The 72089-nt window shown below is 37.7% G+C and overlaps 3 protein-coding genes and 1 pseudogene across 3 annotated transcripts; 3 read left to right on the plus strand and 1 right to left on the minus strand.

Moving 5' to 3' along the window:
• Positions 1–19988: 19988 nt before the first annotated feature.
• LOC148215492 (vomeronasal type-2 receptor 116-like) lies at positions 19989–34071 on the plus strand (annotated as a pseudogene).
• Positions 34072–40521: 6450 nt separating this feature from the next.
• Positions 40522–45611, plus strand: LOC148215493 (vomeronasal type-2 receptor 26-like). The gene is made up of 5 exons (XM_088142896.1): positions 40522–41076; positions 41639–42469; positions 43844–44071; positions 44403–44529; positions 44710–45611. Exons 1-5 carry the CDS (start codon positions 40522–40524, stop codon positions 45609–45611), a joined length of 2643 nt encoding a protein of 880 aa, XP_087999022.1.
• A 9868-nt stretch (positions 45612–55479) lies between these two features.
• On the minus strand, positions 55480–56394 carry LOC107326625 (olfactory receptor 14A16-like). Its single transcript, XM_015891033.3, has one exon. It carries the CDS (start codon positions 56392–56394, stop codon positions 55480–55482), a length of 915 nt encoding a protein of 304 aa, XP_015746519.2.
• Positions 56395–65487: 9093 nt separating this feature from the next.
• LOC112542826 (olfactory receptor 14J1-like) lies at positions 65488–66393 on the plus strand. The gene has a single exon (XM_025176611.2). It carries the CDS (start codon positions 65488–65490, stop codon positions 66391–66393), a length of 906 nt encoding a protein of 301 aa, XP_025032379.1.
• The last annotated feature ends 5696 nt before the right edge of the window (positions 66394–72089 follow it).

Genomic DNA, 72089 nt, shown 5'->3' on the forward strand with positions numbered 1-72089 from the left:
CGACACCATAATACATAGTCGCTACAGATAGGTGGGACCCACATGTTGAAAAAGCCTTCATTCGGCCTCCTTCTGAGGGCATGCTTAGGATGGCCTGAAGAATGCGCATGTAGGAAAAAAGGATAAAGCCAAGGGGAAGGAGGAGTCCTAGAATGCCACTGAAGTATATGTTTATTTGGCTCAAAGAGGTGTCTGTGCAAATGAGTTTAAGCACTGGTTTAAATTCACATGCAATATGGTTGATTTCATTGTTTCCACAAAATCTTGCTGGCTTTGCAATGCAAGGAACTACTGCAAACATAAACGCTATCAGCCACGTAATAGAAGCCAAGAAGATGCAAACTGTCCTGTTCATGATGAAAGTATAGTGCAGTGGCCTGGAGATGACAATGAGACAATCATAAGCCATGACTGCCAGGAAGAAGCATTCTGTTGTCCCAAATAAGAGAATAGCATTCATTTGTGTAAAGCACCTTGCAAAAGACATCACAGGCCTTTCCACTAAACAGTTGGCAACAGATTGAGGGATTGTGGTTGTTGTGAGTCCAAGATCAATAAAAGAGAGGTTACAAAGGAAAAAATACATGGGATTGTGCAGCTGTGGGTCACATATGACTACTAAGACAATGAGGCCATTTCCAGCAATTGCTACAAAATAGGAAACAATAAAAACTGGTATTAAAACCATCCTTGACTTGGGTATGCTGGAACAACCAATGAGGATAAATTCAGTCACTTTAGTCTCATTTTCTCCAACTTCCTGCATTAGGGTTGTTCTGAAAAGGAGAAGAAGAAAAAAGACAAACTTATCTGAAGAATCTGGAAATCGTTAAATAAGCTCAAATAATTTTTGACAAAACCTTTTTGAATACTTATTGGAAAATGAATGAAAAAACACACACACACCCTTGACTGCATCACTCTGTACTCTTTGTTTTAATTCTGCTGCATACAGCAAACTCTCTGCACAGTAACAACAAATGCCAGGGAAAGCTTCTCTAATGCACGAAACCCTGTAATAGCAGATGGAAACTATTTGGTCTACTTACCGAAAAGCACATCCATTTCCCAGCCATGAGTGCCAACATTGTATGAACTGATTCACACTGAGTCTTTCATTCCTGTTTTGTGATGTTTATCTGTAAATGTACATGTATATGTGTGTATCCATACACAGATACATACATATACATATACATATACATATACATACTGAATACTGTTTGATTTGAAAATTGTGTGATAGACTATGGGACCAGATGAGAAGTAATGGGAGAAGAATTCTGGTTCTAATATTACATGACTAATAGACATGTAATTATCTGATAGTGTTTCAAAATTTTGCAAATGTTTCAAAGCAGTCTTTTAACTTAAGAAAATTCATGTAAAATTACATATTAGAACATACTACTTACAAAAATAAACAAATTTATTCTTATTTAAATTTTATTTTTTTTAAAAAAAAATTCAAAAATGGTATGACTGAAGACAATGGAACAACTTCAGTGGTATGAAAAAAAGAACGTTAAAGAGAAGGAAGGAAGGAAGGAAGGAAGGAAGGAAGGAAGGAAGGAAGGAAGGAAGGAAGGAAGGAAGGAAGGAAGGAAACAAATAATGACTAAACTCACTTTTGTATTTGACCCAAGCATTGGACCCTTAATCTCATCCACTTAGTGACCTCCAACATAATAACTCTGAAGACATTTGATCACAATAAACAAAGTTCTCCACTTCTGTTTTCTAAGATGCAGTCACTGAATAAACATGTAGACTACAATTCAAATTATTTCTTTTCTTTCCTATTTAGAAACCTGTATGTATATAAGGAAACTTTTCCTCTTAAGCTATCTGGCTTCTCCCCAATTAATGGAAATTCTACTCTCTTTTCTCTCAAATCAATGCAAACATTATAGATATCCAAAATCTGATAGGTCATATTCATATATAATAAGGTTGAAAAATTTATGATGTATCCAGTGCTGGGCTGCTGGGATTTAGAACTTAGTAACAGCAGAAAAACCAAAAGCTTTCCATTACTGAAGTGGAATAATGGCAATGTGATCCCTTATTCCCGTTAGATAACTTAGTCTTAATTCTGTCCTGATTCTCCTGCATATTATGGTGGTGCCTTTGATTTCATGAGAAAGTTGAATAATTCCTTCACCCTATCAACTTCATCCCATAAATTTATTTTAGTTTTTAAAGATGAGCAAAACTAGGTTTGCAGCCAGATGGATCATGATGCATTCTTTTTTGGATGATGTCCAAACCTTGTGTGGAAGTTGGGCGGTGATATAAATTTGATATCTAAATAAATGAATAAACCTTTTAAACATAAGAGCATGAAATAATGTGGAATAATTGAACAGTTTCATCTACATGGAAATTATTCAGTTGTGGGAGCTGGGAATCTAAATTACATGCATACACACAATTATTAAACCTTATATGGTTTTTCTGAGAGACAAATAGTGAGAGAGAAAATTTTCCAAAGTTAATATAACAGGATATTATATACAAAATAGGTATATGATGGAAGGAAGAAATTTGGAATGATGTTTAATTAATTGTATGTATGAATATTTATTGATGATTAATTTAAAATAACTATTTTTTAAAATGGTGATCCTCCTTAGCTGCTGGAATTAGTAAGAAAATGCAATAATTTATCTTACCCTATCAAATCAGCAGAGACCACTTCCCCACTGAAGATACTTGATTATGGTATCTTGTTCATACTGCTGTTATAAACTAAAGGAGCAAGTAACTAAAATGTTGTTTTTTTTAAATTTCTTTTTGTTTTCAAAATAGAAATATGAATAAAATCTCCACAGGTTAAAAACTGAAGAAATAAATGCAAATTCCTACATTAAAATGGTATCCCTGGAAGACAGAAGCATATTTCAATTCAAGTTCTGTATCTGATCAGTGAAGTAAGACATGTTTGAAAAAATGGCATTTCTAATTCATTAATGTTCAAAAGAGAAAACTTATGATAGAACCAACTCATTAATATTAATAGCAATGAAAAAGAAACAGTAGTTTCATGGTCAATATTTTTTTCTCCTTAAAAATAGTATCTATACTTTTTAAAAAGGTAAAGTATACTATTTTGTTCCCTTTAGGCATATTCCCAAATGTCTCATTATTTCTTCTCTATGTTTTAAGGATATATTTTATAGTTATATAGTTACTTGTGCAAATTTCTCATGTTCACATTATTTCTCTATAGTTTAGAATATATTAAGAGACACTTAAATAAAAATAGTGTTATAAGATACAATTTCCTAGCAATGAAAGAAGAAACAGCAGCCTAAATCAGAATTTCAGAAACTGATATTTTACCTACAGTGGACAAGTTCAGTCAAATAAATATTCTATAATACATAACTTATGAAAAAAAATCCCATATTTCTTTGTAACATTTGTAAGTTTAAGGAAGTTGTCATGAAAGTAGCATATGTTGTTAAATGAACCCAGTCATGTACTGAACAACTTAAAAATATTCTAAGCGATATTGGGACATTATAATAATCTAAGAAGATTGGCACTGTAATTCTGTCCTTGTGGAGTTAGCAATATATGTCAGTGTGCTCCATATAAATTAAATTATGGTAAATAATAATAAACAAATTTAGTATTATTTCAAGTAATATGGTGAAATAAAATGTATAATTAAAATAAATGCACTAACTTCCTTGATGTATATTTGCTATTACTGTGTTCTATGTTCTATCAAGTTTTCTTCTTTAAGAACAAAACAATAAAATATACATCTATCTTTAATGAAAAATAAAGACCTATTTTAATTCTGCCTCAAACTAAGTATATTATTTTAAAGAAGATTTTTTAATTGAGCACAGATTATTTTAAATACCTCCTAGTAACTGGATCTTGGAGGAACACTTTATGTTCTATTAGAAAAATTAATATTGGAAATTATTTTAATGACAACTAAGGAAGGACCAGAATCTGTTCATCAGTCAATAGCAGACAATTTTTCTTTCATTTTAAATGTGCTTTTTATGTAATCACTTAAAATCACAATATGTGTATGTATATACAGAAATACACTTACATACTTTGTTCTCTTTAGGGATATTCCCCAATATCTCATTATCTTCTAAAGTTATGCCACTTCTAAAACTTAGAAAATAGTGAGTTGCAGTAAATGTATACACATGAAAGTGGGGAGGAATTATTTTATGGGTGTTCATAGAAAATACTTGGAAAGGGAAAATAGGTATGGTTAATGTACGGGGCAAAATATTATTATAGGTCAAGCATTGTTTTATTATGTATGTGTTTCCAGTTAACATAATGGTGACATAGTTCTTACTTTCCCACAGCTGAAGGCCTGTCTTATATGGTATTTCTTTTGGTGATATGCACATTTCAAAAATGACAAACTGACCATACAAACATCCACACATGGACATGGAGATATACCCATAGAGATAGATGTGCATGTGGGAGGCTTCTGGGTAGAACAATGGTAGGCTAACACAACTCTGCTAAATGGCAAAGATAACACTGAGGAGATTGCTGGTATCTGGGCTTTATGTCTGAGCAAATGGAGCTTCCCAGGACAGGAAGCAAGGTGTGAAATTTCGATCAGTACTCTGGAGGGCTGCCCTTTGAGCGAAAACTGGCAAGATCCAAAGGATGTTTTCAGCTACTGTTGAGTAGAGTGTCAGGAGCCCCAGAAGACAACACCAAGCTCAAAACCTCAGATGGAGACTTTTAACAGTCACTGGGCTCACTGAGTCTACTTTCTAAAGCAATTTTTTGGAAAAAAGTATTTACAGTGAATAGAGACTTTTGACCCAGCAGAGAAACTAATACCAACCAGGTGAGTGGACCTTCATCATATGAGTGGATCTTTATCATATCCATGCCATCCAAACCTCAGGTCATTATCTTCTAGCTCTTGTTTCTTAGCAGCATCCATTCTCTCACTCAGACCAAACAACAAGCAGCGAAATACAATTTCAAACACAGTAAACCCAATCTTCCTCTTTCCTTTGTACCTTGTAACACTTTATATTTAACTTGTGATTATTTCTCTTACCATATAAATTTAGATATACCTTTCTGCCACTGTTTGAATGATGCATCAGTTGTCAAGTCAGGTATTATCTGAAACAAACAAACAAAATCATTCTTTTTTTTATAAGAACTTCATTATATTACTATTTAAAAAAAAGAGAATACAGTAAAGAGAGGAAATAGAAACAAAAGAAAAAAGACAAAAGCTAAAATAGTGAAGATAGATAGAATAGAATGGAAAGCCACTTCCAACTATGTCCCATACAGATATAAATCCAAATTAAAAGAAAGTTAATTTCTTACCACTAGTTAATCCAAATTCACATTATTTCTATCAACACAAACCACCTAATTATTAAAACTCACAATCAGCACTTTCATTTTTCTCACCCACAAGCATGAAATCTAAGAAGGGTTGCCATAAGGAGATGAATTAAAAAAAAATCTCTTATTAATACTATTAATTTTGCCGTTTAAGCCAAGTTCATTAGATAATTCAATTTTTTGCTATACAGTAAGTATTTGTGGGACCTTCCATCTTTCTTGGTTAGTTCGTCTTCCAGATTCATCTATAACAATATCTTATACATTTTAACAATAACATATTCATCATTTATACAAAAACATTTAAATAATTGCATATAAGTAGATCAATAAGATATAAAGCCTTCTAACTCTAACTATTCTTTTATTTTAAAATTTAATTCACCCTATCCCTTCTAATTTTTCCCAACAAAAGAAGATTTTATTCTTTTTCAAAGTATCTATCAAAATACCATAATCCTTTTCCTTCTTGAAATCCCTACTGATATTTCTTTAGGCCTAATTATATCCACATTTTCAGTATTAAATTTAAAATCAAAGTGTACCTGAAAGACCAACACATCTCTTGATTTAACAGATACAGTTGCATACTTAGAATTTATGCAAAGAATTTTCTCTATGTCATCCATCATATTTATTAATTTTTCTTCTTTAATCTCAAAAATTTCCCTAGACCTTAAACAAAGTTCTTTATCTCTCAATTCCAGTGGTACAACTTTATCCAACTCTTTGTCCCTCTCACTTTTCAACAAGTTGAATGTGTCATTAATTTTTTAATTTCCTTCTTCCAATTCCTTTTCGATTTTGTCCAGTTTTAGGTCAAGCTTTTTATCAAGATCAGCAAATCTTAAATCAAATATTTGGTTAACACTTTGGGTAATGGTTTGTGTGATTTTGAGAGTATATTCCCCAAACATGCCTTTCATCCTGTCAGGTTCACCAAATCCATGCCTTATATGCTTTTTGGTGGCCATTATTTCTGTTTCTTCTTCTTTCCACCCTTAATTAAAAATTAAAGAAAGGAAAAAAGGAAATCTGTTTCTTCCTTTTGATAGTGTCCAATTTAATATTTGTGCTCCCTCCTGTGGCCAAAAGTGATAATTCCCAAATGCAAACATAACTAGATAGCCACAACAAGCAGCAAGATGGGGGGAGGGGGAGATCAGCAGCCAATCCCAGCTTAGAAAAATCAGCAGATTTTGCTTTCTCACAAACTAGCAACAAAACAAAAGAGGGTTGAATCTGCAGCCAATCATAACTTGTGAAAATCACCAAACCAAAACTTTCCCACAGCATTTAAAAGTAAATCTCTCTCAATTCCACAAAGAAAAAGAGAGAGGAAAGAAAAAAACTTATATAAAACTCTTCCTTTTTAAAAACAAAAACAAAACATAGATAAAAGTAGTCTCCTAAAAGCGTAGAAAACTTCCTTAAAAATATTAAAACTTCCAGATTGCATGCTCTTATGTCAATCCTTCAAATCCAGTACAACACACTTTAAAAGTCCCAGAAAATAATGAAAGTCCAACCAAGAGAAGAAATATTTCTGTAGTGGGGATAGCCTCTTTAAATTCTTTAAATAACTTACAACAAAATTGATTTTAGAGGTGGGGTGGTCGGAAGTAGTGTCTCTTTAAGAGGCTTTAAACACGATGCTGACAAGCTGATCTGCCTGCTTCCCAGCTGATTGCTCACCATTCGTTCGTGATCCACGTTTGATTGATAAGTTATACCTGTCCGGAAGACACGTGATGTGATTTGATAGCTTCCCCTTGCCTGGAGAATGCTTCATGTCTCTAAAAATTCCTGAGAAACCGAATTAACCACGTTTAATGCTCCAGCTTCAGAGGAACTTCAGCCGGAGGGACCTTCTGCAATTAGTCCTCCACCGGAAGTCCAAACAAAATCATTCTTGATGAAACAGAGATTCTCCGCAACAGTGACAATTTTAATTTCTCCCATCTTAACATGTCCTTTTTAATTTCATTTCATGTCTTAACATAATTGTTTTGAAATAGTATGCAATTCGTATTTGTGACAGTAATACCCAACTATTTTAGTTTTTCTCAATCTTAAAACCAGTTTTCTCCATCAGTTCTATCTGATTTTCTAATTTCATATATTTTTTAACATCTTTGTGTTCTGATTATTAATCTTAAAACCTACTAACATACCAAAGTCCTTTAATTTCCCCATTAATTTTTCTACTCTGTCTGGTACATATTCCAAAACTAACACTAAATCATCTGCAAATCCCCTTAATTTATAAATTTCTTTTTAAATCTTAAGCCCCCTAATTCTCTCATCTTCTCTTATGTCTCTATTCAGTACCACAAGAACTAAAATGAACCAAAGTGTAGACAGTAGATTTCCTTTTCTTGTCCCTTTTTGAATCATACAAGGTTTCATTATTTCTCCATTAACGATTATTAGTGCTTTCTGAGAAGAGTAAATCAATCTTACCCATTTAATAACATTTTCTCCAAGGTCCACATGTTCCAGAACAAAAAAGTCTAATGCAAATTGTCAAATGCCTTTTCTGCATCTAAGAATATCAAAGCAGCTTGTTTTTCATTATGTTGCTCCAAGGTATCCAAAACACTTCTAATATGATTCTTGTAATTGTCTTTTAGGTAAAAATCCACATTCATCTTCATGATCAAAATCCTGTAAAATCATCTTCAACCTTTCAGCCAAAATCATGGTAAACAGCTTATAGTCATTATTCAGTAATGATATTGGTCAATATCAATATTAAGACTTCTTCTTAAAGTCAAATCTTATCCCTTTTTAGGTATTAAATTTAAGTTAAGGTAATCTTCAGACATTAATAATAAGAGGCCAGAACCCATCTGGACCAGGTACCTTTCCTGTTTGAGTCTTTTTGATACCTTCACACAGTTCCCTTATTGTTATAGGTCCATTCAAAATTTGTCCCTAATTACCTGTAATATTCTGTAAATTCTGTTTGTGCAAGTATTTATCCACTTTTTCTGAGGACATTTCTTGACCTTATATCTTATATATACCTTATAATGCTTGTGATACATTTTTTGCATATTCACATTATCTGTTGTAAAAGCTTGATTTGCTAAGTAATAGCTATCATCCCTGGAGATATTTTAAATTCTTCTTTTCTTAAATCTCATCTAAGATCATTTGCATTTTATCTTGCCTTTTTTTTTTTTTAAATACACTCTTATAAAAGCTTTACTTATATCCCAATCTATAGTTACTTCTATACCATTATTAAGATTATTCTCAAAAACTCCCTTTAACTTCTTTTTATAATCCTCCACTACAATTTCTTTTTGTAAAAACATCTCATTCAGTCTCCATCTAAAAGATCCATTTTTCCTTTTAAAAGTTAAAGTCACTGGATTACGATCTGAAAGTGTCTTTGGTAATATCTTGTCAGGTTCAGCCCAAGAACAACAACGAGGCAATCCAATACAGTTCAGTTCCTTTATTAGCTTGCACCTTATAGACAGAATCTTGCCAGACTAAACCTATGCTAAAGCAACTAGTGGATGTACCCTGTGGGACTCTAGGAAGGGGCCAGCCTTCTCTTTGTCTTCCCACGCTCTTGCTGAGGACTGAGAAGGTGCTTGCTCTGCAATGTCTCTCCTCCCTCCTAACAACCTTGAATTTCATTCCAGAATCTTCCCCGCTCATGCCATCCATTACATATCTCCACTTTATATACATTATTAGCCAAAGTCTTAGAAATCCAAATCATATCTATTCTTAAAAAAGATCTATGTCTTTCAGAAAAATAAGTATATTCTCTTCACCCAGGCCTTTGGTGAGGGTGATTGAGGCCCTTTGCTTCATTCCATCTGGACTATTGTACTTGCCATCTTTTTAACTTTTATTGATTTTATTGCAATTTTTTTCAATTGTTTTGACCCACACAGAGTCTTTGGGAGTTGGGCAGCACACAACTTTAATAGTGTTTTTATTTATGTATTTGTCATTGTAGCCTATACCTGAAATTTGTTCTCAGATGACTCTCTTTCACTTTGTCTTCAGCCTGCTATTTACTTTGTTGGAAGAGTGTGCTAATTTAGTTATTTTAAAATTTATATAGTCATATCTTATGTATCATAACCCTAGGCAGCTTACAAATAATAATAAAAACAAATAGAAGCATAAAAATCAGCATAACATCTCCCAGTACCCCTAAAAGAAACACACACTTTACATGGAACAAAGAACTATACTGGGCTCCAGCCACACACAACCCAAATGGTTGTGGGAGAAACAAGGTCTTCAAGGTATTTCAGAAGGTCAAGAGGTTGGGCCCTACCAGATTTCAGAGGGAAGGGTGTTCCAAAGCACAAGGGCACTAAGAGTGAAGGTGTGCTGCCTAGGTCCCACTAGATGGAAACATTGAAGAGAAAGGACATGGAGCACACACTGTGATGGAATGGAATTATGAAGGCCAGACTCAGGGAGGAAGCATCCTCTTTCGTCTCCTGAAGGGCAGGGAAGAGATAAGAGGATGAGGCTGGCACCTCCCTGAGGAATTCACTCTGTGTTGACTGGCTGACCCTGGGAATTAGTTTCAGTCTGGGAAGATTCTTGCTAGAGGTTGTAGCTAATAAACATTGCTGAACTGAATCTGCATGGTCTCCTGGAGTTCCTTGGGCTAGGCCTGACACACACACTGTATCAGACCTGGCAAAGCAAGCAGATTCCCTCAGGGACTGGCAACCTGCAAATAACTTAGTCCTGCGCTATTCAGGGGATTAAAGATGATAACCAGCACCTTGAACTGCACTGGGAAAGAAACTGGAAGCCAGTGCAGCTCACCACAGCAGTGTGTAACATGAACAACTTTGGGGCACTCAAAATTGCACACAGCACTGCATTCTGGACGACTTGTAATTTCTGGATGGTTTTCAAGGGCAGCTTGTGCAAAGAAGATTGCAATAAACAAGATGGGAAGTGTCCAGGGTACGAGTGAATGTAAGCAAGGCCTCTCAGTCCAGGAGTGCAGTTGGTGTATAAGATGAATCTGTGAAGGACCCCTAGCTATGGCTACCACCTGCTCCTTGAGCAGGAGTCACAAGTCCAGATCAGCTGAGTTTGTACTGTCCTGTTCAAGCAAAGGGTGTCAGAATAAAATTGCTCTATCCAGTTCTCACCTTCAGAGAGATTAACAGTGCTGGCATTTCTTGTTCAGTGTGTAGAATTCATTTGACTCAATGGCCATTCTCTCTTCTCCAGATAGGTAGCAAGTCCAAACTTTTCTCTCTAGATTATCCCTCACCTCTTCTTTTGACCTCTTGGGTCTTGTAGATCCTTTTGTGGTTCTGTGTCAAGTTTTGCAAGTCAGTAACAGCTGAGCTGAGCTGAGCTGAGCTGAGCTGAGCTGAGCTGAGCTGAGCTGAGCTGAGCTGAGCTGAGCTGAGCGGAGAGGAGAGGAGAGGAGAGGAGAGGAGAGGAGAGGAGCATTGGTAGTCCATAAAGACTAAACTAATGCTGTGAGAATAAGCATGAGTTTTGTCAATGTACCTTGAAATTATACCCTATACTAATTGTTCATAGAATATTATTGGAGAATAAAGTTTTAATTGTTCATAATCATGTCTGAATGAGTAAATGTCAGAATGTATTAATGTGCCATCTCCATGCTACCTGGAGAAGAACTGATAAGAGAGGAGATTACATTCACTCTCAGAATGCTCAGTTTATCATTTTAGAATGGTGGCAATTACATAATCTTGATCTATCCACAAAATTAACTTGGAAGAAAATAAGGCATTTCTGATCTATATCTTTGTTGTTTTTGTGATACCTTGTAAATGTATATCTGACTGATTAATGAAAATAAATAAACTTTACCAACTCTGATTCTCTTTCCACCATAGTAGGAACATGTTCCTCTACCTGAAGCATGAAATGTTCCCATGGTTTTTGAAGTAGATGTTCTCATAATGTTGCCTTCATTTCATCCCTAACAAAATGTGGAAAGAGTTCAAAGCTGTATTTAGCTCTCCAGTTTTAAAGGAATGTTTCTCCTCTTCTCCTGATACAATTTTTGCCATGGACATGATGTTTGACAACTTCCTTGAATATGTCATTTTAATTATATATTTTGGGATGAATTCAGAGAAACTTCCACTAAATAAACTATAAAACATACAGAGCCTTCGATAATAACAGGGATGAGAATGGGGTACATTTTCTTCATTTCTAATTTCAGTCCTATTGAATCCACTGGCTTTACTCTAAGATATATTTGTACCTCCAGATTGCCCTGTATAGGCCAGCAAATGTTTCTGGAAGACAGGAATGGACAACATTTTCTATTCACCTCCAGCCCACTGCTTATGTAATCTCCATTCATGTCTAGAAGAGAATTAATCCTTTCAGCATCATTACTTCTGACCACAAAGTATAGAAAATTACAAATTTTGTGTTAAATTATATAGCGTAAAAAGAATTAATAGGGCATTGACTATTAATTTTTTTATTTGAACCATATCACAATGTCCTGAGACATTAATAGCAATTTCATTATTCAAAATGCAAAACTAACTAGCTGTAAACTGAATAATAATAATAATAATAATTATTATTATTATTATTATTATTATTATTATTATTTTCAGTTAGATCAGATCAGAGCTTACATAAACATAAAGCATAAATGTACATAATCAAAATCTCATAAACTTATTAGAAGAATAAATTAAAAATTAAGAATGTTTAGGGTTTAAAAGTGAGGGCGAGGTAGAACCTTATTCTGCAAAGCCTTCCTTCTTCAGCTATATAGCATCAACCTGAGAATACCATGACTATATTTTATCTCCAGGGAAATGACATGAGAACAAAGTGTCAATAGATGTCTTTCATACTCAGGCAGCAAGCATCAGCATAACATCACAAAGAGGAGTCTGTGGTCTCCAGGCTTCATCACAAGTCAAGCTGAGCTAGCAATTCAGGGACCTAACTGAGTGAGTCAAAGCTTAGACTGAAAGGAACTGCTTTATGCTGCTTTGGTTCTAGATAAAATAGATGTAAGAGAAGGCAATCAGGAATACTGGTAGGACCTCAGATTATGCCCATAGTTTCCAGGTCTCTTTTCTGAAATTTTATATTTAATTCAGTTTTGGTATTTTAGGAAGCAAACTTTAAAAGGTGAAAGTGATTTTTTTAGTTTGTCAAATATATCTAAATTCTTGTATTATAATGATTATTTGCATTTATTTGACTTGATCCAACTCAAACTCTGCAAAGAAAGAGTTTGAGTTGGAACTAAAGAAGTTTTCAGTGGATAAAAGTCCTTTGAGACAAAGATGTGTAGAAACAGAATTATCTTTCCCATAATTAACTCTCCATAATTAAAATCACAATTTATATTTTATCACCTCTGATCATTTGAACTTTGGAGTTGCCTAAACAAAATTGGAGTGAAGTAGGATCTTTCTAGCTCTTCTCAGTCATCTTCCCCTCCTGAACTCCACCTGATTGGAATGGCAAAAACCGAGGATATGGGATTGTAGCTTACCAACTTCTCAAGTGGTAAAGTACAATCTGGAAGGATATGATCTGTATCTCAGCTGTGTTTCCCTTTGGAATTGCTTTCCCTTCCTGAGAAAACTGAAGGCAAAAGACATAGAAAGTTCAATGACAAGAGAATCAAATAGAAAACACAGCTGAAAGAAATTGTCAGAATCTCCACAGTTTAGACATGACAAATTTAATATTCTTATTTCTCATGCTATAGATGATTGGATTGACCAGGGGTGGAAGTAAGGAATATAGGACAGTGAATGCTACATCTAAGTAAGTTGGGGTGTTAGAGGGAGGTCTTACATAGGCCAAGTGTGAAGTTACCATAAACACAGAAAAGACTATAAGGTGGGGAAGACAAGTGGAAAAGGCCTTCTGCCTTCCTTTCACAGAAGGGATTCTCAACACTGCCTTGAAGATCATGGCATAAGATACAATTATCAAAATAAAAAAACCTAATCCTCCAGTGAAACTGGCCACAAGAACTCCTACTTCAATGAGATTGAAGCCAGAGCAAGGTAGCTTTAGCAGTTGTGGAATTTCACAGAAAAACTGGTTGACAACATTAGAACAGAAAGGGATGGAAAAGGTCCCAGTGGTATGCAGCATTCCATAGAGGAGACTAGTAACCCAAACCAGAATCATTATTTCAATGCAGGCTTTCCAATTCATCACCGTCTCATAGTGCAGTGGATTGCAAATGGCAGCATACCGATCATATGCCAGACTGTCAGGAGGGAGAAATCTGAAGCTTCAAAGGAGTTAAAGAGAAAGAGTTGAGCAACAAAACCAAAGTAAGAGATATGTCTGGCGCCTTTCCTTCTTGCATCCCAGTTCTTTTTCTTGTCACAATTGTTAAAATGCTTGCCTAGAATTTGGAAGTGCCTGCCAACACATAATATAAATATAAATATAAGTTACATTTATAATATAAATATATATAAAATACATATATAAAGTATATAAAGAATATAAAGTAGGTTTATTTGATCAAGGTTAAAATAAGACACTTATTTGCTAAGTTCTGGCAACACTTTGTGGACATTGTGCTGACACCAGGGTGGAAAAATTGATGTTTTATGGATCTGATTATAGATAAAGGATGAGAGATGGAATGAAAAGATATCTGTCTATAACCTTATAGGGGATGAAGAGTTACTAAATTTGTCTATACTTGTTGTAATGAAGGTTGGAAATCACTTCTTTATATATTTCTTTTCTTTTTCTTTATCATATTTTTTTCTCTTTTCTCTTTTTTCTTGCCCTTTTTATTCTTATTCTTTTTTCTTCCTTTAACTTTTGTTTGTATTAGTTTTAACTATTGTAGGCAAAATCCTTATTTAAAAAGTATGCTAAAAAGTAATATGCAGCAATATAATTAGGACTACCAGTTCTTGGCTGCAGAAATCTGGTAATTCTAAGATAATTACAATTATTCAGAGACTGCAACATTTAATATGTGATTCAGAATGCATAGACTACCTCTGCTGATCATTTGAGTATTAATGATGGCTAAACAAGAAGTTCAAAAAGGTTGTACAGTATAATAACATGTGGTTATAGTTTGAGTAACTCTATCAAAATCAATAGGACTTTAATTATGACTAATCATAGTTGATTTGGATTCAGTTATATCCATAGTTAGAATCATAGGGACTATCATGGTAATCACTGGGACAACTAATTTCTATTTATTATTATGACAACAAAGCACGATAAAGGGAGCACTTGGAGAAACCAAAGTGTCAATTGATACACCTGGAAACTACATCAATACAGCTGTCCATATGTGCAGGCTTTCTTACTCTGTTTTTCAGTGAAGAGCTGGTGGACAAGGATTAGGCTACCTCTTCACCCACTCTCCAGAGAACCTACTGCTTGTGTTCTTCCAAGCAGGCTTCTAAAACTGTTATCCTAGTTTAAAATATCAGGGCGGAGGTATGGGGGTGTCAAAAAATTCAGGATGAGACGAGTGGCATTATGATGTAAGGCATGGCTTGCATCATAATGCTTCTCCTGCCATCCTCCAATGTATCCCTCCAATGTATACGGGCATAAAGTTGTAGGCTCCTTTCCCAAAGTATTGCTCCCTTTTTCAATGCATTCTTTTAGCTGACTCAAGGATTGGAGGAATATGTGATAATGTGGCTGTTTGGATGAGCCCCATTGAGAGCAACTGCAGGACAAGACTATTTCCTTCACTACATTTATGGGATTCTCAGAGCCTTAAAGGCATAACCTTTTAGGGGTGAGCCTGGATGGGATGCAGTGGAGTTGCATGCCAAGAAATGAATTTCTTTCACTTTTTTGTTTCGGTTTTATTAAGGCGATCCCATTCATCTGAAGCTTCTAGAAACTCATGTTCCTCACAGAATCATTGGGAGTATTTTGCTGTTATATACGTACCTTTATGATTGGAATTTGGATATCTGGGTAGCTCTGCAAGATGAGCTGCCTTATGGCATAGGCTGTATCCCTTAAAGAATTCCTCTTAAAATGGGGGAACCAGGAATCGGTTTCTGTAAAAACAAGTCCTAAGTAGATACAGGACTTAACCTGATCAATATGTTCCCTATCTAGGCTCCAATCCAGTCCACCTCTTCCCAAAAACAGCTACTGTGGTCTTGGACTTCTTGATGTTCAGGTAGTTGAGTGCACAGTAGGAACTAAACCTGCATAGCAGTCTTCTCATTGCTACCTGGGTGTATGACATCAATACCATATCATCTGCATGAAGCAGAATATTTACATGTTTACTTTTGACTTTTTTTTTTTTTTAATCGGCACTCAGTCGTTACCGACTCTGCAGTGACTACTTGGATGAGTCCTTGCAGTTTTCAAGGCAATTGTTTCAGAACTGGTTTGCCAGAGCCTCCTTCCTAAAGCAGAGCCCAGCTGGCGAGCACAGGAGGTGGGGTTTCCATTGCTTCGCGCCCTTTTCGGGCGCGCACAGTTTTTTGCGCTTTATCGGCAACTGCTCCCGACTCCTTTTTTGCAAGGCGCCGCCAGCATTTTTCCTCCCACCAGAGTGAGAGTACCCATTTATCTACTCACGTGAGTTTTCGAACTGTTGGGTTGACAGGAACTGGGGAGGAAACTGGAGCTCACCCTGCTAACACGAAGGCTGGACTCGAACCGCTGAAGCATCAACCATTTCTGGCCGGCAACTTTCAGCATCATTAAGCCGCTGCGCCACCGCGTCCCCCCTTACTTTTGTCTTTAGGCATATGCATATCTGTTGAATGAGGGGATTTTGGGATATTGTTAATGTAGAGATTAGACAAGATGGGAGCCATTGTACATCCTTGCCTGACCCTTAATTGGTACTAAATAACCCTGTTAGGGAACTATGTGCTCCTATGTGTACCCAAAGGCATGAGTTTGAATATAACGCCTTGATTAAAGTTTAGGATCCATGCTCAGGTCCATAATTTTCTGTAAACTTCAGAGGTAATATTCAATTCAGCCTTAACCACAAAATATGTAATTAGTATACATCAGATACAAAATGGTAACAGAATGAATGTTATCCAAAATGCTGGCTTGAATCAGATTTCATCTAAGGAGCACAACTTTCATCAGTCTCTTCTCTTCTCTTCTCTTCTCTTCTCTTCTCTTCTCTTCTCTTCTCTTCTCTTCTCTTCTCTTCTAAGCAAAAGCCACAAGTATGGATTTTGCCACTGCTGAAGAAACTGCCGCTGAGGAAAAAAATGGCAAAATTGTTCTTCATAAAGATTGTAAAAGTGTTCCATGAACAGCAAAGAATAAAGGAAGCACTCTTAATAGGGCAATGAGCATATGGCAGACTAATAGCTGTTTCTGATGTTTTCTGGAGTTGAATAAAGACTGAAAACTAGTGCTATGTGGGCAGAAAAATCTTTCCCCTCCCTGTCTAACCCTTTTAATCCCCAAATCCATAAAGTTCAGTCTTTTTTCCTTTCAGCAAAATGCCCATTTAAGGCTTTCAATCTTTTAAAAAGTCTTTATCATTTTTCCCTGACCAGAGAAGGCACTGATACTGATCACTTAAAAGACCAGCCCATACTCTGCTTTTGAAGATATTCTGTCAAGTTGATAGTAAATGAATTAATCTCAAATATCTAACAGGAAGATTCAGAGCTTTTTAGCTTCATCCAAGTTCAGGATTGCTAATACCATGATCGGGGCTCCTCTGGGCATCTCTTGAAACAAACTTTCTAGAATGGGAAAAAGGAAAAAGCGACAATCTGCACACTCTATAACACAGAGCCTACCGAAACCATTGAAGCAACAGAAACTGGATGAATATACATCTAATAAGGAAGCTGTTCAAGTAAGTAATTCGACTCTAACTTCCTTCTCAGATGGAGTTAACACACAGAGTTCATTGGAATGGGACTTATGGGCTGAGCTGGGAAGTTGGCAGCTTTCGGAGATTTCTTCCCCTTGGGTGGGGGATGCCTCCCCACCCCAGTTTGTGGTGGCCGGGTCGGCAGCGGCTGTAAGCATGCAGGAGGAGGATGTTGCAGACTTAAAGAGGGAGAATGTAACAGACTTTATATCTAGACAATGCTTGCTTACAGCACATACAGTTATCTCAATCTTTGAACTTTTAACAACAGTTAAGGACAAAATCAACTTGCTGACGGAGTCCCTTGTGGAGTTTATTAAAAGTAACTCAAATAGAATTGAAGAAAACAGGAGTATATCTACTACTGCCCTCATGGATGGCCCTCAAGGGAATTATACAGAAACTAAAGACAGCCCCACCCCCAATGTGATTATACGTAAGAAAGGATGCCCTCAACGGGGGAAAGGTCTGAGTGGGGAGAATTTTAACTACTCCCTACAAACTAACCAGATCTCCTTGCAGATATATGACAACAGAGTGAATAGAGGGAGATGGGTCATTAGAAGAGCTGTGATGATATCCTTGAGTCAGCTGTTACATTGTGAATGTTCCCTGATAGATCTAATGCATGCCAAATGGCTGCCACCCAGAAGAAATTGCTCTCGAGTTTTGTTAACTTTTAAGCAGTCTATAGTCCCCAGCATGCTTTTCAGAATGAAGTCCTTTCTGAGTATCTTTGAGATATTTCCAATACGTGTCTTCTCCTCAGAGAAAGTGAGCCCACTTTTGGATCGGCCTGACACAGAGAACACCATTGCTTTAAAAACCAATTGCCGTAATTCATCTACAGGTAAATGCGAAGCAGGTGTAACAGCAACAGCTCTGAGTAAGCAGAGTAATAATCAACAGACTGTGCGTGATACTGACAGGGAGTCTGTGGAGGAAATGCCTGAAGGAATGCTGATTGATTTATTCGGAGAGCTCCCAAACTCGGAGCAAGTAGATGTTATACAAAGATTGGATGATTTAAGAGAGACACTGACAGCAACATTTTCTATAGCAAAGTCACTAATAAACCTGGCACCACCAGGCTCCCAGACTCGTGACAATACATTTCCTCAGCAAAACATCAACATCTCTACAATGAAGAAATGTTTAAATATACGGGATGATAGTGAGGAAACTGCAATGACCAACTTATTATCTGATAGCTTGCAACAAGGAAAAGAGCTACAAAGAGCTATAAAACCAACTTGTGCTCCCCCTGCCTGTAATAATTATTCCACAACCGTGTTTACCACTGAGAATGAAAATTGACATTATGCAGACCAGTGCATGATAAACACCCTAAACATCCTATCGCAGAATGTAGCCGGATGGCACCGATTTAGAGGCTTAAATTACTTTGATCCATTGATAAGCAAGGACATAATATTGGTGCAAGAGACATGGACTGATAATGACCTTTTGCTTAATGGCTACTACTCATTTAAATTAAAGGGAAGGTCAGGTAAAGGACCAGGGAGACTGAAAGGAGGGCTGGGTATACTGATATCAACCTCCTTGAGAGTAGAGACAGTATCTATTTCCCCTCTAAAGCACTTGGCTATGGCCGTTCTGCTCAAGGTGGAGCTAGACTCACTTTTAATAATCAATGTCTATCTCCCGCCAACACAAAGAAAATCTGAAGTAACTGCGTTATGGATGGAACTGGAACACTATGTTAGTAATCTCCTCATGGAACATGCAAATGCCAGAGTCTTAGTAGGTGGAGATTTCAACGCCAGATTGGGGACGGACGATTATGCATTGTATGCTAAATATCAGCAACATCCCCCAGCGGAGGACTTCGATTCAATTAACATCCCCCAAAATCAACTCTGTAAAGATAAAGGAATAAATTACGCTGGCCTTTGCCTCGCAAAAATGGCAAATAGGCTCAACTTCTTTATAACAAATGGCTCGCATATAGGAGATTATCCTGGAGAAGTGACATTTATGGCAGGAGCCAGAACCAGCACCATTGATTATATTCTAACATCTATGGACCTAATACAAGATATAGAACTCTTTGAAGTTTTACCAACATTGGAAAGTGACCATCTACCGCTCTCTATACAATTGAAAACCTCTTTTTGGCAAACGCCTCCTGAGGCTTATTTCAGGCCTGCAATTTCTTCTGCTGGCTTAACAAGATGTCGAGTCGTCTGGTCCCAATCCCTTGATCAGAAGGTAAGGAGAGCTTTAGCAGAGGGAAATATTCAAACATTGCGATCGGACCTTATAATAGTCAACCCTTCTCGAAACCCACTGGAATTATATAACAACTTAGTGCAAAAGTTACAATTGTTCTTGGCACAAGATCCTGACCTCTCAGTTAAGAGGCCTGTCCTTGCATCAAAGCCATGGTTCGATAAGGATTGTGTGGAAGCAAAGAAAGCCCCTACCTCAGCATATAAAATATACAAAACTGAGACTGGAGTCAGGAATTTAATGGCACTTAAACATCTTCTTATTCTCAAAAAACAATACAAGTGACTAGTGGCAGACAAGAAGAGGCAAGACATCAGGTCCACCTGGGAAAGGCTTACAGAGGCAGTAAAGAGTAAGAACTCTTCCTTATTTTGGCATGTAATAGCTTCCCAAACTACTAGAACATATACTCCAACAGATTTTCATATATCACATGCTGTTTGGGAGTTTCACTTTCGGAGTCTGTATGAAGACGCCCCCAGTGAGGAAAAACTGTACAACTTGAAGGATGTACCCAAATGGCAGCCAGTCTCAATGTCTGAAATTAAATCTCTTATTGATCAACTTAAGATACGGAAGGCCCCTGGTTGCTGACTTCATCCCGGCAGAACTACTGAAGAATAATAGGGAGTGGTGGACCTCAGTCCTGGCATCACTATTTACCTATATCGACTCCACAGGAAATATTCCAGTGGACTGGGGCTTAGCGATTGTGGTCCCAATTTTTAAGAAGGGAAATAGAGATGACCCTGCAAATTATAGACCAATAAGTTTGCTAAACTTAATTAGCAAACTTTATGCTAAACACCTGCAAGACAAACTTAAGGACTGGTTGAACTCCAACAATTTGATTGCTGAAGAACAAGCAGGCTTTAGAGAGGGGAGAGGCACAATTGACCGATGCTTGGTACTCCAGCACTTGATTGAAAAATATGTGTCCAGCAGAGTGGCTTCACTATATGCTGCCTTTATAGACTTAAAGGCAGCCTTTGATTCTGTCACCAGATTCAAGCTATGGGAGAAGCTAGAAGCTGCCTCTATTGATCGTAGGCTTCTCTATTTATTACGTGTCTTACATTCTAACATGACCCTCAAGGTCAGGTGTAATATGCAAGGGGCTCTCACAGAATCGATACAAGTTAAAAAGGGGGTTAAACAGGGGTGCACTTTGGCTCCCTTGCTCTTTAATTTCTACATTAATGATATGACTAAATGGATAAATAATCCAAACCATCACCCCCCTAAAATATCGCAGTATTGCCCTATTGCTTTATGCTGATGACGCTGTAATCCTTTCCAGGACATCAGTGGGCCTAAAAAGAGCCCTGCGAGTCTTCTTCCAGTACTGTAATAAAGATAAACTGGAAATCAATTTGCAGAAAACCAAGGTTATGGCATTTGCCAAAAGACCAAGAACACAACGTTGGTACCTCAATGGACACAGTATAGAACAGGTGACTACTTTTAAATATCTGGGTGTGGTCATACATGCCACTGGCTCAAGGACTGCGCATTGCGAATATGCAGCTGCGGTTGCACAGAGGTCAGCTAACGCCATCCTCAAACTGTTACATTTAAAAGGAGGACATTACGTCCCCGCTGCAATTAAACTTTTCCAGGCGAAATCGCTTGCTCAGATGCTGTACGGGACACACCTTGGGCCCTCCTCCTCCTCCTTCTTACCCCTGGGGAGAGTCCAGTCCAAATTTTTAAGAGCAATCCTACTGAAGGGCATTATTTTGATACACAATTTTATATTCTATATATACACAATTTTATATTTTATATATATATATATATGCTTCACATAATGTATAACCATACCTGTAACAGTGCACTCTATTTTATTTCTAAAGGGTTAACCTGCTTTTGTTTTGTAAAGAGCACTGGTTTCTTCCCCCCCACCCCCATCTCTTTGCTGAATGCCCGATTGTCTTCGAGTAAGCAATTAGCCGAGTACAAGCTGTTTGTTGTACCAAGCTTTTTGCAACAGTTGTGAGGCCCTACATTCTAGAGAAAGATAAGAAGAATCTGGTATGCCATTCCCTTGGTAACCAGAAGAAAAAGTTACATTTAAGTTTACCTTCGTAAGAACCACCTTTCACTTGCTCAGACCGTCCCAAAAATCCCTTGTATGGGTATGAGGGGATGTACTATCTGATTACAGATTTAAATGTCTATAAATCCTCCGGTGTTTGTTTTGTGAGGTGTGATTCCATCAACATCTCTTGTTAATGTGTTGATTGGGGTCACCCAGCTGTGTCTTGATCAAAATACATCTGCTATTCATCAGAAGTCTCACCTCAAGTCTTCTTATTGGCATTTTATTGAAACTTGGGAAATAAAAGTGCCATACACTACAATTGCCTCGCTGTGTGTCAAATGCCTGCTTGCGCTTGGAGACTGGCCTTTTAAAGGTTGAATCAAGAATTTGTTTGTCATCTTTAAATCTATGGTTAAAACTTAACCTTCTCCCTCAAGGCCTTGCTCCATGAATTCTTCAAGATAAATTTGTTTCTTCATCTGTCAAGTGTAATTTTGCAAGGCTAGGCGTCTCCCCACCTTCGTTACTTCATCTGGGCTTTGACAAGGCAAAACTGAACCTGAGACAAAGGGTGGAAGACATGGAGAGGCAAGCCGATCTAGAAAAGTTCCATCATTTATGGCCCCAGAATCCACTAGATATACTGTAGCCGCCGCCAGATATCTCAGGGAGCTAGAGGTAGTGAACTACCAGAGGCCTTTTCACTCACCCGATGCCATGTACCCCCTTCAGCTGTGCTGGACAGTAAATATAAGGGAGTCCCACTGGTTAAAAGGCTGTGTCCATGTGGTTCTGGGGAAGTGGAAACCACTGGGCATGTCCTCTTACGGTGTCCATTTTATAGAGAAATACGGACAAAATTTATTTCTCCAATGATCAGCAGATATCCTGGCAGACCGGATGCTGAATATCTTCAAATTCTCCTCAAAGATGAGTAGAGTAATGTTACAGTGCAGGTGGCAAGATTTTGTGCAGCAGCTCTTAAGAGCCGACGTATTATTGTGAACAATTGATATAAGCATTCTGTGTTTCTATATTTATGTATTCAAAAACTGATATTAACTCTTAATTTTAATGGTTTATAATGTGTAATTTTAGGACAATTGAAGCCAGGTGTACAAATTATTGTAAATGACTTTTAATTATAATCGACAAGTACCTTGACTAGTATACTTCGGTTATATAATCCCTTATTTGGATTGGACATATTTCATGTCTTTCCCTTCTTTTTAATATTGTACTGGTCTAATTGACTGTAATAAAGTTTAAAAAAAAACAGGAAGATCATGATTATTTTTTTTTATGAATTTCACTCTGACTACTCCTCTGCCACAAGTTATTAACCCTCCAAACCACTGTACATACCCTAGATCTAATGCACCTATAGAGAGAGAAGGCTAGAGAAAGGAGCAGGGCTTTGATCACAGCTGCCATATTTACTTTTTGACCATCCTGGGATTAGTGTTTACAGGAAAGAGAACCAGAGAATCACAGGGCTATAGGCTAGACTGGAAAGTAAACACACACACACACAGCTTGGACAAGGCAATGGCAAAAGTGTACCTTTAAAATAACTTTTCATTGCTTATCCCATTGTTTTTGTATCTGATGTATACTAATTATATATTTTGTGGTTAAGGCTGAATTGAATATTTCTCTGAAGTTTGCAGAAAGGTTTCATGCTACTGTTATGTGATAAAAGTCAAAGTAAATCACAGCAATTAAATACACATTTCTAGCCATTTTCTCAGGAGAGATTGGAGGAGGACTAGGGTTTTTCCCCAACCATTCTCAAAATTATAGGTTCTGTTTTATCATTCCTGGAAAATGCATACAAGGCCTAACAGAAACTCTTGAGATTCTTATAAATAGTCTAATGATACGCACATGTTTAAAAGATTAATTACTGAAGTATTTGTGCAGAGCTGTCAGGTGAAGCCTTCCCATTCTGACCCTCACATTTCAGGAGCTCTTATCTCTAATTCATTCCCTTACAGTCTTTAGATGCATTTTTTTCTTACGTCCCTATTCTCCTTATTGTTCTTATTCTAATTCTGATAAATGGGAAAATATACTTTTTGAGAGACTGAGAGACAAACTATGTATGTATGTGCTGTCAGCTTAGATTGCTTTAGACAATGGACTTTCTCTTTGCCACACTGACTGAACAAACAGAACCTTTATTACTTGTAAAACCAGGTCAGCACAGCAGTGTTTTATTGATTTAATTTAACAATGATGGGAAAATCTTTATCCCACTTTTATCCTTCAAAGCGGGTAATCAATTTCTTTTTCTGAGTCAGTTTTTTTTTACTCCTGGTGACTACTGGACTACTCCCTGCAGTTCCTTGGCAAGGTTTTTCAGAAGTGATTTGCCACTGCATTCTTCCTAGTGCTGAGGGAGAGTGACTGGCATAAGGTCACCCATCGGGCTTCATGCCTAAGGTGGAAGTAAAACTCACAGTCTCAGTAGAAATACAGCCAAACCCCCATATGTGCCCACTGAGCCTGAAATCTGGAAACTAAAGAGAGACATGGGACTATAAAAATGGTAATACTTTTATCCTGGAAGTATTCTGTTGCTGTGAAAAAAGTCTTGGAAAGCCATACATGTAAAGGAGAAAGAAAATGGAACCAGTCACTTTAATGCTGTGGGGACAGAAACAGAAGAAGAATCTGCCTCTGGATGGGAATTGTCAGAAATAGGATGGGGGTGATAACAACATTGCCCCTTGTGTTTCTATTCTGTATTCTAGGCAAGACAGATGCCATCCATTGTAGCATACCAGATGACCCCCTTCCTATACCCCATCAATTTGCTCAGCCAGGAAATGTTATCATTGGGGCAATTGTCAGTCAAGCCTTCTTCTTTCACAACAGCCCTTCCTTCACAGAAGAGCCCTCTCGGATGGTGATTAATGAAGTGGTGTAAGGAATTCTATATAAATATCTGTGTGTGTGTGTATTTAGACCACTGAGTATGAAATAATTATGGGAAAATTAAGCAACAGGATTATAAAGTGATAAGTCTTTGAAAATGTTCATAACCCCAAAGTTGTTAGGAATTTTCTGTTAGATAGTTGGCTCTCTCTTTTAAGTATGGCCACTGAGCAGAAAACTCCATCTGGCTTCGCACACTTCAGTAAACTCTTATGTGATTCCTCTGAGGTTCACTTAGATGTTTTTTCAATGCAGGCTTTGTGATTTATAAACTGCGATTAATCATTTAGGATAATTTGTAAATTTGCCAACTGTAGCAGCAAAACATGTCTTACCACAACGTCTAGAATAGGTCACTGTTAAATGCAGTATTTGCTATGTATTACAATCTTCTGATTTGCTTCATTTTATTGCATATAAATACTTCAAGATTCAAATATTCAAGGTGTATATTTTCAAAAGAAATAATAAGGCTTTATAATATATAAGAAGAGAAAACTTGGGAAATGGATTCATGGCAAACTTAACAACCCTTAAAAGTTTCATAAGAATTTAAAATGTGTTTTCATTAATTAATTGATTTGTCAGTTTTGGGTTGTATCCTGTTTCTTTTCAAAGATAGTTATTCCAGGAAATGAAGCAAACCAACCATGCTTTCTCATGGACTGACCCAAACTATTTGCCAACTTAGGCAAAGCCAAAGTGTTGCTTTCTCCTAATTACTTGAGACATCCAGCATAGGAGTATAGAGGATAGCAATGTACTGTTCATATCATTTCATTGTTGGAAGTTTTGTTGCAGTTCTGTGTCAAAGGTATATCAGCAAATCCTTGCTTTGGTGTTTGCTGTAAAAGAGATCAGCAAGAACCTCGAACTCTTACCGAACATCACTTTGGGTTTCCACATTGTGAATAACTACTTCACTGCAAGGATAACCTATAAGGCCACCGTGAGCCTGCTTTGTACACATCATAGGTTTGTCCCCAACTTCACCTGTGATCCAAAGAAAAAAATTATTGCTGCCATAGGAGGACGTTTGACAGAAGCTTCATCCATTATGGCCACTATTCTTGCCAACTATAAGATTCCACAGGTAGGCCCTTGAGATGGCTTCCTAGAAATCCCAAATGGTTTATATTATTTAATTCCTTAAAATGACTTGAGGCTGTTTTCGGAGTAAAAGTTTCACAAGATAAGGAGAATGCTGTATAGTACATGCAATAAATATAAATATGAATCAACTATATGATAATTAATTATTTAAAACCTGAGGATTCTTTGCAGTCCCCTCAAAGGTGATGAAGGATGGCAAATGCCTGTTTGTTCCAGAAAGGTTGGACCACAGAAAAAAAGACACTGTCTCTTTCCTTCTAATCCATCAGCTCTCAGGTGGTGAGACTTGATCTTGGAATCTATCAGAATGAGATGTAGAGTCTACCTTCCTTCAAGCTCTCAGACCAGAGAGATACATGTGTTCCATAATGTCATTCCCTGTGTGTGGGAGTTTATATGACTTCTATTTCCCTCTCTGGTGGTGGTGGTGGGGTTGTATTTTGCTATTTTTACACAAAGTATAAGTTCAAAGATGATCTCGAAGTGCTGACATTTAGTTTTGTTTCATTTAAACACTGCACTGTCTTTGTAGCTGATATAAGTTATGTGCACTACCTAATTCTCAGCAATGTTAAGTAGCCTTATTCTGCATCAGATTTATTTGTTTATTTAAATGTATTATAGCCACACAACTCTCATGGAGTCTGAACTAAAACTAAAACTAAAAAAAAAAAATCCATAAAAAGAGATAAAAATTTAGTTTTAATTTAAAGATGAACTATAGTTATAATTCTCTCTTAATCCTTCTGATAATGTGCTGTATATTTTTTTTAAGCTCACTTATGGAACATTTACACCAGTGTATGGTAGCAAAAATATATTTCCACTCTTATACCAGATGGTCCCAAATGAAGTCTATCAATACACTGGAGTGATCCGATTACTTCAGCATTTTGGATGGACATGGATTGGGCTGTTGGCTGTGGATGATGATTATGGGGATATGTTTTTGAGGAAAATTATACCATTGCTTTCCCAAAACAACATTTGTTATGCTTTCATACTTAGAACACCACAGAGGACATATTTGGATGAATATATACACTTGATTTCAGTGGAGTTAAGATATGATCAACTTTTCATGGATCAAAAAGTAAGGGTATGCTTTGTATATGGAGCTAAACCATCTATGCAAAATCTGAGAGTGATAATCTTACTAGCGAGTTTTACTTCATTACCAACTCTGGGTAAAGTGTGGATTGTTACGTCCCATTGGAATTTTGAATCGCTGTCCATTCAGAGACTTTGGGATATTCAGAGTTTCCATGGTGCCCTATCATTCACACCTTGCTCAAAAGAACCACCCGGATTCCAAGAATTTCTTTACACTGTGAGGCCATCCTGGACAAAAGAAGATAATTTCCTTCAGAATTTTTGGGAACAGGCATTTGATTGCCCATTACACATTTCCAGTGTAAATGAAGATAACAAAGTATTATGCACTGCGGATGAGAAGTTAGAGAATCTGCCTAGTATATTTTTTGAAATGAACATGAGCGGTCATAGCTACAACATCTACAATGCTGTCCATATTGTGGCACATTCCTTGCATGTTTTATACATGTCCAGACCCAGGAGTAGAAGATTTCTAGAAGCAGAGAGATTGGCATTTCATAATGTAAAACCATGGCAGGTACTTAAAATAACCACAACAATAACCACAGCAACAGTTTGAAGACAATTGGTATATCATAATATAAAATCATGACAGGCACTGTTGTTTTGGCTAAGAGCTGTACTTTCAGATATTAATTTATTTTGGCTTCCAAGAGGAATAGGAAATATGACTGGATATGCACTGATGTTGTAGACATGGGAGATATTAGCATAACAAACCTTATTGATGTGATATTGGGGAGACCTAGAAGGTGAAATGAGTAGAAAGGAGTCTTCCAACCTTCACTTTGACCTAACAGTTACATTGGATTATATCTATATCACTGAAGATTGCTAGCTTTGCCAAATAATTTCAGTCTCAATAACTTGGGTGTCACAAAATTTGGCTGAGGGCTAAATCATAAACTGAAGATTATCCAATCCTGGTTTAGACTAATCTTTTTGAGCCAATTTCCCTTCTGTTCCTAAAAATTCTTGTACCAAATTCTTTGCCCTGACACATTTTATCCACGCTATAGGACATGTATGGCATGGTTTGTACAGGTTGAACTTGAAACATAAAAGGGTGGAGGTTAGCATTTTGCCTATAATGCTGATAAAAAAGTCTTCATTAATAAAGAGGAGACCATGTCATTTGCTTGAAGAAGATGTTTACATTGCCTTGAAGTTACTTGGTGGTCTCTTATTGACTCCTTTTAGCTTCTCCCAGTTTTCCAAATGCTAGAGGACTAGCAGTCCAACTTAGTGTCTTTCATCATTTGCAAAAAACAAAACAAACAAACAAAAAAGCTAAAAAAAAAAACAAGCAAAGGCTGAATTTTCACAGTCCTAGAGAAGTCCGAGCAAAGGTTACAAAACAAAGCATGGAGAATTATAACGGCTGTTTCTTTTCACCCTTAGAATTGAGGGGTAAATTTGCTTTGTGAGGAAGCTTTGAGGCGATCCCTGCTTAAACCTTTGTTGAAGGATATCTGCTTTTTAAAGATTTGCACAGCATAATGCCTACATTCACTGTTTTGAAAGAAAGTGTTAACATACAATGCTAAGGTACAAGGAAACCTCCACTCTAAGCTGGTAGGGATAATGTCCTTCCAAAACATACTAATTTATCCAATGGGAATAAGCTGAAAAGGGGAGGTGTAATTTTGGAACATGCAGCCATTTTGTCTATGACACCTCAAAATCCCAGCTGTACTTTTCAAAGCAGTGTGTTGGTGTTTGAAGTAGTTTTTTCACTGGGTGTGATTTCAAAACGTTACTATCCCTTTCTTGCATGTTCTTTTTTTTACCTAGCTTCATCATTTCTTAAAAAACATTTTATTCAACAACAGTATGGGAGATGCTTTTAGTTTTGATGAAAACAGAGAACTGATTATAGATTTTGATATTATCAACTGGGTCTCTTTCCCAAATAATTCCTTTGCTCGGGTCAAGGTTGGAACGTTGGAACCTCGGGCTCCAGCAGGCAGAGAATTAGCTCTTAATGACAATCAAATTGTATGGCACAGAAGCTTTAACCAGGTGAGAAGAAGGTGCAGAGTCTAAACTAAAGAAGAAACTGCAGAGTCTAAACTAATACAAGGCCAAAGTGTCCTTTGAAGCAATTCTCAAATACTTGACAGTAATTGAAAAAGACTATGTTGTGATCTTTAAATGTTCTTGAACCCTCCATATGATATTTTATACAGTATAAAATAATAAATGTATATGCTGCATTAATAAGACCTTATCCAGGGCAGATTAAAAGATTTGTATTGTCAATGGTATCTGAAATATACAGATTGCCAATGTAGCTAGTGCCAAATTGATTTTATCTGTTGAAATATTTCATCCTCAACAGAATATGGGCAGCCAGGTTTTTAATCATCTTTCAAACCATCTTTAGAAACAACATTATAAAAGAAAAATCAGTTATGGCCAATCAAAATAAAGTCAGATTGTGTAAATACATGAGCTTCTCCCATTCTTAATGTCTAGGTAGTAAAATTTTAACAGCCCTTAAAGCTGCCCATTTTCAGGGGCGTGAGAAATGTATACAGGATTAGTTTGATAATATTACTCAATCCATCCCAATTCCCTCCCCTCAACAATATATGGCATTTTATTTCCTGTTTCTTTCATATGGGTTTCTGTTCAGGTGCTGCCTCTCTCTGTGTGCAATGACCACTGCTATCCAGGCTACAGCAGAAAGAAGAAAGAAGGAGAGAAATTTTGCTGCTATGATTGCGTGCCTTGCACAGAAGGGCTGATTTCTGACAAAATAGGTAGGAGAAAGAAATGGCTTTTGCTAACTGACCAGAAAAAAACCCAGCCCAGTGCCCTTATTTATTTAAGTACAACAAGTTGAACAATAACGAAAATAAAACAATAGAAAGAAAAGAAAAGAAAAGAGAGAGAGAGAGAGAGAGAGAGAGAGAGAGAGAGAGAGAGAGAGAGAGAATGGAAATATCTACCAATCTCTCTCTCTCTCTCTTTGTCATCTCATGCATTTATATACTGTATGTAAATAAAGTTATAAATATAAGTTTCAATAAACAATATCCACATTTGACCATATTTTACTGTAACCCTCCATACATGAAGGATTTTTAAAGTAATTCATCCATAGACCGAGGTAATCTGGACCACATATTTACACTTCCAATGTTGAAAGACTAGTTTCTAGGCAATAGGAAAGGCATGGAGAATCTATTTCCACCGTCTGGGTGTCAATTTCCATGTAACAGTTCAAAAGAATACTGACATCTGAAAATATTAAACCTTGTCTTAGTATCAGTTTAGTATATACGGCATCCCAAAGCCTTGTCTTTTAATTTTGATAATTCTTATTGCATTGCTAACAACCTGATAATTTACTAATTCTTTTTTGATCCAAATACATTGATGATCAGTAATAATAGTCTGATATCTATTCAAATTTTGGACAGAGATGTTAAGGTTATTTTTATTGTTCAGATGCAATGGGGATTCCTTCTTCCATTCATTATTTAAAAACTGCATATCAAAATGATTTATCAAATTGTGGGCTTTTAATATCGAAAATAGAATTTTTGTCTTTAATGATCACTTCTAATATTTTAGGTCTCTGAAGTTTAAAATGCTACTGTTTCAAATTGAAATGGCTGATGAGGAGATGTTCCATCACCTCATTTCACACCTAAACAAACAGGACACAAAGCACTAATATGAATCGTATTGTTACTAAGATTTAATATCAGTTTGGCCCAAGGATGACACCTTTTTGGTTAGGGCTGACTTTCCCCTTCCTGACATCCTAGTTAAGCTGCTTTTGAATTCATACTAAACTTTAAGGTAATAAGCCACACATTTATAAATAATAACCTGTGTAGCAATGGGGGCGTGTTGGTGACAAATTGTAAGAAAAATTGAATAGATGGGTAAGAGGATCAGAGACTTTCTTTTCTTATTTTCAGTCAGCACCCTTTCCTCTCCCCACCCCCACCCACCAGATATATAAATTTCTACAGAAATGGGCTAGAGTCTTATCCAGGCATTAGGTTTTATCACTGCTTATTTTCCTTGGGGGGGGGGGGAGATGCTACTGATTGTAATATGAACACATAGCAAATTTTTAAAAACACATACTTCAGATTTCCTTTTTTAAGAACGTTATTATATTATATTATATTACAAAATGCAGTTAAAAACAAAACATAGATTACAGTAAAGGTAGAAAATAGAACTAAAAGAAAAAAGACAAAAACTAAAACAGTGAAGATAGAAAGATAGAACGAAAAGTGACTTCTGACTATCTCCCATACAGATATAAATACAAATTAAGAAAAAGTTAATCACTTATCATTAATTAATCAAAATTAACATTATTTCTATCAACACAAACCCCTAATTATTAAAACCCGCAATCAAAGCTTTCATTTTTTTCTCCCACAAGCACGTAATCTAAAAAGGATTGCCATAAGCAGACAAATTTGGAAATGGTATTATCTCTTATTAATGCTGTTAATTTCACCATTTGAGCCAGGTCCATTAATGTAATAATCCATTCTTCCACTGTGAGTGTTGGTAGGTCCTTCCATCTTTCTTGACTTATTCATCTTCCAGGTTCATCTATAACACCGTCTTATACATTTTAACATATTCATCATTATATACAAAGTAAATTATTTCATTAGGAAATCTATAATTCTTTTCATCCAACTTAAGACATTCAAACAGTTGCATATAGGTAAACCAATAACACATAAAACCTTCTAATTCTAGCTATTCTTTTATTTTAAAACTTAGTTCATCCTATCCCTTCTAATTTTTCCTAAAAAAGGGGAATTTTATTCTTTTTCAAAACATCTGTCAAGACAACATAATCCTTTCCCTTCCTTAAAATCCTTACTGATTTCTTTAAGCACAATTATATCCACATTTACAGTGTTAAATTTAAAGTCAAAGTGTACTTGGAAAACCAACACATCTCTTGGCTTACCATATACAATTGCACATTTAGAATTTATACAAAAAAAATTCTCTATTTCATCCATCATATTTATTAAGTTTTCTTCTTTAATCTCAGAAATTTCCCTGGACCTTAAGCAAAGTTCTTTATCCCTCAGTTCCAGTAATGCAGCTTTGTCCAGCTCTAGATGCCTTTCACTTTCCAATGAATCAACCCTGTCATTAACTTTTCTGTTTTCTTCTTCCAGTTCCTTTTCAATTTTGTCCAATTTTTGCTCAAGCCTTTTGTCAAGTTCAGCAAACCTTAAGTCAAATATTTGATTAGCACTTTGGATAATGGTTTGTGTGATTTTTAGAGTATATTCTTCAAACATACCTTTCATCCAGTCAAGTACACCAAACCCACACCTTATATGCTTTCTAGTGGCCATTATTTCTATTTCTTCTTCTTTCCCCCCTTACTTAAATATTAAAAAAAACAAAAAGAAAACTGTTTCTTCCTTTCGATGATTTCCAATTTAATTCTTTCACTCCCTCTTGTGGCCAAAGGTAATATTTCCCAAATCCAAATGTAGCTAAACAGCCACAACAAACAGCAAGATTCGGGGGGGTGGGGGGGTGGGAATCAGCAACTAATCACAGCTTAGAAAAATCAGCAGACCAAAACTTTCTTTATATAAACACTTATATAAAGATCTTCATTTTTAATGGCAAAAGTAAAATATAAATAAAAATAGTCTCCTAAAAATGTAGAAAATGTCTTACAAAACATTAAAGGTTCCAGATTGCATGCTCATATTTCAATCCTTCAAATCCAATAAAACAGACTTTAGAAGTCCCAAAAAATAATGAAAAGCCAACCAAGAGAACAGATATTTCTGTAATGGAGATAGCCTCTTTAAATTCTTTAAATAACATACAGTAAAAGTGATTTTTACAGGTGGGGTGGTTGGAAGTAATGTCTCTTTGAAGAGGCTTTAAACTCAGCATCGATGAGCTGCTCCACCTGCTTCGCAGCCGATTACTCACCATTTGTTTGTGATCTACATTCGATCGATAAGCTATAGCTTTCTGGAAGACTGGAGTTGCAATTCAATGGCTTCCCCTTGCCTGGAGATTGCTTTGTGTCTCAGAAAAAATTCTTGAGACACCAAATTAACCGCCTTTAACATTCCATCTCAGCAGAGCTTCAGCTGGAAGAAACTTCCACCATATTTCCTCCAGCAGAAGCCCATATTTACTATGCATATCAATTTGAAAAGTTTCACAAACTGCTGCCTTTTCTCGGTAGCCAAAAAGAAGTACCTCAATGCCTTTGAAATGTATGGGGAACATACAGATATCTACATAATTGTAGTCTTATTACATTAATAAATAAATGATCTCAGGTGTCAATGTAATATATGAGATTGCTAGATATTTGTGCATTTAAAAAGTAAGTATTTGTACCCTATTTTTACTAAATATCCAACATGGACCAAAATTGCTCTGATACCATATATATTGATAGAATTCTTGATATATTTAAAGAGTTTTCTTTTTCCAGATAAGGATGCCTGCATGAAATGTCCAGAAGATCAGTATCCCAACAGGGTCCACAATCAATGTATTCCCAAAGAATTGACCTATCTTTCTTATGAAGAAACTTTGGGAATCCTCTTTATTATACTGGCAATTTTTTTTCTCTTTGATTACAATTTTTGTCCTTGGAATCTTTTGGATGCATCGAGAGACTCCAATTGTCAAAGCCAACAACCGGAGCCTCACTTATATCCTCCTCCTCTCCCTTCTCCTCTGCTTCCTCTGCTCCTTCCTCTTCATTGGAAGGCCTGAAAAGGTGACTTGTCTTCTCCGGCAAATTACTTTTGGCATTATCTTCTCAGTGGCCCTTTCGTCTGTATTGGCAAAAACCATGACTGTGATTCTGGCGTTCATGGCAACTAAACCAGGCTCTGGAATGAGAAAATGGGTAGGGAAGGGATTGGCCAATTCTATTGTCCTTTTGGGTTCCTTCATCCAGGTGGGAATTTGCATAGTGTGGCTGAGTACCTCTCCTTCTTTCCCAGATACAGACTTGCACTCGCTGAAGGGGGAAATCATAATGGAATGCAATGAGGGCTCAGTGATCATGTTTTACTGTGTCCTGGGTTACATGGGTTTCCTGGCTACTGTCAGCTTTAATGTGGCTTTCCAAGCCAGGAAGTTGCCCAACAGTTTCAATGAGGCCAAATTCATCACATTCAGCATGGTGGTCTTTTGCAGCGTTTGGCTGTCCTTTGTTCCAACCTACCTGAGCACCAAAGGAAAATCCATGGTAGCCATGGAGATCTTCTCCATCTTGTCCTCCAGTGCTGGCCTACTGGGATGCATATTTTCCCCCAAATGCTATATCATTTTATTGAGGCCTGAAATGAACAAGAAAGAACATTTAATAAGGAAAGAAAAGTAACTTTATTTTTTGTGTTTTGTTGTAATGCATAATTCATTAACATGTTTAGGTCACTCCACTTCCTAAAATTTCTTAGAGTTACTTCTATATGACAATATTCCACTCCTAATTGATTTCCTTTAAGGAATCTGGGGAAAATCTGTGGCCATACACCAAACAGATTTGGGATAGAAATGAAAAGGAATTTTTAGAAAGGGATATTGTTCAACATAATTCCCTACCCTGAAAGAAGTATCATATATAAACATGGAATCTCCTTAGGGTCCATCTGCTCATGAATATTAAAGCAAACTTTTGATTTTTTGGCAATTTGAATTTTTTATTATTTTCATTTTGATGAATTTTAATTGTGAAAGTGATTTATTATATGTGTTATATATTGAATGCATCTCAGTGGGAAATATAGTAGTGAAAAGTTTGGATTGATGAAGAATTGTTGCCTTCTCCCTCGTTTTATTGGGGTCAGTACAATAAAAGCAGATTTAGATACAGTTCTGTATAATTTGGGTTCTATAAATCAGGCATTATGACTTCATAAGCCAACTGTAGTTTACTCAGTTAACCAGTGTCTCTCAACCTTGGCAATTTTAAGATGTGTGGACTTCAACACCCAGGATTCCCCAGCCAGCATGAACAACATTTAAGCAAATCATGTCTTAGCATGCTATGTGAATGCCATCTCATACTGATCCTTTTATCCAAGGTGGCCTCTGAAATACATTCACACAATGCAGTTGATTGAAAGTACTCAGACCAACTGTTTACCCTTTTCAGTTTATTTTATAGCTGCCAACAGAACAATCCATGTTCACAAAGTCCCCAAGTTCTCGTCATCTTGATCAACACTTTATGTTTCATTTTTCTAATAGAGGGGGTAGTTTGTTTGTTTTTTAAGTCTCTCCTTTTTTTTCTTTCCTTAATGGATTGTTTTCATGTTCCATTAAAAAGAATTCATTAGAGAAAAATCCTCTTGTGCAAAGGGAAATCAATGAGATGTCCTCTTTAATGGAAAAATGAAATTTATCACTTTAAAAGTATCAAAGAAGCTGGAGCTAATGGCGATGAAAAAGCTTTTACAGTAAGCTTTGTCACTCAGAGGACAAGAAGGCTTCTGGTTAAGATGGTGGAGAAAGAGGGAGCCATTGTTGGTCTATCCTCTTGATTGTTTGTTTGTTTGCTGTGGTATGGTGGTGAGGATGCTGCTGGGGCACTTGCCTGGTTCCGCTTGGGCTGGAGAAAGGAGGCAGAGGTCAAACAGTTGGGAATCGAGTGGAGTGCAGCAGAACAGAGGATGGCCCACCTATTCTTTGCTCCATTTGCAGATTTATGTATTTTTACAGCATTTTGCTGCATTTTCTGGCATTTGACTAGCCATGTTTGCCGAGCTGTCCGTGTTCTTGGCTTGTCAGAATAGATGGACTGGATGTGGCTTTTCAGATTTGTCAGCAGTTTTGGGCTGCTTTTTGAACTTGGCAGTGTTTTTGGGCTGCTTCCTGAAGGACTGGGGTGATGAGCAGGCTGGTAGACAGGCCATGGAGGACTTAGCTTGCTGTGCTGCTTGCTGTGCTGTCTGCATTTGTGGACTTGGTTTGTGTCTGGTGCCTGATTCAGCTTTTTGATCTTTTGCTTCTGCTGCTGCTGAACACTGCCAGATCCCAGAGGGCACTTTTGCTATTGTTTGTCCCTTCCTGTATTATTTACTTTTCTTGTTGTTGGGGCTTTGGAGGTGTGTGCTGTGGTCAGGCAGGGGGGATTACAGTAGAGTGGCAGGCTGCTATCGACCCCGTCTCCTCTGCAGAGGCCACTGCTTTCCTCAGAATTCACCCAGTATAGTACAGCATAGAGGAAGGAAGGAAGAAAACAACCCAGCGCCCTCTCCTGGTTGTGACTGGATGTTGATTCCTTCTAGAGCCAGAATAAGAATTTCCAGTGAGTGACTGGAAGGGAGCCCCTCCCAGCTGGTGAGAGCATCAGGGGATGGCTCTTGTGATGGTTAGGTTGTATGAATGTGTTGTGTGTGAGTGTGTTGTAGTGAGTGGGGTGGTGGTGGCTGGGTACCCTGCTGGTACTGAGTGCTCATGAAGCTAAAGTGCCCCGAGGTGCCTGGTTTCCTTTCCCAGGGATGAATGGAGAGGACAACAGGAGTTTTCTGGTCTTGGGTCTTCAGGGGCTTGGATGTGGATGAAGGGCTGCTGTGGGGTGGGTGGGGGTGGAGGCAGTCCATAATATAATGGTGGTGATGGGCATGGGGAGATATGGCAGGAGACAGGGAGAAGGCCATTCTTGCAGAATGTGGGACAAATTTCTCATACTGGTTCAGCTTTCCAGCTCCTTGATCTCAGCCCGGTACCCTTTCTGGAGACCTTCAGTGGCCCTGGCCACCAACTGCTGCTACTGAATGCCAGTTCAGTTTGCAATAAGGCCTCCCTCATTCATGATTTAATCACTGATGAGAGGGCTGACCCAGCATTTTTTACTGAGAACTGGCCGGGCCGGGGGGTAGCCATTTTGGAAATATGCCCAGTGGGGTTTTGGGTGTAGCATCATTCAAGACTTCAGGGCAGGGGTGGCGGTCTGTACATCTTTGGTGATGGTTGGGATGGCACTGCCCCAGGCAGAACCAGTGTGCAATGTGGTGGTCCTTCTAAATTCATGACTCGTGGTTGAACAGCAGGTGGCAATCATGGTTTGGAGGACCTTTGCACAGCTTCATGTTGTACGCTAGTGGCACCCTTTCCTGAATTGGGAGGCTCTTCTCATACTAAGTCATGCCCTAGACACCTCCAGATTGGCCCCCTGTAATGTGCTATAAATGGGGCTGCCCTTGAAGAGTATCTGAAAGTTTCAACTGGTGCAGAATGCAGTGGCGGGGGCAGTTATGTGTGCTCCTAGAAGAGCACATATTACACCTCTGCTCCATGAGCTGCATTGGCTTTCAGTCTGCTTCCAGGTCCAATTCAAGGTGCTAGTTTTAACCTTTAAAGCCCTTCATGCCATGGAGTCAGATTATTCATTGCACCTTTGCTGCTAATAAATTAAATCATGTAATATTGACAGCATTTTTTTAAAGAAATCAACTTTTCTATATGAACAGTCTTTTGACTTTGCCAGTGTATTCCAGTTCATCTCTCTTTTCTATGATCTGCCACTACTGGTTAGTCTACAACTGACAGAGACAAAAACAAACACCAAATAACCAAACAAAAAAAAAACCCCAGAACATTTTAATATTACATGGTTTAATTTATTAGCAGCAAAGGTGCAATGATTGTTTGCTAATAGTTCTAAGTTCCTAGATAATTTAATTAAATCAAGTGATATTATTTTGCTTTTACACTCTCAGCTGTGTACTGTAAATAAAATGAATTAAAAAAAAAAAAATAAGAGAAACACCCTGCTGCGGCCGCCACTAGCTGCAGAACAGCTGATCCCTGTACCAGGCATCATAATTCAGCTGGTTGCAGCCAGCTCACAAAACCCAGGACATTTATATTTTAAAATGCTGTTTGGGCTATCAAAATTAAGATCAGCTTGGGGTCTAATATAATACTCTGGGTTGTGAGTTTTCCTGTTTTAATAATGATGTAACAACTTTTCAGAGCATCACATACGATAACTACTTTTTCTCCAACACACGGGGCTTATGCTAAAGTTTATTGTGTTCAGTGACCGAGGGATTAAATACCATCTGCAAAATTCTTTTACAGGTTGATCACTCCAATACAGTTTGATTGATTCATAAATTAATAAAGTCTTTAATTCCCCACCCCAATATTGGTTCATTACATTTGCAATATATCTTTTAATAAATTCTTGTTGCTGTGGTACACAGAGGTTCTAATTTTTCCACATTTTTTTTTTCTGTTTACCTATTAATTGAAGCTCAGTGAAGAGGCAGGTGAATATGGAGCTACAGGGCCAAAGGAACTTGATGTGAAGGCTTTATATGCACTCTTCCACTTATGCAGCATCTGCTACCATGGCTTAGCTCTGCTCACTTCTGAGCAGTGAGAACTCCATTGCCCTGACTGATTTTGCCTGGGCTTGGAAGCGAAGAAGGGTTGGACCTTGTTAGTTCTTGGACAGGACAGCAGCAGGGATCATAGGGCTGTAGGGTAGACTGGGAAATAAAAAAAACAATCCTGGAGGTAGGCAATCTCAAACCTCTGGTAAGACTCCAGGAGGACATCCATTTAACCCCCAGGAGTTCAGCTTGACTCAAAGGCAATGGCACCATTTTTGGATCACCAAGAAAGTTTAGAGCCAATGAAAAGAATATTGTGATCTCATTCTCAGGACAATGACCCCTTAAATAGTGCTTACTATAGTATACCTTTCAGTTTTAATCACTACTCTCTATTTATTGTGTCTCAAGGCTGACTTGTATATTTGTCAGGGAATTAGATGAAAAAAAGGTTCACAGCACTTTCATGGAGTCAAAAGTCAGAGGAAATCACAATTATTAAACACACACTTCTAGCCCTTTTCTCAGGAGGGATGCGCAAAATACTGAGTTGGAGAGGGCATGATTATGTTCCCAATCATTATCAAAATTACAGGTTCCTTCTTTAGCATTACTGATATTTTTGGGAAATATACACAAGACATCAATCAGACTTTACACATGTTTAGAAACTCAGTCTAATAATAGGAGTGTTTTTATCTATCTTTAAAATATCTGTTGAACAGTGTACAGAGAGCTGTCATTTGAAGTCTTTCTATTTTAATACTTATATATTCAAGACTGTCTTATCTCTAGTTCTTTCTGCAATAGTCTCTGTAATTCTTTTCTTTCTTTTCTTTCTTTTCTCCTTTCCCTCTCACATATCTCATTCTAATTCTGGTGAATGGGAAGATATATTTTGTAAGACACACTGAGAGATATTCTCACTATGTGTGTGCTGTTTGGTTAGATTCCTTTTAAATAAGGGAATTTATCTTTCACGTGGAGAGATCACAGAAGAGAAAGTGAACAAATGGAAGCTTTATTAACATTAAGAAATTACCAACAAGACAAAGTTTTACTAATTTAATTTAACAACAATGAGAAAAATTATCCCAGTTTTCTCCTCCAAGCAAAAAAGTGAGAATCTCACAGTAGTTCCTCAGATAGATAGATGGATAGATGGATAGATATTTAATGGCAGTTGTTCAGAGAACATTAAATAACTGAAAGAAGCTGAAAGCACAGACAAACCATGCATGTATACAAATGAACTGAAAAGTAACAATGAAAAAAAAAATGGAATCTGTTTGGAGAAAATATTCCAGTACTGTGGCAACAGTCTATATGTAAGGATAATCAAAAATGATGCCACACAGTTTGATGTTGTGGAGAAAGGATATTGTTCTGTGTAGGAACATCTATCTTTTTTTGGATGGGAATTGTCAATAATAGGATGGGGGTGATAGCAGTGTTCCTCTTTTTCTTCCTATTCCGTACTATATGCAAGACAGATGCCATCAATTGTTCCATACCTGATGACCCATTCCCTATAGCCCATCAATTCTCTCAGCCAGGAAATGTTCTCATTGGGGCAATTGTCAGTCAAGCCTTCTTCTTTCACAGCAGCCCTTCCTTCACAGAAGACCCTGCTCAGACGGTGATCTATGAAGTGATGTAAGGAATACTTTTTTTTTTTTAGACCACTGAGTGCAAAATAGTTGGGGGAAAAAATTAAGCAACAGGGTTATAAAGTGATAAGTATTTGAAAATTTTCATAATCCCAGTGTCATTGGGAATTTTCTGTTAATTTGTTTGCTCTCTCTTTTAAGTATGGCTACTTATTAGAGAACTCCATCTGGTTTCTCACACTGCACTCAATCCATATATGATTCCGCTGATTTTCACCTAGATGTTTTCTGATTGCAGCCTTTGTGATTTATAAACCATTTGTAATAGTTTAGGACAATTTGTCAGTCTGCCAATTATAGGAGACTGAGCATATCATAGCTAAAGTACACCACATCTTAACACAGTGCGTCAAGTAAGTTACTGTCAAATACTTAATATTCTCTGAAACAGGGAAAGGAGGTTCTATAATAAGGCTACATATTACAGAAGAAGAGTAGCCTGAAGAAATGGAATCAAAGCACACTACAGGTCTCTTCCAGGGGAATTTAATATTGTTGAAATTATGTCAATCTTCCTCAAACACTAGCAAGGACACAAGAAGTAGCAATCCTTTTGGTTAGGCTATATGAATGATGGAGAATATGTGTGTTTTGGGGTCTCCTCCACCCTGTCTGCTGGCTTTCAGCATTTGCAGCCTGAAGTGGCTGCCTCTCAGAGAATGGTAGGGCTGGTCCTTTGTTCTCTGTCCTTCATGGCAAGCAAACCAGGCTCTGGGATGATGTTCCTTCATCCAGGTGGGAATTTGCATAGTGTGGCTGAGTACCTCTCCTCCTTTCCCAGATATAGACTTGCACTCACTGAAGGGGGAAATCATAATGGAATGCAATGAGGGCTCAGTGATCATGTTTTACTGTGTCCTGGGTTACATGGGTTTCCTGGCTAGTGTCAGCTTTAATGTGGCTTTCCAAGCCAGGAAGTTGCCCAACAGTTTCAATGAGGCCAAATTTATCACTGTGTTCTCCTTTGGACTTCAAGGCCTACTGCTTTATAGCTTAGAGTCCCAAGATCTGAAAAATGATAGGGAGAATCAAAAGACACTTTTTATGTTATTTAATTCAGTTGGTAGTTTTTATTGCAGATCTGAGACAAAGGAGTATCAGCAAATCCTTGCTTTGGTGTTTGCTGTCAAAGAAATCAACAAGCATCCTGAACTCTTACCGAACATCACTTTGGGTTTCCACATTCTGAACAATTACTTAATTGCAAGGATAACATATAAGGCAGTCTTGAGCCTCCTTTGTACATACCAGAGGTTTGTCCCAAACTTTACATGTGGCTCAAAGAAAATGTTTATTGCTGCCATTGGAGGACGTTTCACAGAAGCCTCATCCATCATGGCAACCGTTCTTGCCAACTACAAGATTCCACAGGTAGGCTCTTGAGATGGATCCCTAGAAGTCACAAATTTCTTTAAATCCTTCCATTCTGAAAAGTGTCTTTAAATTATTTTTCACAGTTAAGAACTGCACAAGGAAGAAAGTAGGAGAAAACTATGCAGGACATTACATAAATATAAATATGAATAAACTGTAGGGATGATTACATATTTAAAAACTGAGGATTCTTTGCAGTCCCCCCCAAAAGAATTGAAGATTGTCAAACATCTGTTGGCGTTGAATTCCAAACATGTTGTGCCACTATACAAAATATTCGGTCTCTTCTAACTGCTGCTTGACTCCCTTCAGGTGGTCAAAGAGAAAACTCTTTTGCAGATCATAAATGCCTCACTTTCGGTCTAGTGTCATGTTTTAATTGTTTCCCCAACCAGTTAAAATGGACACATAGAAACACACAAGGAACCCATGTGAGCTGACTGCATAATATCCAGCAACACTTGAGTGTCCACATTGTACATGCAGCTATGAAGAAGACGGATCCCATTTAGTATTCTCTCTTAATACTTCTGATTATTTGCTATATATTTCCTTTCAGCTTGCTTATGGAACATTTACACCACTACATGGTGACAAAAATATATTTCCATTCTTGTACCAGATGCTCCCAAATGAACTCCATCAATATACTGGGGTTATCCGATTACTTCAGCATTTTGGGTGGACATGGATTGGGGCCTTGGCTGTGGATGATGACTATGGAGACATGTTTTTGCAGAAAATTGTACCATTGCTTTCCCAAAACAACATTTGCTTTGCTTTCATACTTAGAACACCAAAGCGGACTTATTGGGATGAATATATCCACTTGCTTTCAGTGGAGTTAAGATATGATCAACTTTTCATGGATCAAAAAGTCCAAGTGTGCTTTGTATATGGATCACCTCCATCTATGCAAAATCTGAGAGTGATAATCCTTCTATCATTGACTTCATTGCCACCTTTGGGAAAAGTGTGGATTGTTACATCGCATTGGAATTTTGAATCATTGTCCATTCAGAGACTTTGGGATATACAGAGTTTTCATGGTGCCCTATCGTTCACAGCTCGCTCAAAAGAACCACCCGGATTCCAAGAATTTGTTTATACTGTAAAGCCATCCTGGGCAAAAGAAGACAATTTCATTCAGAATTTCTGGGAGCAGGCATTTGACTGCCCATTACACATTTCAAGTGTAAATGAAGATAACCAAGTACTATGCACTGGGGATGAGAAGTTAGAAAGTCTACCCAGTACATTTTTTGAAATGAACATGAATGGTTACAATTACAACATCTACAATGCAGTCAATATCATTGCACATTCCTTGCATGAGTTACTCAAATCCAGATCCAGAGGTAGAAGATCAATGGAAGCAGAGCCATGGCAGGTACTTTATTCTCTTTCTAGTTCACAAACCTTGTGTGTTCAACAGGGCCACCATACTGTATTTCTCTGACTCCCAAGAATGCTACTGGGAATGGTGCTACCTCACACTGTAATGTTATTTGCAACGACCTTGTTTCCCTAGTTAGAAGAAAACGCACTCAAAGAATATAACTACTGCTTTAAATGGTGGTGAAGCTTTTCTGTGGTGTATGAGGAAGTGCTCCTGTATTCTAGAGAATTCAAAGGGTCCACAGTCTTAATTCAAAAATGGCCATTGTTGGTTTTGCTAAAAGCTTTTCTTTTTGATATTAATTTGTTTTGGCTTCTAAAAGCGATAAAGAACATGATTGGTGATGTAGTGATGTTATGGAAGGGGGAGAGGGTAAAATATTAAGCCTTATTTAGGTGCTATTTTGGAGGTTCAGAATGCAGAAAAAGAAAGAAAACATGACTTCCAAGGTTCAGGTTGGGTTAGGAACTGAAGATGACCTTTCTATGCCAATGAGGATTGGTCACTTGGTCATTAAATTTCAGCAGCACTGAGTGTCCATTGTGTGGTGTGTTCAGATTTTATGCATCCCACAAACTGCAGGTCTCATAATTAGACTAATCTTTATGAGTCAATATCCCTCATAATGCTGAAAATTCTTGTAACAGATACTTGTCACATCACTTTTTATAATTGTTATCGGATATACTCAACATGGGTTGTAGAGATTGACAGTGAAGCAGAAAAGCTGGGAGGTTAATATTTTGGCTGATACATTTGATGGTCAGGCAATTGTCTTCACTAAGTCAAAAGAGGCCATGTGATTGCCTTCCTTAAGCATCCCTATGGTTTCTGTTCTTTTAGGCTTTTCCTGGCTTTCCAGGTGCCAGTTGACTAGTAGCTGAGCTTAGAGTCTTTCTCCATTTGGAAAAGCTAAAATAGGTTGAGGTTTGCATATCTTAGAGAAGGGCAAAGAGTGGTTGCAAAGCAGAACAAGCAAAATCCACATGACTGTTTCTTTTCGCTTATAAAATTATAAGACCTAACTGTAAAAGATATTTGAGGTGGTCCTTGTACAAAACCTGAATTATATCTCCTTCTTGAAGATAATACCTACATTCAGTATTTTGAGAAAAGGGGCTAACGTGTGAATGAGTGGTAGAGAGAAGCCTGCACTCTAAATCTCTAAGGATAATGCTCATTCATGAATCCAATGGATATGAGCTGAAAGAAGAGGCTGTGATTTTTGAAATATCTATTATCCATGATACCCTAGATCCTCAACTGTATTTTTCAAAGCAAGACTGTCTAGTTTGAAATAGTTTTATGCAGTTATCATGATTTCAAAGCCTTGCTATAACTTTTTTTTCTTTTTTTAAAATATAGTTCCACTCTTTCTTGAAAAGCATTGTATTCAATAACAGTATAGGAGACACTCTTAGTTTTGATGAAAATAGAGAATTAATTACGGGTTTTGACATTGTAAACTGGATCACTTTCCCCAATAATTCTTTTGCGCGAGTCAAAGTTGGAAGATTGGAACCTCGGGCTTCACCAGGCAGAGAATTAACACTCAATGACAATCAAATTGTATGGCACAGAAGGTTTAACCAGGTGAGAAGAAGCTCCAAACCCTCAACTAAAAATAAAGATAAAGCAATTGTCAAATACCTGGCAGTAGTTAAAAGAAAAAGAATCTGCTTTGGACCTCTTCAGGTGCTGCATTGCAACATTTTATTTCACATATTCTAGACAGCATTAATAAGATCCTATCCAAACAAGTTTAAAGATTAATATATTTGATTGTGCCTGAAACATACAGATTGCCAATGCAGCTAGTGCCAAATCGACATCACCCCTTTCTCCTTTACCATCCCAGTTGTTGGTTCTGTACTGATATCTAGCATTTTATTACCCTGATTTCTTCATACATGTTTCTGCTTAGGTGCTGCCTCTCTCTGTGTGCAATGACCACTGCTATCCAGGCTTCAGCAGAAAGAAGAAGGAAGGAGAGCAGTTTTGTTGCTACGATTGTGTGCCATGCCCAGAAGGGCAGATTTCTGACAAAATAGGTAAGACAAAGAATTGACAGAACAGTGGCTAACTGAGCAGAAAAGATCTAGCCCAGAGCCCTTATTTATTTAACTACAACAATATGAACAAAAGATAACCAGCATCGAGATAGCTCTGCTGCCTTATGCATTGATGGAAATCTTTATACTATGTTTAAAGAGTACTTTTCTTTTTTCCAGATACAGATGCCTGCATGAAATGTCCAGAAAATCAATATCCCAACAAGATTCACAATCAATGTATTGCCAAAGTATGGACCTATCTTTCTTGTGAAGAACCTTTGGGAATCCTCTTTATTATATTGGCTATTGTTTTCTCTATGATCACAGTTTTTATGCTCGGAATCTTTTGGATGCATCGAGAGACTCCAATTGTCAAAGCCAACAACCGAAGCCTCACTTATATCCTCCTTCTCTCCCTTCTTCTCTGCTTCCTCTGCTCCTTCCTCTTCATTGGAAGGCCTGAAAAGGTGACTTGCCTTCTCCGGCAAATGACTTTTGGCATTATCTTCTCAGTGGCCCTTTCATCTGTATTGGCAAAAACCATGACTGTGATTCTGGCCTTCATGGCAAGCAAACCAGGCTCTGGGATGAGGAAATGGTTAAGGAAAGGAGTGGCCAATTCTATTGTCCTTTTGGGTTCCTTCATCCAGGTGGGAATTTGCATAGTGTGGCTGAGTACCTCTCCTCCTTTCCCAGATGCAGACCTGCACTCACTGAAGGGAGAAATCATAATGGAATGCAATGAGGGCTCAGTGATCATGTTTTACTGTGTCCTGGGTTACATGGGTTTCCTGGCTAGTGTCAGCTTTAATGTGGCTTTCCAAGCCAGGAAGTTGCCCAACAGTTTCAATGAGGCCAAATTCATCACTTTCAGCATGGTGGTCTTTTGCAGCGTTTGGCTGTCCTTTGTTCCAACCTACCTGAGCACCAAAGGAAAATCCATGGTAGCTGTGGAGATCTTCTCCATCTTGTCCTCCAGCGCTGGCTTACTGGGATGCATATTTTCCCCTAAATGCTATATCATTTTATTGAGGCCTGAGATGAACAAGAAGCAACATTTAATAAGGAAAGAAAAATGATTTTCTTTTTGTGTTTTATTGTAGTGCATAATTCATTTAGCATCTTTAGATCCCTCCATTTCCTAAAGTTTGTTAGAGTACTTCTATATGAAAATATTTCACTGCATATTACTTTCCCTTAAAGGAATCTGAGAAAAACTCTGTGTCCATGCACAAAACAGATTTGGGGTAGAAAACAGAATGAATTTTTAGAAAGGGATGTTTTTCAACATGATCCCCTAATCTGAAAAAAGTATCATATATAAACATTGAATCTCCTGAAGGTTGATCTGTTCATAAATATTAAGGCAACCTGTTTATTTTTTGGCAAGTTGAGATTTTTTATTATTTTCATTGTGATGGATTTTGATTATCAATTATAATAAATTATAAATTTATAATAAATTATAAATTGATTTTGCCCTCCCCCCAGTCATCTTGAATGTTTCTAGTAATTATGTATAGGGTTTGTTTTACAGTTTGACTTTTTAATGTATTAATTAATTTTAATTATCTATGTGATATTTTTTAATTGTTCATGGGTTTTTGGTTTTAATTGTGGGCTACCCAGAGTCACCTGTTGAGAGGGATGGGCCACATACAAATTTAATAAATAAATAAATAAATAAAAGAGATTTATTATATCTGCTATATACTGAATGTATCTCAACGGGAAGTATACTAGTTAAAAGTTTGTATTGACTGGAGACTTATTGCCCTCCTCCCTGGTTTTATTGGCATCACTACAACAAATGAAGATTTAAAAGAAGGTCTGTATAATTTGTGTTTTGTAAACCATGCATTATGGGTTTAGAAGCCAGCTGTAGCTTATTCAGTAAACCAGTGTCTCTCAACCTTGGCAATTTTAAGATGTGTGGACTTAAAATCCCAGAATTCCCCAGCCAGCATGATCAACATTTAAGCAAATCATGTCTTAGCATCTTATGTGAATCCCATCTCATACTGATCCTTTTATCCAGGGTGGCCTCTGAAATATATTCACAGAATGCAGTTGACTGAAAATCCTGAGACCAACTGTTCACTCTCTTCAATTTATTTTATAGCTGCCAACAGAACAACCTGGGTATATTCATGAAGTCACCAAGTACTAGTCTTCTGGATCCATACTTTGTTTCACATGTGTATTAGAGGTGGTACTTGTTCTCTCTCTCCCTCTCTCCCTCTCCCTCTCTCATTGTTATTAAAAAGAATTCACTTAGAGAAAAATCGGCTTGTGTAGATGGAATAATTCTGAATGAAATCAATGAGATTTCCTCTTCAATGGCACTTATGAATGAAATTTATCAGTTTAATCAAAGAAGCTGGAGCTAATGGCAATGAAAAAGACTTTGGAATGTCACTCAGAAGGAGGACATGAAGGTTTCTGGTTAAGAAGGTGGAGAAAGAAGGAGCCATCGTTGGGCTGTCCTCTTGATTGTTTGCTTGCTGTGGTATGGTGGTGAGGATGCTGCTGGAGCACTTGCCTGGTTCTGCTTGGGCTGGAGAATGGCAGCAGAAGTCAAACAGTTGGAAATCGAGTGGAGCGCAGCAGAATCGAGGATGGCCCACCTATTCATTGTTGTGTTTGCAGATTTTATGTATTTTTACAGCATTTTGCTGCATTTTGTGGCATTTGACTAGCCACGTTTGCTGAGCTGTCCCTGTTCTTGGCTTGTCAGAATAGATGGACTGGATGGTGGCTTTTCAGATTTGTCAGCGGTTTTAGGCTGCTTTTTGAAGGACTGGGGTGACGAGCAGGCTGGAGGACAGACCATGCTGGACTTAGCTTGCTGTGCTGCTTGCTCCGCTATCTGCATTTGTGGACTTGGTTTGTGTTTGCCGCCTGATTCAGCTGTGTGGAGACAGGTCCTTTTACATCTTTTGCTTCTGCTGCTGCTGGACACTGCTGGATGCTGCAGGGCACTTTTGCTATTGTTTGTCCCTTCCTGTATTATTTACTTTGCTCGTTGTTGGGGCTTTGGAGGTGTGTGCTGTGGTTGGGCAGGGGGGATTACAGTAGAGTGACAGGCTGCTATGGACCCCATCTCCTCTGTAGAGACCACATTGCTTCCCTCTGACTTCACCCAGTATAGGATGGCATAGAGGAAGGAAGGAAGAAAACAACCCAGTGCCCTCTCCTGGTTGTGACTGGATGTTGATTCCTTCTAGAGCCAGAATAGGAATTGGCAGGGTGTGATTGGAAGGAAGCCCCTCCCAGCTGGTGAGAGCAGCAGGGGTGGCTCTTGTGATGGTTAGGTTGTATGAATGTGTTGTTGTGTGTGAGTGTGCTGTAGTGAGTGGGGAGGTGGTGGCTGGGTACCCTGCTGGTACTGAATGCTCATGAAGCTAAAGTGCCCCGAGGTGCCTGGTTTCCTTTCCCAGGGATGTATGGAGAGGACAACAGGAGGTTTCTGGTCTTGGGTCTTGGGGGGCTTAAATGTGGAGATGGGGATGCCACTGGGGACGGAGGCCAGCCATAGTATAATGGTGGTGATGGGTATGGGGAGACAAGGATCAGGCCATTCTTGGGGAATGTGATGTAAGGAGCGCTGCGTTCAGCACTGAACAAACACCTTGTGAGACACAAGCTCAGACGAAAGTTAGTCTACTCAGGTGTAATACGTAATGGTTACAGACAAAGCCAGGATTGGCTTGGAGTGGTTTCTTACAGTCTTTTTATAGGGTCCCCCCCCTTGACCCACAGTACCCCTCAGTTCCACCCCTTGCCCTTGCCCTGAGCTGCCCATCTGTTCATGGCGATCTTCCTTCCCCTCACCTTGATGGCAGATTCAGATGGTTTCTATTGTGTTCTGATCTGCTTCTTTTGTCTCTCCTGCCCTTGCATTCCTGGGGCTTTTCTTGTGGTGGTTGTTTTAATTGCCCGCTGTTTGCTATGCTTCCAGAGTATTGTAAGCTGGAGTTGCCTGGGGCACCTGGGAAGCCGGCTGCGCTACAGTGTTGCCGCTTCTTAATTGCCTGCCCTCTGCTGGTAGTTAACTTGTGGTTGCATTGTTTATTTGCCCTGATTATCTTTTGCCTGAAGTGGTGAAATTGACCAATGGTACTGCATTTTAGCTTGGTCTAAAATGCTGACAATTTCCCAGTTAAAACTATGGCTGAGGGTTTTTTTGGGGAAAAGTATTTACAGTGAATAGAGACTTTTGACGCAACAGAGAAACTAATACCAACCGAGTGAGTGGACCTTCATTATATGAGTGGACCTTTATCATATGCTATGAAAGTAGCATATGTTGCTAAATGAACTCAGTCATGTACTGAACAACTTGAAAATGTCAGTTTGTTCTAAGTGATATAGGGACATTATAATAATTTAAGAAGATTGGCATTGTAATTCTGTCCTTGTGGAGTTAGCAATATATGTCAGTGTGCTCCATATAAAATAAATGATAATAGGTAATAATAAGCAAATTTAGTAATATGACAAATAATATGAAATAAAATGTACAATTAAAAGAAATGCACTAATTTCCTTGATGCACATTTGCTATTACTGTGTTCTATGTTCTATTAAGTTATCTTCTTTAATAACAAAATAAAATATAGATCTTTTGTTAATGAAAATTAAAGATCTATTTTAATTCTGCTTCAAACTAAGTATATTATTTTCAAGAAGAATTTTTAAATTGAACACAGATTATTTTAAATAACTTGTAGTAACTGGAACTTGGAAGAACACTTTGTTCTATTAGAAAAATTAATATTGGAAATTCTTTTAATGACATCTAAGGAAGGATCAGAATCTGTTCATCAGTCAATAGCAAACAATTTTTCTTTCATTTTAAATGTGCTTGTTATGTAATCACTTAAAATCACAATATGTGTATGTATATACAAAAATACACTTACATACTTTGTTCTCTTTAGGCATATTCCCCAATGTCTCATTATCTTCTAAAGTTACATCACTCCTAAAACTCAGAACATAGTGACTTGTAGTAGATGTATACACAACAGTGGGGAACAATTATTTTATGGGTGTTCTGTCAGGTTCAGCCAAAGAATCACAAGAGACAGTCCAGAAATCAGCTCAGCTTCTTTATCAGCTTGCACCTAATAGACAGAATCTCGCCAGACTAACTCTAATCCCCCAACGACAGCAACTATAACCACCATGCCCTTAGGGAGGGGCCAGTCTCTTTCTCTTGACTTTCACAAAGTCCATCTTGGGGCTGAGGAGGTGCTTCCCTTGGAATATGTCTCTCCCCTCCCTGTAACCTTGAAGCTCCATTCCAGAATCCTCCCCACTCATGCCTTCCATCACAGGTTCATAGAAAATACTTGGAAAGAGAAAATAGGTTTGCTTAATATACAGGGCAAGATATTATCATAGGTCAACCATTGTTTTATTATCTATGTGTTTCTGGTGAACATAATAGTGACATAGTTCTTACTTGCCCACAGCTGAAGACCTGCCTTATATAGTATTTCTTCTGGTGATATACACATTTCAAAAATGACAAATGACCATACAAACACCCACACATGGACATGGAGATATACCCATAGAGATAGATATGCATGTAGGAGGCTTCTGGGTAGAACAATGGCAGGCTAACACACCTCTGCTAAATGGCAGAGATGATGCTGAGGAAATGGTTGGTAGCTGGCCTTTATGCCTGAGCAAATGGAGCTTCCCAGGACAGGGAGAAAAGTGTGATATTCCCATCTGTGCTCCAGAGGGCTCCTCCTTGAGAGAAAACTGGCAAGATCCGAAGGTTATTTTCAGGTACTGTTGAGTAGAGTACCAGGATCTGCAGAAGACAACATCAGGCAGAGACTGTTAACAGAGACTGGGCTCATTGAGTCTACTTTCTACAGTAATTTTTTTGAGAAAAAGTATTTACAATGAATAGAGATTTTTGACGCAACAGAGAAACTAATACCAACTGGGTGAGTGGACCTTCATCGTATAAGTGGACCTTTATCATATCCATGCCATCCAAACCTCAGGTCATTATCATCTAGCTCTGAAAGTCTCTTGTTTCTCAGCAATATCCATTCTTTCACTCAGACCAAACAACAAGCAGCGAAATACAATTTCAAACACAGTAAACCCAATCTTCCTCTTTCCTTTGCATCTTGTAACATTTTATATTTAACTTGTGGTTATTTCTCTTGCCATATAAATTTATATATATCTTTCTACCACTGTTTGAATAATGAATCAGTTGTCAAAACAGCTATTGTCTGAAACAAAAACAAAAAAAAAATCATTCTTGGCAAAACAGAGATCCTCCCCAACAATGACAATTTTAATTTCTCCCATCTTGACATATTCTTCTCAATTTCATTCCATGTCTTAACATAATTATTTTGAAATAGCATGCAATTCATATTTGTCATATTTTCTTTTTTATTCTTAACTCCCCTAATTCTCTCATCTTCTCTTATGTCTCTATTCAGGACCTCAAGAACTAAAATGAACCAAAGTGTAAACATCCTTGTTTAGTCTATTTTTGAATCTCACAAGGTTTTATTAGTTCTCCACTAACAATTATTTGTGCTTTCTGAGAAGTGTAAATCAATCTTACCTATTTAATGAAATTATCTCCAAGGTCCACATGTTCCAAAATTCTAAACAAAAAGTCCAATTCAAATTGTCAAAAGCCTTCTCTGCATCTAAGAATACATGCAATGCAGCTTCTTTTTTCATTATGTTGCTCCAAGGTACCCAAAATATCCAAAACATTTCTAATGTTATTCTTGTAATTGTCTTTTAGGTAAAAATCCACATTCATCATCATGATTAAAATTCTGTAAAATTATCTTCAACTTTTCAGCCAAAATCATGGTAAACAGCTTATAGTCATTATTCAGTAATGATATTGTTCAATACTTTCTTGTAAAAGTCAAACCTTATCCCTTTTTAGGTATTAAAGTTTAAGTTAAGGTCATCTTCAGACATTAATAATAAGAGGTCAGAACCCTTCTGGACCAGGTACCTTTCCTGTTTGAGTCTTTTTGATATCTTCATGCAGCTCCCTTATTGTTATAGGTCCATTCAAAATTTGTCTCTAATTATGTGTAATCTTTGGTAAATTCTGTTTATGCAAGAATTTATACACTTTTTCTGAGGAAATTTCTTGAGCTTTGGATAAAGTACTGTAGTATAATACTGGTTATGCATTTTTCCCATATTCACATTATCTGTTCTTACATTATTCCCTTCATGTAACTTTATTATCACTTTCTTTTCTTTTTCTTCTTGCAACTTGTATGCCATCCATCTCTGGTTTATTTCCAAGTTCAACATTTCTTTGTTTTGCATAATGCATCTTTATTTCCATCTCTCACTGTTAATATAGATAGTTGCCTTTGTAAAAGTTTGATTTGGTGAGTTATAGTTACTATCCCTGGAGATGTTTTAAATTCTTCCTTTTTTAAATCTTAAATTCACTATTGCATTATATAAAACATCCTCTTATAAAAGCTTTACTTGCATCCCAAACAATCCTTACTTCTGTAGCTTTATTGAGAGTATTCTAAAAAAAATCCTTTAACTTCTCTTTACAATCCTTCACCACCATTTCTTTTTGTAATAACTCATTCAGTCTCCACCTAAAAGATCCCTTTTTCCTTTTAAAAATTAAAGTCACAGGATTGTGATGTGAAAAAATCTTTGGTAATATCTCCACTTTATAGACATTATTAGTCAAAGAAATCTGAATCATATCTATTCTTAGAAAAAGACCTATGTCTTTCAGAAAAATAAGTATATTCTTTTGAATCTCCATTTTTATGTCTCCATGCATCAACAAGCTCCAAATTATTCATTAAAAATAATTTTAAAAACTTTGGTCATTTACCCTGTGTTATTTTAATATTTTTCTTAAAAATTCTTTTTGTGGGGAAACCATTCCAGTCTAATCCCCTAGGAGATACCAATTTTCATATTAAAATCCAATAATTTATCCATAAGACCTTTGCAAAATGCTGTTTCATCTTCATTTGGGACATAAATTCCCAATATCAAAGTCTGAGCCCTCTGTGTGTTGGCTTCTAACCCAAGATATCTGCCATAATGATCTGTCAATATAAGTTTGGATACAGTTGGGGTTTTATAGACAAAAAAACAAAAAACAAAAAACTGCATTTATTTTAATCCTACTGAAATAAATTTCTCTCCCAGATTTTTGTGACTTAAATATTTTTTTCCTAACTTGTTTCTTTTAGGCAAATGACATCTTCTTTTAACTTTTTCAACTAATGATCCCCCCCCCCCCCCGCTTTTGAGAGGCATTTGCCCCATTTATATTGCACATTAAGCATTTATACTGCTTAACAAGATCTTGGAAAACTGGGTTTCAGGAAATAATTGGCACTGACAAGGCTGTTAAGTTTAACAATAATAGCTGTAAATGGAATAACAACAACAATAATTATCAGTCACAGATCAGGGCTTCCTTAACCATAAAAGCATAAATGTAGATAATGAAAATCTTATAAGCTTAGTAGAAGAATAAATTTTTAAAAAATTAAGAATGTTTAGAGTTTAAAGGTGAGAGTGAGGTTTATGACCCTATTCTGCAAAGCCTTACTTCTTCAGCTATGTAAAATCAACCTGAGGTTACCATGGCTGTGTTTTGTCTCTAGGCAACTGACATGAAAACAAAGGCCCAAGAGATGTCTCTCATGCATCAGCATGACATCACAAAGGGGAATCTGCGGTCTCCATGCAGACTACTTCATCACAAGTCTGGGCTGGCAATTCAGGAACCTGAGTCAAGGCTTAGACTGAAAGCAACTGTTATATGCTGCTTTGGTTCTAGAGAAAGTAGACCTAAGAGAGAGCGATCAGAAATGCTGGTAGGACCTCAGATTATGCCAATAGTTTCCAGGTCTATTTTCTGAAATGTTATACTTTTTTTAGTTTCTGTATTTTAAAAAGCAAACTTTAACAGGTGATAGAGATTTTTTAGTTTGTCAAATATATGTCTGTATTATAATGATTATTTGCATTATTTGCATTTGCATCTGTAAAGAAAGAGTTCAAGCTGGATCTAGAGAAACTTTCAATGGATAAATGTCCTTGGAGATGAATATGAGTAGAAACAGGACTTATCTTTAATTATCTTGTACATGATTACAGTCATAATTAATATTTTATCACCTCTGATCATTGGAACATTGGAGTTGCCTAACCAAAATTGGAGTGAAGTAGGATTTTTCTCGTTCTTCTCATTCCTCCTGAAATCCACCTGATAGGAATGGGAATAGCTCAGGATAGGGGATTGTAGCTTACCAACTTCTCAAGTGGTAAAGTACAACCTGGAAGGACATGATAAGACTCTATCTGTATCTCAGCTGTGTTTCCCTTTGGAATTGCTTTCCCTTCCTGAGAAAACTGAGGGCAAAAAATGTAGAAAGCTCAATGCCAAGAGAATCAAACAGAAAATATAGCTGAAAGAAAATGTCAGAATCTCCACAGGACGAGTTTGATATTCTTATTTTTCATACTGTAAATGATTGGATTGACCAGGGCTGGAAGTAAGGAATATAGGACAGTGAATGCTACATCTAAGTAAGTTGGGGTGTTAGAGGGAGACCAAGCATGAAGTTACCAAGAACATACAAAAGATTATAAGGTGGGGAAAACAAGTAGAAAAGGCCTTCTTCCTTCCTTTCACAGAAGGGATACTCAACACTGCCTTAAAGATCATGGCATAAGAAACAATTATCAAAATAAAAGAACCTAATCATCTAGTGAAACTGGCCACAAAAGCTCCAAATTTAAAGAGATTGAAGCCACAGCAAGGTAGCTTTAGCAATTGTGGAATTTCACAGAAAAACTGGTTAACAACATTAGAACAGAAAGGGATGGAAAAAGTGCCAGTGGTATGCAATGTTCCACAGAGAAGACCTGTAACCCCCACTAGAATCACTGTTTTAGTCCAGGGTTTCCAATTCATCACCATCTCCTAGAGCAGTGGATTGCAAATGGCAAGATACCGATCATAGGCCATGACTGTCAGGAGGGAGAAATCAGAACCTTCAAAGGAGACAAAGATAAAGACTTGTGCAAAGCAACCAAAGTAAGAGGTATTTCTAGTATCCATGAGAGAATTTATTATCGATTTGGGGACAATGACTGAAACAATGCCCAGGTCCTGCACTGCCAAATTCATTAGAAAGAAGTACATGGGGCTGTGCAGTTGATAGTCAAAAGTTACTACAGAGATGTTGAGAAGACTAGCTGTTGCTGTTGCCAGGTATAGTATGAAGAATAAGAAGAAATGTAGAAGTTGATGATGCTGATTTTCTGAGAATTCCAGAAGCAGAAAATAAGGTACTGTGGTTTCATTATCCACATCTGACTGGCCACTGAGATAAATGCCACATCTGGGAATCAGAGGTGAGAGATACTATTCAATAAAACAATGAACCTACATTTTGATACATACTGGAAACAAAAAGGAAAAATATAAGACAAACATGACATCAATTAGAAGAGGACCAGCCATTGAAAGAATGTCTATGTCCAATCCAAGCACTTCTCATATATTTCAATCCATCATTTACTAAAGTACCAATCACAAACATCTTTTTGTTTTCCTTCTTCCATCCCAGTCCTTTTCCTTGTTACAATTGTTAAAACACTTGCCTAGAATTTGGAAGTGTCTGCCAACACCATTTTTAGCCATGGAAGTAAAGTGCATCTGGTAAAGTGCATTGGCAGTAATTAGGGAGCAAGATTTTTGTTCAGCAACTTCTGGACTTCTACCCTTCTTCTGGTTTGAGAGGTAAGATTTGCCTCCATTCCAGCTGTGTCTCACTTTCTAACTTATTCCTTTATTCAGAGAAGTAAAGGAAAAGACAAGAACATGCAAAATTGTGGTGAACAGAAAGAAAACAACATTAAAAGAAAATGTCAGAATCTCCACAGTTTAAACAGGAAAAGTTTGATCTTCTTATTTCTCATGCTATAGATGATTGGATTGAAAAGGGGTGGAAGAATGGAATACATAACAGTCAACCCAAAATCTAAGTAAGATGGGGTGTTAGAGGGAGGTCTCAGGTAGGCAAAGAATCCAGTTAATAAAACCAGAGACACTACTATAAGGTGGGGAATACAGGTTGATAAGGCTTTTTGCCTTCCTTGTTCAGAAGGGATTCTTAGCACTGCCTTGAAGATCATGGCATAAGATACAATAATAAAAGTAAAACAACCTAGTCCTGCAATGGCACTGGCCACAAGAACTCCAACTTCAACCAGACTGAAGCCAGAGCAGGATAGCTTTAGCAACTCTGGAATTTCACAGAAAAACTGGTTGATAACATTAGAACAGAAAGGGATGGAAAAGATACCACTGGTATGCAACATTCCATAGAGAAGACTTGTGACCCACACCAGAATCATTATTTTGGTGCAGGCTTTCCAATTCATCACCATCTCATAGTGTAGTGGATTGCAAATTGCAACATACCGATCATAGGCCATGACTGTCAGGAGGGAGATATCTGATGCTTCAAAAGAAATAAAGAGAAGGACTTGAGCAACACAACCGAAGTAAAAGATGTGTCTGGTGCCCATGAGGGAATTCACCATGGATTTGGGGAGAATGACTGAAACAATGCCCAGGTCCTGCAGTGCCAAATTCATTAGAAAGAAGTACATGGGGCTGTGCAGTTGATGGTCAAAAGCTACTACAGAGATGATGAGAAGATTTGCTGTTGCAGTTGCCAAGTATAATATCAAGAAGAAGAAGAAATGTAGAAGCTGCAGATGCTGATTTTCTGAGAATTCCAGGAGCAGAAAGTAAGACACGGTGGTTTGATTCTCCATGTTTAACTGAGGACATACCTGCAAGTAAGCACAGGTGAGACACATTATTAGAGAAAAACTATCTAGGTATGCTATGTGTGGTGCCTTGATCTGCAGAAAAGGCATGATACAAAGCTGGAAAGTAAACTCATACTAAAAAGGGTTATAGTGATGCTTGATGGTGGAGACTCCCTAATTGCATAAATGTGTGTAAGATGCACCTGCACTCATGACACATATGTGAAGGGAGACTGTGTGTGTGTGTGAGTGTGTGAGAGAGAGAGAGAGAGAGAGAGGCAGAATAATTTTCTGAGAAGATAGAGCTTTACTTAGGACATCTGTTCCATGATTTACACTTCCTCCTTGAAACTGTACCCCCACTTTAACTCATCTGCTTCAATGTAACATTAAATTTAAACAAAGAGTTAAAAAAGATATTCCCAGTAGTCAGACTTTTTAGTTAGAACTGACAACCTTCTGATCTAAAAGGAACCTGGCAGGAAAACCTAACTGGGAAACGGATCCAAGTTTGAAGACAGTGGGGTGCCTTCACTAGTCCCTTCAGTGGGACCCTGTGTACTATAATTTCAGTAGCTACAGGGAATAAAATAAAATAAAATAAAATAAAATAAAATAAAATAAAATAAAATGAGCATGAAACTGAGCAAACCCAGGGAGGCAGTGAAGGACAGGAAGGCCTGGCGCAATATGGTTCATGGGGTCACGAAGAGTCGGACACGACTTAACGACTAAACAACAACAGGGAATAAAAATAATATTAAAAAGCACCCCAGTTTGACTTTTTGAGGGTAAAAGTATGGCAGATGTGGCAAAAAGATATTTGCAAAAAGAAGGTTGTCAGAGCCATAAACCTTTCCCGGTCATTACTTCTGTTAGTCAGAACAATGTGCATCATCCTGTCAAGGCCTCATCTGCTCTTCCATGAAATGTCTTTCTTAATCAAAAGGAGTCTGAAATAGTTCTCATCCTCTGTTTGCTTCTTTTCCCTCATTCCCCTGCCCCCCCGAAAGAATTAATTGTACTAGTGATCCTTCTGCTCCAGGACAGAAATCTCTTAGGAAATGAGCAGGAAAGCCCCATCTCATTAGGTCACTTGCTGTTGCTCTAGTGCTCTCTTCTTTTCTGCTTTATTCATTGCTGAAGCTGTTCAAAGAAATGTAAAGAGAAATACCCAGCTGTGACTTTTTCCACTCACATTCCAGCTTTTGCTTTTCCCAGAGAGAAGCCTCCTTGACTCCCTGAAGCCAGAGCCCTCTCTCAACTGAACTTCAGCCCAACTGGTGTGACCCTGTCAGGGTCCTCTTCTATGTTTGATTTACAGTATCAACCCAAAGAATTGGTTGTGTCTTATAGAAATTGTGCAAAAATCTTCCAGTATTTTCCTTTCTACACTTTGGAAGCATAACTTTCCTGGGCCACCAAGTTGAATTTTATTGTCTGAAAGAGCCACCTAGCTTTATCTGAGCAGCTGGATCTAGAATAAGATGAAAGAGTGGCATACCAATACTTAGTCTTTGAACTGGCCTTAGTCCAAGGGTACCACGGTTTCAGAAAACCAAGAAGCACACTGAGCAAACCCAATCAAAGAGCACTGGCAAAGCAGTTGTTGGATAGGAAGCCCTGATCTTCCTTGCCTTCCAAATGTTGGAAGATACTTCTAATGCTTCAAAGACTAGAATTCTGTCCACAGGTTCCAAAGAAAAGTGATTCTCCCATCATCTCTTCAGTGCAGAAGCTTGATCCTTATTTAATTCTCCATTCTCAAGAGAAGGGGTACCTTCTGCGAAGTTGTGCATCTGAAAGCTAGATCTTACGAATTGATCTTGATCTTTGCAATATCAGGAAATTTCCAAAATTCTGCCTTTGTTTCAGCAAGACTCTGTTTCTCTTTTTTGCCTTCTATAGATGAATACTTAGTGAATTGCTTCTTTGAAGTTCCCCATTTCCCTTGCTTCCCCCTGAACTCCATGTTTTATATCTGAGCAGATTTAATATATTATTCTTTAGAAACCTTTTCTCACTCAATTAAATAATGTATTACATTCTGGCAAATTATTACTGCTATGCATGTGCATTGAAGTATTATTTGTGCTGTATTCCCCATAAATTGTCAACTGCTAATTATTTGATTACCTTTATATCATTTCTTTCAAATAATAGCTACTATAAGTTTTAGGCTATACCAAATAAAAACATACCTTCATTTTTGGACTTCTGGAATGCATAAGCCTGTTCGGTAATCTGTGATACAAAAATTCTAACAGAGGAGCTGCTTTGGCAGGCCTTAGTTGGTAATACAGTATAACTGGTATCTCCATATTCACCCGGTGCTATTTCAAATTATGTGTAGACGGTATAGAGACCATGGCCTTGATCGAGGGAGGGAAGATCCATTTCCAAGGGACAAAGAGATAAACATGTCTTAAGTCCATATGAAGTAAGAGTTTATGAAAAAGCCTCAGACAGGCAACCCCCTAATTCACCTGAAGATAACAGAGGGAGGAGGGGAAGCACATTCAGACTAGCAAGATTTTGTTACCATAACCATTCTAATGAAAATCATTTTTGGGCTATGCAGTATCTGTTTCTTTTTCTGGTCCACCCTGAAGGGCTGACATTTTGGGATTAAAGTACATTTCTAACAGGAGATGTGAGGAAGAAGGAAGATACATTAATACATCTTCTCTCCCAACCAACTTTAGTTTTAAGGGAATGTAGAACTAGGTAGAAGCTGGCTTTCTCCCATCTCTGTGTCCTAGCTTTCCAAGAGTCAAATGAAGAATCTAAGAGCAGAATACCTATTTATCACTTTTTATTACATTGGTTCTATTTAACTACTACACTTTGATCTATGAGACAAAACTTACTGACCAAATAATTGTGTTTATTTGGACCAATAATTATGGAAGAGGGTGATTGGCCCTCACTGGTAGTTTTAAAGCTGTCTGTAAAAGAGACTTTAATTTGGATCTGCACCATGAGCAGGGAATTGGATTCAATAATCTAAATCACTACCTCCATTCTTGGACATGCTTCTTCAGTTCTTAGTTGCCGCTCACACTTTTCTCAAGGTTATTATTTATACTATTTTATTGTAGCATAATAATGTGCTGCCTTAATGGTGTCTTTAAAAGTGTTATTCCTTGCCAGACCATTGATTGATAAGTGTTAGACTAGATGTATGCTTTCCTGAATTTATTCCCAGGCATGATATAGTTCACTCTCTCTCTCTTCATTAAAAAAAATTAAATCTTCCTATCAAATAAGACCAAAGAAGGGGTTTTTTTTCCTATAATTTTTAACTAAATGTTAGATGGACACACCCTGCCATAACCATGATATTTTAAAGATCAGCATCCCCATTGAGTAATATGACTCAAACATTTATCAGTAATGAAAAAACAATTTCAGAAATGTCACCATCCATTGTCCCTTAAGTGCAAACAGATCTAAAAATAATGCCAGCGATTCATAATATCTTTAATATGTGTCTAAATTCTTCAGAATAATCCCTCTTTGTTTTCTCCTGCCTATAACTTGTTCTATTATAGCAGAGCATTAGTTTTTGTTTTCATTACTTTACATCCTCATCCCAATGTCAGAATTATATAGTAGACGCTAACAAATTGTTGAGTCATGCATATTTAACTAAATGCCATTTTGCCCCAGAAAGCAAGATATAGCTTTTTTGTTAAATGTTCTATATACAAATCACTTACTACTTTTCTTCATTGAATTTGTGTCTTCTGATGTATCCTCTTTAGACTCTTAAGTATAAGTGCAGTATTGGATAAATACTATCCAAATCTTGTTGGGTAATGTACATATGTATCATCAGTGGGCAAGGTTGAATTTATATTCAGCAAGCGTATTAATCATTTTGTTGTTTCCCTCAAGACTTAATTACACAGCATAAGACCTTAGAGTCAAAATCAGACAAAATATTAAAACGAGCATCTATGATCTGGTTAATATAATTAGCAATTAGTAACTTCTGCTATCCACGTTCAGATATGGATTAAGTGAGAAGATATGCATGAAGCATGTGCTAGAGCAGATCTCATCGCCTGGGGTTCTATTTTATATCTACCTTTTAAGAGATTCCATCACTGTCAGCCTTTTGAGGTAGACCAGATCAGCAAAGACCCTCCACAGGAAGACCAGATTTACAGTATACTTTATTGAGATAAGCTATAGTAACAAAAACTTGCAAGTCTGCAAGTCTGACTGTGCTTCTCCTTCCTTCTTTCCTGTGCCCCAGTGAATCAGGAAGGAGTCATCCTGAATGTCTTCTTAATGCTATCTCCCCTCCTAGGACTTAAGGAAGGCTTCTGTCCTCTTTATTTACACAATGGTTCCTGAATATTTGCTTCAAGGCCATCTTCCTGGCTCTCCACAATGCTCCATGTCAAAGCCATGTGGTGCTGTCTATCTAGTGATAGCAGTGAGATCCATCAATTAGTTACACATAATGTGAGGAAGTCCTTTAAATACTGATGATTCTAGAAGTTGATACTTTGATTTCTAGTGTGCTACTTCCTTTCTCATTTGCTGATTGTTGCTGTTACTATTATCATAATTCATAGTATTATTATTAGATTTTTATCCCTATATAAGGCTGGCTTTCATACCTAGTCTCCTGGTTTCTAGTCCAGCACCTTAACCACTACACCAGATTGGCTCTCAGTAGCTTAAACCTTTGGGTGGCACCATTTTATTAAGTTTGTTTGAGGGTCTTGTCACAATATTCTTTCAGCTTTTCTAAAATTTCACTGTTTAGGCTCCATGGATGGTTACAAATAGTTGGATTCATGCTGTGGTGTCAACTTCTTTGAGTTAGACAGTGACGTCCTTGGCTTTGAAGGAGATGATGGTGTGACCACACCTCAAGAAATTGTCCCTGATATGATGCTTTTTCCTGGCAAATAGAAGGGGTAGAAATGGAAGCAGTAACAGACTTCATTTATTTGGGCTCCAAGATCATCGCAGACGGAGACTGCAGCCATGAAATTAAAAGACGCTTGCTCCTTGGGAGGAAAGCTATGGCAAACCTAGATAGCATATTAAAAAGCAGAGACATCACCTTGCCGACAAAGATCCACATAGTCAAAGCTATGGTTTTTCCAGTAGTAATGTATGGCTGTGAGAGCTGGACCATAAAAAAGGCTGAGCGCCGAAGAATTGATGCCTTTGAACTGTGGTGCTGGAGAAGACTCTTGAGAGTCCCCTGGACTGCTAGGAGGTCAAACCAGTCAATCTTAAAGGAAATCAACCCTGATTGCTCATTGGAAGGATCGATAATGAAGCTCAAGCTCAGATATTTTGGTCACCTAATGCGAAGAGAGATCTCTTTGGAGAAGACCCTGATGCTGGGAAAGATTGAAGGCAAAAGGAGAAGAGGACGGCAGAGGATGAGATGGTTAGATAGCATCACTGAAGCAATGAGCATGAAACTGAGCAAACTCAGGGAGGCAGTGAAGGACAGGAAGGCCTGGTGCAATATGGTTCATGGGGTCACGAAGAGTCGGACACGACTTAACGACTAAACAACAATGATGCTTTTGGACAATTACCATCTAACTCCAACCTTCCCTGGACTGTTATGGCAAGCTCAGACTCAGATGAGGAGACTGATAACAAGCAGCCTGCTCCAGGGTTGCCAGATGAACCAGTGCCATATATTATGGCTTCTTATATTTTCTGTATTTATTTATTTATTTAATTAATTAATTAATTAATGTATATGCTGCCCATCTCCCCTAGAGGGCAACTCTGGGTGGCTCACAATTAAAATCCAAAACAGTAAAAACAATGAAAATATAAATATACATATTAAAATTAACTGATAACAATTCTATATAAAAAGACTATATACAACTCAAGATGATGGGGGAGCAATATCGATAATCCCATCAGCCAATTCCAACAATGCAAGGCCCCATCAGGCCCCCAGGCCATCTGGCTTAGCCATGTTTTCACACTTTTCTGGAAGACCAGGAAAATGGGGACGGACTGCACCTCACGTGGTAAGCTGTTCCACAGGGTGGGCGCCATGGCAGAAAAGCTCTCTTCCTAGACCCTACCAGTCGAAATTCCTTGATTGGTGGGATCCACAACATGCCCCTTCTGCCGGACCAAGTGGCACAGGCTGATATAATGTGAGCGAGACAGCTCCTCAGATAACCTGGTCCTGTGCCATGAAGGGCTTTAAAGATAATAACCAACACCTTGAATTGGACCCAGAAGCAAACTGGCAACCAATGCAGCTCACGTATCAGAGGTGCTATATGTGCCACCCTAGCGGTGTTCAAAACTGTTGACCCTGCTGCATTTTGCAGCAGCTGTAGCTTTCAGATATTCTTCAAGGGTAGCCTCATGTAGAGACTATTGCAGTAATCCAAATGGGAGTTGACCAGGGCATGAGTGACCATGTAGAGGGCCTCCTGATTCAGGAAGGGGTGTAACTGATGCACCACATGAAGTTGCGCAAAGGTCCTCCTAGCCACAACTGACCCTTGCTCTTCGAACAGTCTAGGAGGACCCCCAGATTATGCATTGGTTCTGCCTAGGGTAGTGCAATCCCACTTAGAACCAAGGATGATAAGCTTATAGATCTTGAGGCTTCCTTTCTTTACTGAATGCAAATATATGCACTTTCTGTTAGGCAGAGTGCAGATATAACCATCAGCGCTAGAGAGATTTAAAGAATGCAATGTCTTTATCTTGTTCTCCAAAGAAATCCAGCCAGAAGGTATAAAATATATCTGGTTGTTTATTGAGAAAAATAAAAACTACATAAAATACAAGTTTCATGCAAAACATAGAAAAAATCACTTCTTCTCATATATGTGGCATCCAAGACTTATCCAATACACATGTTTAACAAAGTCTCTAGCCAACAAAAACTCTCAAAGAAGAGGCACACTACTTAGTGATTAGTTACAACTACATAACCTATAAAACTGATTACATGATGACTAAAATTCTACTAAGACAGTGTGGCATACAATCACCCACAATTTATTGACACTATGCACCTCCCCTTAGTTAACTAGCATACAGACGCCAATAGGTGGCAGTAAATAGCAGTATATGTGCAAACTAGAAAAACAAATGCAGGTGGCATGACTTCTGCAGTCAAAACAATGTTTGGAGATAAGCAATTTGCTTTTCTTCCCATGAGAATATCCTAACACTTTCTTTGTTTACTGCATGTCTACTTTTCATGATATCTGCTTCTCTGGCATGAGTGAATTGCAAGAGAACATGATGCTTCAAATGGAGAAAGAAATGGGGGAGTGGAGCAGAGTTAAGTCTCTCCAAATATAGATAATATCTACAAAATAAAACTTTTATTCTTAATGGTGCACGCAGCCCATGTTATAAAACAAAACACTGGCCACCTATGGAACCCTATATGTAGTCTAGTATCTTTCAAAATGAGTCCTATGTCATGATGTCGTCTTGCATTTTGGAGTTTTAAAGATGGCAGCCAGCAGGAGCTGTTCTGAGATAGAACAACAATTTTAACTCTTTCCCAGCATTGCAGATCCTTCAATAAATTTTATCTAAACTTTCATAATATGAGTCATATCATGTCATCACTGGATGATGTCAACAGACAGAAATGTTTTTTGCATCTGTACATTTCTTGACAATGTAGGGAGATACAGTATCTTTAACAATAAAGTTGAAGAATTACATCAGCCTCCACCAAATCTTTGTGCAATCATTCTCTAGTGCATAGATGTCTTTTGCATTGCCTCATTATTCCTTGTGGGATTAATTTCTAAAAGTTGATGACATTCTACCTGGGTCTCATGAAGTTTGCAGCATGATTATATAGATGATAGTTATGAATTTATTTACGCGAGCTCATATGTTGCAACAATCAAACCAACTCTGATTTAGACATGAAAGGTAACCTTAGAATACAGATTTGGAAGATGGTGTGTTACAGTAGAAAACTCAACCCTTTTCTTCTCTTTTGGTTTTAAATGTGGTCTATTAGTGCTGAGGTACTTGGGGAAATGGGGGAGAATCTTTGTCTCTGGAAGTCAAGATCAGCCAGGTAGGCATCATATGTCTTTATTCTTCATTGCTGCTCAAAACCAGGTTTCCTAAGTGTACAGTCAAGAAATCACAAGGGTGAAGTCTGAATCTGCAATATGGAGAAAAGGGGATGTTACCGAGAGAGATGGGGCTTTCCTGCTCATTTCCTAAGAGATTTCTGTCCTGGAGCAGAAGAATCACTAGTACAGTTAATCCTTTCTGCGGGGAAAAATGAGGGAAAAGAAACAAGCAAACAGAGGATGAGAACTATTTCAGACTTCTTTTGATTAAGAAAGACATTTCATGGAAGAGCAGATGAGGCCTTGATAGGGTGATGCACATTGTTCTGACTAACAGAAGTAATGGCTGGGAAAAGTTCATGGCTCTGACAACCTTATTTTTTGCAAATATCTTTTTGCTACATCTGCCATTCTTTTACCCTCAAAAGGTCGAACTGGGGTGCTTTTTAATATTATTTTTATTCCCTGTAGCTACTGAAATTATAGTATGCAGGATCCCACTGAAGGGACTAGTGAAGGCACCCCACTGTCTTCAAACTTGGATCCATTTCCCAGTTAGGTTTTCCGGCCAGGTTCCATTTAGACCAGTAGTCAATTCTAACTAAAAAAAGTCTGACTACTGGGAATATTTTTTTTAACTCTTTGTTTAAATTTAATGTTACGTTGAAGCAGATGAGTTAAAGTGGGGGTACAGTTTCAAGGAGGAAGTGTAAATCATGGAACAGATGTCCTAAGTAAAGCTCTATCTTTCCACAAAATTATTCTGCCTTTCTCTCTCTCTCTCTCTGTCACTGTCTCCCTTCATGAGTGTGTGGTGAGTGCAGGTGCATCATACACACATTTATGCAGTTAGGGAGTCTCCACCATCAAGCTTCACTATAACCCTTTTTAGTATGACTTTACTTTCCAGTTTATTATGACATTTCTGCAGATCAAGGCACCACGCATAGCATACCTAGATAGTTTTTCTCTAATAATGTGTCTCACCTGTGCTTACTTGCAGGTATGTCCTCAGTTAAACATGGAGAATCAAACCACAGTGCCTTACTTTCTGCTCCTGGAATTCTCAAAAAATCGGCATCTGCAGCTTCTACATTTCTTCTTATTCTTCATATTATACTTGGCAACTGCCACAGCTAATCTTATCATCATCTCTGCAGTCCCTTTTGACCATCGACTACACACACCCATGTATTTCTTTTTAATGAACTTGGCAGTGCAGGACCTGGGGATTGTTTCAGTCATTGTCCCCAAATCCATGATAAATTCTCTCATGGGCACCAGACACATCTCTTACTATGGTTGTGTTGCTCAACTCTTTCTCTTTGTTTCCTTTGAGGCTTCTGATTTCTCCCTCCTGACAGTCATGGCCTATGATCGGTATGTTGCCATCTGCAATCCACTGCACTATGAGATGGTGATGAACTGGAAAGCCTGCACCAAAATAGTGATTCTGGTGGGGGTTACAGGTCTTCTCTATGGAACATTGCATACCACTGGCACTTTTTCCATCCCTTTCTGTTCTAATGTTGTTAACCAGTTTTTCTGTGAAATTCCACAATTGCTAAAGCTACCTTGCTCTGGCTTCAATCTCATTGAAGTAGGAGTTCTTGTGGCCAGTTTCACTGGAGGATTAGGTTTTTTTATTTTGATAATTGTTTCTTATGCCATGATCTTCAAGGCAGTGTTGAGAATCCCTTCTGTGAAAGGAAGGCAGAAGGCCTTTTCCACTTGTCTGCCCCACCTTATAATCTCTTGTATGTTTTTGGTAACTTCATGCTTGGCCTACCTAAGACCTCCCTCTAACACCCCAACTTACTTAGATTTAGCATTCACTGTCCTATATTCCTTACTTCCACCCCTGGTCAATCCAATCATTTATAGCATGAGAAATAAGAGTATCAAACTTGTCCTGTGGAGATTCTGACATTTTCTTTCAGCTATGTTTTCTATTTGATTCTCTTGTTATTGAACTTTCTATGTCTTTTCCCTTCAGTTTTTTCATGATCAGAAGTGATATAATATAGATTGTGACTATGGAGAAGATAGTTAATTATGGGAAAGATAATTCTGTTTCTATTCATCTTTGTCTCAAAGGATTTTTATCCAATGAAAGCTTCTTTCGATTCAACTCAAACACTTTCTTTACAGCGTTTGAGTTGGATCAAGTCAAATAAATGCAAATAATCATTATAATACAAGAATATAGATATATTTGAGAAACTAAAAAATGCTATTACCTTTTAAAGTTTGCTTCCTAAAATACCAAAACTGAATTAAATATAAAATTTCAGAAAAAAGACCTGGAAACATTTAATATAATTCAAGGTCCTCCCAGCATTCCTGATTGCCTTCTCTTACATCTATTTTATCTAGAACCAAAGCAGCATAAAACAGTTGCTTTCAGTCTAAGCTTTGACTCATTCAGTTAAATCCCTGAATTGCTAGCTCACCTTGACTTGTGATGAAGCTGTCTGCATGGAGACCACAGACTCCCCTTTGTGATGTCATGCTGATGCTTTCTGTCTGAGTATGAGAGACATCTATTGATACTTTGTTCTCATGTCTGTTGGCTGGAGATAAAATACAGCCATGGTATTCTCAGGTTGATGCTATATAGCTGGAAGGCTTTTCAGAATAAGGTCATAAACCTTACCCTCACTTTTAAACATTCTTATTTTTTTTCTTTATTCTTCTAATAAGTTTATGAAACTTTGATTATGTACATTTATGCTTTTATGTTTATGTAAGCTCTGATCTATGACTGAAAAATTATTATTATATTATGTTATATTATATTATATTATTATTCAGTTTACAGCTAGTTAGTTTTGCATTTCTATAATCAAATTGGTAGTAATGTCTCAGGACTTTGTGATATGGTTCAAATAAAAAATTTAATACTCAGTGCGCTATTAATGCTTTTTACAGTATATACTTTAACACAAAATTGGTAATTTTCTATGCTTTGTGGTCAGAAGTAATGATGCTGAAAGGATTACTTCTCTTCTACATATGGGTGGAGATCACATTAGCAGTGGGCTGGAGGTGAATAGAAAATGTTGTGTTCCTGTCCTCCAGAAATTGTTGGTGGCCTATACTCATAACAGGGCAATCTGAAGGTACAAATATGTCCTTAGAGTAAAGCCAGTAGATTTAATAGGACTAAAAGCAGAAATGAAGAACATATACCCCATTCTCATTGCTGCTTGTCTGGAAGGCTCTGTATGCTTTACAGTTTATTTAGTGGAAGCTTCTCTGAATTCATCCCAAAATATGTAATCAAAATGACATATTCAAGGAAGTTGTGATACAACATGTCCACGGCAAAAATTGTATCAGGAGAAGAGGGAAAACATCCCTTTAAAACTGGAGAGCTAAATACAGCTTTGAACTCTTTCCACATTTTGCTACAGATGAAATGAAGGCAACATTATGAGAACATCTACTTCAAGAACAATGGGAAACTTTCATGCTTTAGTCAGAGGAACATGTTCCTATTATGGTGGAAAGAAAATCAGAGTTAGTAAAATTGATTTATTTTCATTGACCAGTCAGATATAACTTTACAAGGTATCACAAAAACAACAAAGAAAGAGATAGATATGAGCATTAGTTTAGTCTTTATGGACTACCAGTGCTCCTCTCCTCTCCTCTCCTCTCCTCTCCTCTCCTCTCCTCTCCTCTCCTCTCCTCTCCTCTCCTCTCCTCTCCTCTCCTCTCCTCTCCTCTCCTCTCCTCTCCTCTCCTCTCAGCTTGGCTGTTACTGACTTACAAAACTTGTCACAAAACCACAAAAGGATCTGCAAGACCCAAGAGGTCAAAAGAAGAGGTGAGGGATAGTCATTGAATGTTCTTTTTGCCTTCAGTTTTCTCAGGAGGGGTTAGCAATTAAAAAGGGAAACATAGCTGAAATCCAGATAGAGGCTTATCATGTCCTTCCAGATCGATGTTAGCACTTGATCAGTTTTTAAGCTGCAATTCCATATCTTGAGTTATTGCTATTCCAATCAGGTGGAGGTCAGGAAGGGAAGATGACTGAGAGGAACTAGAAAGATATGTCCAATTGATTCTCTTACAGATGTAAAATATATTTTGTTTGTGTGGACCTGCCTAAATTGCCTTTAATAACATTACTTTGTCCTAGTTTAGTTCTGATGTAGCTGTTTTTAAATTTTCTGTTAAACTTAACATAGGGTGTGATTTATCTCAGTTTACATCTGGATAGTTCATTCCACTTCAGCACTTGTTATTTGGGCTCTTTGATACTGATGTCATTGCTGTTTCCCCAGTTCTCCAATACTAAATGGGATATAAGCTGTCAATGATTTTTTATCAAAAACAGAAGGAAATGTATAAAATTTACATGATCTATTTTGGAAAAATTAGCTGAAATGTACTGCTTCAATGAACCAGTGGAAGACTATTTTAAAAATGTGGAATTAATGTGGAATTAATTTGTTTTGATCATAAAAAAATAAGTTAGTTAAAGCCTCCCCAGAGGTGGTATACAGTTGGTCCAAGCAGTGATTACTGCTCATTGTGGGAGGGGGTGGTGCTGCCTACCCTTTTCTTAAGAGGCCATCCTTGCATCCAACTGAATTAGGCAATTTTGCTTGGTCTCCAACCTCCCTCTTTTAGAGAAGGTACTCAGCTTCAAAAGGCCTTGGATGAAATGGATTATCTGGACCCTTTCAGTCAGGGTTCAAGCCAGGTTATAGCACTGACACAGTTTTGGTCACACTTGTGGATGATCTGTGGAGGGCTTGGGATGGGGGTGGCACATCCATCCTGGCACTCCTGGATCTCTCAGTGACCTTTGACCATGATTTCCTCTTCTCCAATACATACATGAGGCCACTGGGAAAGGGCACGCAATAGCATGGTTTATGCTATCGTCGCTGATGACATGCAGTTATGCATCTCCAATCTCTGTGGTTTTGATTTCCTAGGTCTGGTAAGGTATCTCTGACTTTTGCCAGGGTTGTACTCTTTCAGAGCTGCTGCACAACTGGGGTCCTCCTGCACTTGTGGCTCCTACTGAAGAAGAAGTTGGTAGCTGTAGCTGTGGGTCCTTCACAGAGATTCATCTTATACACCATTTACCCCTATGCCTGGACTGGGAGGCCTTGCTTACATTCATTTTCCACCTTTGACACTTCCCAGCTGGTTTATTGCAACCTGTTTTAAGTAAGCTGCCCTTGAAGACCATCCAAAAATTACAAGTGGTCCAGAATGCATTTCTGCATGCAGTTTTGACTGCCCCAAGTTTATTGATCTCTTCACCGCTCTTCTGAGCAGCAGCAGAGTGGGGGGCCATCGAGATCTAATTAATTAATTAATTGATCTTATGCACAGGTCTGAGTTTTCACCCAAACTGAAGGCCTTCAGCATTCGTCTTTTCTTGTGGTATTCTACCATTTTTGTGCTGTACCAGTAAAGCAATTACTAGAATACTCACAATATTTGAGAGGAAAAATACATTAGCTCATCACCAGATTTTACACAAAACAGATTTTACACAAAACAAAAATGTGGAATGAACACACATATACATGCACACACATACATACACATACATGCACACATGCACACACATACATACGCATACATGCACACACATACATACAAATACATAAACATACATACACATACATTCACATACATACACACACATACATACACATACACACACACATACATTCACATACATACACACACAAACATACAGATACATGCACAAACATACATACAAATACATACACACATACAGATACATAAATACACATACATGCACACAGATAAATTCACATACCTGCACACACATATATACATACGTACACACATACATACACATACATGCACAAACATAACTATACATACATACACATACATACACATATGCACACACATACATACACATACATGCACACACATACGTACGTATACATGCACACACAAACATTCACATATATGCACGCACATACATACACATATGCACACAGATACATACACACATACATGCACACACATACACACATACATGCACACACATACACACACATACATGCACACATGTAAATATACATGCATGCACATAAATACACACACATACATGCACACACATACAAACACATAGAGACACACACATACATGCACACACATACATACACACACTTGCATACACATACATGCACACACATACATATCGATACATACACACACATACATGCACACACATACAAACACATAGATACACACAAATACATGCACACACATACAAACACATAGATACACACAAATACAGGCACACACATACAAACACATTCATACACACACATACAAACACACAGATACACACATACATGCACACACATACATACACATACTTGCATACACATACATGCATACACATACATACAGATACATACACACACATACATGCACACACATACAAACACATAGATACACACAAATACAGGCACACACATACAAACACATTCATACACACACATACACACACATACACACATACATGCACACACACATACACATACTTGCATACACATACTTGCATGCACATACATGCATACACATACATACAGATACATACACACACATACATGCACACACATACAAACACATACATACTAATTCATTTATAGATACATGCACAAACATACATACACATACATACATACATACACACAGCCTGTGACCATTCTAACATTGCTGTTCTCGCTATGGAAGTAATGAGATTGGCCATAAAGATTTCCCTCCAAGAATAAACCACACACACATACATACACATACATACACACAGCCAAGCACACACATACATACACATACATACATACACATACATACACATTCATGGGCACACATACATACACATACATGCACACACATACATACACACACAAGCCCACTGATACATACACACACACATACATACACATACATACACACAGACAAGCACACACATACATGCACATACATACATACATACATACACACACACATACACTTCCCAGCTGGTTTATTTCAGTCTCTTCTAAGTAAGCTGCCCTTGAAGACCATCCAAAAATCCTAAGTGGTCCAGAATGCAGTTCTGCAGACAGTTTTGAGTGCGCCAAGTTTGTAAATCTCTTCCCCGCCCTCCTGAGCAGCAGCAGAGTGGGGGGCCATCCAGATCTAATGAATTAATTAATTGACCTTATTTATTAATAATAAATTAATCTGGATATAATTAATACAAATTAATCGAGTCAGTTTCCTGGCTATTTTTGTGGGGAATGGGGAGGCAAAATGCACAGGTCTGAGTTTTCACCCAAACTGAAGGCCTTCAGCATTCGTCTTTTCTTGTGGTATTCTACCATTTTTGTGCTGTATCAGTAAAGCAATCATTAGAATACTCAGAATACTTGATGTGGAAATATCCATTAGCTCATCACCAGATTGTCAGGTGGGGAACTGGCTTATGGAAGAGTTATGGAATACTCCTTGAAGACCCTGAAGCAGGGTGTCATTTTCAGTCATACCCATTAACCTGTCTTCTTATATTCCAAGGTCCACTGAGTTTTCATTGAAGTAATCTCTACTTATCACCAAAATCTCCCCTAT

Source organism: Python bivittatus, unplaced genomic scaffold, assembly GCF_059951505.1.
Source record: "Python bivittatus isolate LINGU-HERP-01145 unplaced genomic scaffold, Pbiv_v1 ctg000470_np1212, whole genome shotgun sequence".
Classification (NCBI taxonomy): Eukaryota; Metazoa; Chordata; class Lepidosauria; order Squamata; family Pythonidae; genus Python; species Python bivittatus.

What these genes read in the sequence shown, in the direction of transcription:
- LOC148215493 (XM_088142896.1), top strand. Translation starts at nt 40,522, where the DNA reads ATGGAATGCAATGAGGGCTCAGTGATCATGTTTTACTGTGTCCTGGGT. An exon ending in CCAACTACAAGATTCCACAG is followed by an intron (nt 41,077 to 41,638) that starts GTAGGCTCTTGA and finishes ATTTCCTTTCAG; the next exon opens with CTTGCTTATGGAACATTTAC. An exon ending in GCAGATTTCTGACAAAATAG is followed by an intron (nt 44,530 to 44,709) that starts GTAAGACAAAGA and finishes TCTTTTTTCCAG; the next exon opens with ATACAGATGCCTGCATGAAA.
- LOC107326625 (XM_015891033.3), bottom strand. Translation starts at nt 56,394, where the DNA reads ATGGAGAATCAAACCACCGTGTCTTACTTTCTGCTCCTGGAATTCTCA.
- LOC112542826 (XM_025176611.2), top strand. Translation starts at nt 65,488, where the DNA reads ATGGAGAATCAAACCACAGTGCCTTACTTTCTGCTCCTGGAATTCTCA.